Source organism: Zingiber officinale, chromosome 1B, assembly GCF_018446385.1.
Source record: "Zingiber officinale cultivar Zhangliang chromosome 1B, Zo_v1.1, whole genome shotgun sequence".
Classification (NCBI taxonomy): Eukaryota; Viridiplantae; Streptophyta; class Magnoliopsida; order Zingiberales; family Zingiberaceae; genus Zingiber; species Zingiber officinale.
Genome location: NC_055986.1, coordinates 13798949 through 13871037, shown reverse-complemented (window position 1 = coordinate 13871037; position 72089 = coordinate 13798949). Strand labels below are relative to the sequence as shown.

At 39.3% G+C, this 72089-nt stretch overlaps 2 protein-coding genes across 2 annotated transcripts; one reads left to right on the top strand and one right to left on the bottom strand.

Annotated features, from left to right (window-relative positions):
• Nucleotides 1-18148: 18148 nt before the first annotated feature.
• On the top strand, nucleotides 18149-43887 carry LOC122051240 (callose synthase 5-like). Its single transcript, XM_042612258.1, has 41 exons — nucleotides 18149-18413; nucleotides 18693-18814; nucleotides 18904-19000; nucleotides 19113-19223; nucleotides 19347-19475; nucleotides 19569-19661; nucleotides 21211-21302; nucleotides 22031-22163; nucleotides 22263-22400; nucleotides 22477-22553; nucleotides 22668-22743; nucleotides 22817-22945; nucleotides 23015-23129; nucleotides 24057-24391; nucleotides 25661-25713; nucleotides 25809-25869; nucleotides 25966-26047; nucleotides 26129-26178; nucleotides 26297-26383; nucleotides 29912-30034; nucleotides 30109-30203; nucleotides 30297-30381; nucleotides 30464-30624; nucleotides 31397-31520; nucleotides 31667-31761; nucleotides 31855-31978; nucleotides 32060-32211; nucleotides 33983-34092; nucleotides 34219-34344; nucleotides 34414-34482; nucleotides 34564-34753; nucleotides 39076-39187; nucleotides 39273-39392; nucleotides 39471-39586; nucleotides 39676-39759; nucleotides 41472-41584; nucleotides 41653-41882; nucleotides 42084-42881; nucleotides 43005-43055; nucleotides 43227-43412; nucleotides 43520-43887. Exons 1-41 carry the CDS (start codon nucleotides 18393-18395, stop codon nucleotides 43748-43750), a joined length of 5496 nt encoding a protein of 1831 aa, XP_042468192.1. The 5' UTR covers nucleotides 18149-18392; the 3' UTR covers nucleotides 43751-43887.
• A 2259-nt stretch (nucleotides 43888-46146) lies between these two features.
• On the bottom strand, nucleotides 46147-55210 carry LOC122028841 (WRKY transcription factor 42-like). The gene is made up of 7 exons (XM_042587805.1): nucleotides 55026-55210; nucleotides 48080-48200; nucleotides 47923-47988; nucleotides 47670-47813; nucleotides 47291-47569; nucleotides 46455-46568; nucleotides 46147-46329 (listed from the first exon to the last, which is right to left on the bottom strand). The coding sequence occupies exons 1-7, from the start codon at nucleotides 55208-55210 to the stop codon at nucleotides 46147-46149; spliced, it is 1092 nt and encodes a 363-aa protein (XP_042443739.1).
• Between the last annotated feature and the right edge of the window lie 16879 nt (nucleotides 55211-72089).

Below are 72089 nucleotides of genomic sequence, written 5' to 3'. Positions count from 1 at the left end.
AATCTGAAGGAGGCTGAGGCTGCTCTAGTCATTGAGCGGGAGAGTCGGTCAAAAGAGCAAGTGGCTGCTAAGCTTCAGCTCAACGCCAAGGATGTCGAACTAGCTTCGATGAAAAATGAGTTAGAGGCGTCCCGAGCGGCCTTCAAAATTTACCAAGATGCAGAGCCCAACCGGTTTGAAGTTCTCAAGCGTGATTATCTCCGTTCGGACCTCTTCAACAACTAGCTAACTGATCGGGCCTTCGCCTCTTCAATTTTAGCATCGATGGAATTCTCTAACAGTTAAAGGATGGCGACTATCTCCCTCTCGTGATGACCAACAAAATCATAAATAGAGAAAAGTTGATTGAGTTATTGTCGAATGACGTGCTTGACTATCTTGAGTAACCCTCCTCTCTGTTTCGCAGGCCACCTTTTGTACTCTCTCAAGACTGTTAACTAGAGCCCTAGAGTCAATCATTTGATGGTTGTATTTTGAACTTGTTGTATCATATTCTATATATAAATAAAGGCATTTGGTTATTATACTTACTTGTATTGGTGCCAAATAAACTAAGTATAGTAATGTCCTTGAGTAGAAGGTTCTTACCTATATCAATCCGTTAGTTGAACCGATAGTGAGATGATATAGGGAACACTACTCTTAATCATTCCTAGTCGAGTATTAACATTCAGGGACAATGTTAATGCAATAAGACTAGCATGTAGGTCAACTCGATGACTTGATCTCACAAGTCATGGATATAGAGATATCAAGTTGACACATGGGTATGCATTAGAGAATGTATACTGAATGACCCGCCATGAGAAAGTATCATGGATCGTTATATGAGTGTCATATACTTTCTCATGTGACTATTAGTATGACTACTAGTCCTTAGACCTGAAGTCACCATGGTTCCCTACATAAGGAGTTATGTACTTTAGTTTCGTCAAACGTCACCCGTAACAGGGTGGACTATAAAGGCGATTACTGGGTATGTAATGAATTATGCAGAGGGATGTGAGTGATGTAGATGAGATCTATCCCTCCCATATGACGGGAGTGACATCGGTATTCTTGATAGAGTGAGACCACTAAGTGCATGACCATGCCCAAATGAGTCAATATGAGATATTGAGCTCATTTGATCGAGTGAGTCTACTTGGAGTTCAAGATTTAGATTGATTAGAGGATGACACAGTCTATGCCTCATATTGATCAATCTAGATGTCTAGGATAGAAGGACACTTGTCATATATTGTGAGGAGTCACAATTAGTAGTCACAAGGTGATGTTGGATCTCAATATTCTTGTAACTTGGGTAGTAATGATGTGTTGCTAGATACCGCTCATTACTTATGCTCCTAAATGGGTTTAGGGCATTGCCAACATTACAAGAACCTATAGGGTCACACACTAAGGACAATTAGATGGAGATTATGTTCATATGATGAACCAAGAGGATTAGATTCATTTGATGAATCAAATTGGATTAAAAGTAATCCTAATTGGGCTAACTTGAGTTGGACTCAAGTGGATTCATGTATTCAATGAGTCTAATTTAGATTATGACTCATTAAATCAACTTAATTTAATGAATTAGATTCATTATATTAAGTTGGCTTGAATCAAATAGTTAGATTAGATCAACCATGGAAGAGATTTGGTCAAGTTTGACTTGACTTGAGAGGAAGATTAAAAGTCAAGTTTGACTTGACTTTATGCCACCTCATTGGTGAGTTGGCATTGATGTGGACCAATGATGTTACTCCACATCATCATGGGTGTCATCTCATGGAGGTTACAACTCTTTAATGGCTCTACATTAATTGCACTTAATGTGGAAATGGGAGTTACATTCTTTTGAATGTGGTCGGCCACTATTGTAGGGAATGAAATGAATTTTTCATTCAAGCCTCATTTACTTCATCCTCTTCCTCAAGTTTTTGCTCTCTCCCCTCTCCTCCTCCTTGGCCGAATACCACATAGGTGCTAGCACACCTTGGTTTTGGTCTTCTCCATCTAGAGTTGTTTGTGTAGATACTTCTAGAGGAGTATCTATTTTGATACTCTAGAGATCCGGCATTTTGGACGAGCGGGATTCACGTCGGGCGCGCATCAAGGGTATATACATCTTAGCCTTTGTAGATTTAGTGTAAATCGAAGTTTTCTAACTCGTACTCGAAATTTTTCGAATTTTTTCCTTTGCACGGATCCGGTGGCATGGGTGATTCGGGGTTTCCGTGGCGCGAAAAGCGGTTTTCGCGACCCGAAAAATCCAACAAAGACGTGGTATAAAATTTTTCTAAGTGTTAATGAATGAACGCTCATTCGACACTTCCTCCTTTGGTTAAATTTTTCGAGTGTTCGTCCATGCATCGTCGTTCTGCCCCTTGGGGTTGTCTAGTGTCTTGATCTCCTTATAGAGTTTTGTGAAAATGTTATAAGTATGCATTCTTATACCTCCGCTCGTCACTTTGACTATTTGACAAGACATTCGATCGCTTATTTCGGTGTACGGCAAACAGTCTTTCCCAAATTGTCTCTCTACTTTTGTGAGCGAGGATCTTTTTTACCAATTGATAGTAGGACCAGTGTTTATAGTCGCCACATGACTTATCACTAGTTTTGATCTCGGGTTTATAGCCGTCGCTCGGCTGTTGTCATAAACTCGAGGGTTTATAGTCATCGTTCAACTGTTGATTGCTTAGACAATGGTTTATAGTTGTCGCTCGACTACTGACGTAAATTAGGATTTATAGTCGCTGCTCGACTGTTAATAGCGTAGATAAGGGTTTATAGTCACCGCTCAATTGTTGACGTAGACTAGGGTTTATAGTCGTCGTTCGACTTTTAACTTGGCCGAATGACAAAAGAGTCTGGAACACTTGGAAATTTTATTCAATGTCTTCCTGTAGACACAGGACATACATTCATACAAGTGTATCTAGATTTAATCACATACCTATAGAGCGGAGATGGTTTGCGCTCCAGGGACGATCTAGTTATCTCCCATCTCCATCTTGTAGATAGTAGACTCCCGAGCGGAGCTTCTGAATGACTCTGTAGGGATTTCTAGCTTTGTGACATCGCCGACCGGCTTCACTCTCTTTCAAATCAAGTCACCAACCTGGAATAACCTTGGAATTACTCTCTGGTTGTAGTTCTACTTCATGCGCTACCTGTACGCCATGAACCAGATGATGGCCTTATCTCGTGCTTCATCTACCAAGTCGAGTTTCATGAGTCTCCATTTGGAGTTTCCATCGTCGTAGAGATGCACACGGTCAGACTCTACTCTGACTTCTACTGGAACCACTGCTTCACCTCCGTACACCAAATGGAACGGGGTGACGCCAGTCGCCACTCTTGGTGTGGTGCGATGGGCCCACAATATGTTGGGGAGTTTATCGACCCAACAACCTCCAGTATGGTCGAGCCGAGCCCGTAACCCTTTGAGAATTTTCCTGTTGGTGATTTTCGCATGACCGTTGCTCTGGAGGTAGGCCACTGAGGTGAAAGTCTGCGCAATGTCATAGCCTTCGCACCACTCCTTGAGCCTCCATCCTGCGAATTATCTTCCATTGTCCGACAAGAGCTGGCAAGGGATGCCGAACCGACATAAGATATTTTGTCATATAAATTTGATAACCATATGTTCGGTTATCTTTGCTAGCATCTCGGCCTCCACCCACTTTGAGAAATAATCTATTACGACGAGTAAAAATCTTCACTGACCGGTTGCTATTGGAAATGATCCAACTGTTGGTGCAACATCCCTCAGGTCAAGGTTGACCTGGTTGACCAAGCTGAGTCTTGGTTTGAGTTTAGATGTTTGACAATAAGAAATTGATTGAAGAAGAGTCAAGTAGGTCAAGGTTGACCGGATACTTGATTGGGAAGTCCTAACTGGGATGTTAGGTAGAATGGAAAGTCCTGGTGAGTGAAGCCAGGCAAGGGAAAATCCAGATGGATCAAGGACGATCGGACATCTGGTGTTGGGAAGTCCAAGTAGGTCAAAGGATTGACTGGATACTTGGCACGAGGAAATACAGATAGGTCAAAGGGATTGACCAGACATCTGATGGAAGTCCAAGTAGGTCAAGGGAGTGACCAGATACTTGGCATGAATAGAAAAGTCCAAGTGGGTCAAAGAGATTGACCTAACACTTGGTGGGAAGTCCTAGCAGGTCAAAGGAGTGACCAGATGCTAGGCATGATGTACCAACAGATCGAGGTTGACCGGATGTTGGTTTGAGAGGCTTGGAACTTGGTTTTGGGCAAAAACCAAGTGTTGGATCGATCAGTGGATCGATCCAGGAGCTGGATCGATCAGTGGATTGATCCAGGCCTTTTCTAGCGAACAGAGAGCCTCTGGATCGATCCGTGGATCGATCCAGATGTCCCAATCGATCCATGAATCGATCGGGACGATGCTGCTTCGCGCGATAAGCGCTGGAGCACAGAGGCGCTCTGGATCGATCCGTGGATCGATCCAAAGCCTCCCCGATCGATTGGGAACATTCGAATCGATCGGGATCCGACCGTTGGCGTCGATAAAGGCCGCAGGCGCACGATTCCTTCGGCACCTCTTCTCCGATTCACTCCAGATCTCTCGCCAGCTCCTCCACAGCACTCACAAAGCTCAGATCGCCAGTTCTTGAAGGATCTTGGAAGTTCTCCAAGTCAAGAGGAAAACCAAGAAGAGAAGCTAGGGTTAGGGTTTATACTCATTGTAAGCTTGTAAGCTTGTATTTCTTGTATCCTTTCCCTCTCTTCTTGTATTGAGTCTTGTAGGGCTTCTCCGCCCTTGGTAGTTACCATAAAGGAGAGTTTTATTTAGTGGAGGGTGTGTGTGTTGGTGTGGATCCTTGGATTAGTCACCTCTTGTGAGGTGGATACCAAGTAAACCAACCGTGTTAGCGTTGTGTGATTGTTTCTTTGTATTTCCGCTGCACATCTTTGAAGAAACAAGCAACGCCGAGCAACGAGCGAACGCGACGAGCTATTCACCCCCCCCCTCTAGCTACTTTTGGTCCTAACAAGTGGTATCAGAGCGAGGCCGCTCTTCACCGGAATCATCGCCGGAAGGGTCAAGCACAACAAGAAAAGCTAGAGGGCGAAGAAGTTGGAGCAAATTCATCAAAGTCAAAGAAATCAAAAGGCTCAACTTCAAGATGCAATTCCAAGATGGACTTGGATTTGACACAAGGGTGGCTCCACCATACACTTCCACGAGCTTCGATTCTTGGAAATCAAGAATCGAAAACTTCCTTATGATGGAGATAGAGCAATGGTTTGCTCTAATGGAAGGATTTGAAGCTCCAACAAACTCGAAGGGCAAGCTTCTCAAGAAAAGCAAATGGAGCTCGGAGCAAGTCCAAAGGTGCGATGCAAATGACAAAGTGACCAAGCTTTTGGTCAATTTATTGCCAAGCACCATCCTTTGCAAAATTGGAGAATTTGAAGATGCAAAGGAATTATGGAGCAAATAGGCCAAGCAGCATGAAGAGATCCCTCCACTGTACAAGAGCAAGAAGTATCTTTGGAGCAAGACCAAGAGGAGGACTCCGAGGTTGAGAGATGCTCAACCTCCGAAGAAGAGGAAATCCAAGAAGCTTCATCCTCAAGGGAATGCAACGAAGGGAACAAGGAGGGAGCATACTCCTTGTTTCATATTCAAGATGATGAAGCCTCCACCTCTAGGATTGAGGGGGAGCAATCCTTGGTGACGCCGGATCAAGAAGAAGGAGAAGCTTCTACATCCGGGTCAAGAGACAAAGAGGAGGAAGAAGATTCTACCTCTACAAGTCAAGAAAAATCAAATGGAGGAGAATCAAGGTCCGATCAAGAGGAAGCTTCCACCTCCGGATCCAAAGAAAATGTCACCCCTACAAGCAAAGGTATAAATATTTCAATTAATAATAAAAATCATATTATATGCTTTGAGTGTAAGGAACATGGGCACTACAAGAGCAAGTGCCCTAAATTGGCCAAGAAGAAGGGCCAAGTGGCACAAAAAGGCAAGGTGAAGCCCAAGGAGATCATCCCCAACACAAAGAAGAGCAAGGAGCATATTATATGCTTCTCTTGCAATCAAAAGGGGCATTACCGAAGTCAATGCCCCAAGGGGAAGAAGGTGGTCAAGGCTCAAGGAGGCACTAGTCAAGGGGGAGCCTCCAAGGTAAAGAAGAAGGTATCTTTTATTGAGCCTACCCCTTTACATTATGGTAAAAAGCATGATAGTTCTAATTTTTATCATTTTAATGCAATTTACCATAAGAATAGGAAGCATGAGGGCTTTAAGGAAAAGCATGTGGCCCTACATGCCAAAACTACCCAACCTAAGGTTAGGAAGGTAAATGAACACTTGGGCAAGAACACTAAGGATAATAGATACAAGCCCAAAAACAAAAATGCACATGGGTGTAATGAGAAATCAAAATCTAAGGATTTAATGATAGAAAATCAAGTCTTGAGATCAAGACTTGATAAAATGGAAAAGACCCTAAAAAGGATGGAAAATATCCTAAAAGGGCAAAATGAGCATAACCTAGGTTTAGGGGTACAAAAGTCATCCAATGGCCATAGAGGTTTGGGATACAAACCTAAAGCTAAAAGGGATGTGCCTAGTTATCATAGGGTTCCATATAGCTATGGAACAAACCCTAAGTCTAGAGGTCAAGTCAAAGATACAAGGGAAGATATCCCTAGAAGTCTCTTTGCAACCAAAGTGACTAAGACTTCTAAGAAGTCTAAGAAAGTCACTAACAAGGTCACAAGGGAGGCTATCCCTAGAGTTGACCTAGAAAATGTGACCAAGGCTTCTAAGAAGCCCAACAAGGTCACTAGGAAGGTATCTAGGGAAATTATCCCTAGTGAGTACCTAGAGCATCCAAGGAGCACCAATAGGTGTTGGGTTCCTAGGAGCATTTTCTCTACCCCATAAATGGGTTAGAGAGTGTCAACTCCGATTAGAAGGGTAGTTAACCCAATTTTGAGGAAATTGACACTCAAGGAGCATTTTCAAGGTTTTGTTAAACTTTGAAAATGAAATGGAAGTTTTATTTACTCCTTGAAAGAGTAAAATGTGCCTAATGGTGGAAGAATTGATTTTAATCTTAAATGGCACATATTGGGAAGTTCAGAAGAACTACCAAGTTGAGATTTTGGTATGTTCTTAGGAAATTTAAGGCAATCCGGGCCTTAATTTAAAAGTGCTACTCTTGTGAAAAATGAAATATGCCAACATTTGAGGATATGCTTAATTTCGACTGGCATAAATTAATTAAGGAAATTAGAAATGTCAATTTAGGCTTTGGCATTTTCTTGAAGCACTTTAGGGCAATCTAGGTTTAAGTTGTAAGTTTAGCTAAGATTTTAAGGATACTTAGATAGTTAATCTAGGTATATTTTATTTATGCTAAATCTTGCCATGATTGTTTGCCCATCATATGCCATGACATCATGTCTATTTTTGCATTCATGTTTTATTATGCAAAATCCAAAAATACCATGTCATGACATTCATACATCATGTAGTTATAGGAATCTTTCTTTTGAAAGTTATTTTATTTTGATGTATGCCATAACATTATCATGCATTAGTTTAATTCCTTGTAATTAAGGACAAATGACATTTTAGCAACACTTATTAACAAGTGACATCCTAGGTGGATGTCTAATATCTTTAAAATGCCTAGATAGATATGCATGATCCCTAGATTAGGGCAAAACCAAAATCTACATCTCACAAAGACTATAAGGTGACTTGTATGTGCTTTAGTGCACATTAGATACAAGTGAGATGTTAGGATGATGGACAAAGCTCAAGATGTTGATTGAGTGCATTCTTTTGAGTTTTTAGGTTCATCAAAACACATAGTTATGTGTTTTCCCATCATTGGGAAAGCTAATGTACAAGTCATGTGCATTATGCCCAAGGAACATGATGGGATATTGGTTTTGAAAATGTTTTAAAATGCTTTTTGAAAACCATGGTGAAGGCTATCTTTTGATAGTAATCACCATTGAATAGTTAGACACAAACTTGAAGAAAACGCTAAAGTTTTAGCAAGTTTTCAAGCTTGTGTCAATCTTTGAAAATATGATGTATTTTCATAGAAAACTATTTTTCCATGATTAAGTATGCCCTAAATAATATCTACTCGAAATTTTATGATTTTTAGATTTTTGTAGAATTTTCTAAGGGTTTCTGAAGTTGACTGAAATGGAATTTCAGCAACTATCAGAGCTTCGATCGATCCATGGATCGATTGGAGTGCCTGAATCGATCCGTGGATCGATTCAGAAGTCTCCGATCGATCCAGGTAGTCTGAATCGATCAGTGGATCGATTCAGAAAGGTTCAATCGATTGGAACCCAACTCCAATCGATCCAAGTTGCTGATTTTGGCTGGGAAGGCCTGATTTCAGCATCTTTGAACCTCTTTGAGTCTAGGTAACCATTCCAAACCCCTAAAATATATTTGTATACATACAAAGGGTGTTTTCGTGTGGAAAACAAGGATGGATTGGTTAAGGAAGGCTAAGTTGAAGTTTAGGCTGAGGTTTGTTTCCAATTTTGAATATTTGAACCTCAAAACTTCTAAAATTGGGTTTCCTAAAGTTTTAGGGATTCCAAGTCATTGTTGGTGCAATGACAGAAGTTTACCATCATGTCTTTAGGGGGAGGGACTCTTTAAAGACATGAAAAATTTATTTTTTTTCATGAACCTTGGAAGGTGGTTAACCTTCTTTAAAGAAAATGATCATGTATGAGCTTTTGAACTTGAAATAGGGAGTGGATATCCTCATTATTTCAAGTGGGAACTCAAGTGGTTAGAAAATGCTCAAGGTTGGGTATTTGTCTACATTGAGGGAGAAGTTAAGGATAAATGAAGGGTATGAGACCTTCATTATCGTGTTGATCACAACGAGTGATGTTGTGAACAACGATGCGCAACTCTTCAGGGGGAGAGTCGTCAACAAATGGATTTGTTGATGTGTACCCAAAATTGGGGCATGGGTTGATGTATGCCCAAAGATGGGTTGATGTGTGCCAATAGGGGGAGAATGAAAGGACCTGTGAATGGGTGTAAGTTAGGCTTTCATTACCTAGAGGGAGTGTGCCCTCTTAGGAGGAGAATGAAGAGCTTAATTTATGTGTTCATTACCTGGTGGCATGGAGATTGAGGCTATAGGATTAGCCTAACTTACATGTGGTAATGTAAGTGTTATTGTGGTATTGTCAAACATCAAAAAGGGGGAGATTGTTGGTGCAACATCCCTCAGGTCAAGGTTGACCTGGTTGACCAAGCTGAGTCTTGGTTTGAGTTTAGATGTTTGACAATAAGAAATTGATTGAAGAATAGTCAAGTAGGTCAAGGTTGACCGGATACTTGATTGGGAAGTCCTAACTGGGATGTTAGGTAGAATGGAAAGTCCTGGTGAGTGAAGCCAGGCAAGGGAAAATCCAGATGGATCAAGGACGATCGGACATCTGGTGTTGGGAAGTCCAAGTAGGTCAAAGGATTGACTGGATACTTGGCACGAGGAAATACAGATAGGTCAAAGGGATTGACCAGACATCTGATGGAAGTCCAAGTAGGTCAAGGGAGTGACCAGATACTTGGCATGAATAGAAAAGTCCAAGTGGGTCAAAGAGATTGACCTGACACTTGGTGGGAAGTCCTAGCAGGTCAAAGGAGTGACCAGATGCTAGGCATGATGTACCAACAGATCGAGGTTGACCGGATGTTGGTTTGAGAGGCTTGGAACTTGGTTTTGGGCAAAAACCAAGTGTTGGATCGATCAGTGGATCGATCCAGGCCTTTTCTAGCGAACAGAGAGCCTCTGGATCGATCCGTGGATCGATCCAGATGTCCCAATCGATCCATGAATCGATCGGGACGATGCTGCTTCGCGCGATAAGCGCTGGATCGATCCGTGGATCGATCCAGGCGTTACTCCAGAGCACAGAGGCGCTCTGGATCGATCCGTGGATCGATCCAAAGCCTCCCCGATCGATTGGGAACATTCGAATCGATCGGGATCCGACCATTGGCGTCGATAAAGGCCGCAGGCGCACGATTCCTTCGGCACCTCTTCTCCGATTCACTCCAGATCTCTCGCCAGCTCCTCCACAGCACTCACAAAGCTCAGATCGCCAGTTCTTGAATGATCTTGGAAGTTCTCCAAGTCAAGAGGAAAGCCAAGAAGAGAAGCTAGGGTTAGGGTTTATACTCATTGTAAGCTTGTAAGCTTGTATTTCTTGTATCCTTTCCCTCTCTTCTTGTATTGAGTCTTGTAGGGCTTCTCCGCCCTTGGTAGTTACCATAAAGGAGAGTTTTATTTAGTGGAGGGTGTGTGTGTTGGTGTGGATCCTTGGATTAGTCACCTCTTGTGAGGTGGATACCAAGTAAACCAACCGTGTTAGCGTTGTGTGATTGTTTCTTTGTATTTCCGCTGCACATCTTTGAAGAAACAAGCAACGCCGAGCAACGAGCGAACGCGACGAGCTATTCACCCCCCTCTAGCTACTTTTGGTCCTAACACCAACGATATCCATGCCCCACTGGTCAAATGGACAAGACGCCGTAGACGCTTTCATTTCTTCGATGGGTTGGTGCTCGATGTTATAATACTTTTAGCACGACAAGCAAGTGGCCACTATCCGAGCTACGTCATCTTGCAATGTGGGTCAAAAGTATCCCGTCAACAGGATCTTTCGGGCTAGTGATCTGCCACTTGGGTGACTTCCGCAAGAGCTCTGATGCACCTCTTGTAAGATGTATTCAACATCTTCCTATCTGATACATTTGAGCAGTGGCCTTAAGAAAGCTCTTTTATATAGCTGATCCCCGATCATGGTGAACCGTCCGACCCTCTTTTTTAACAAGCGAGTTTCCTCCTGATCAGTTGGTGTGATGCCCGATCGAAGGAACTCTACCAGTGGTATCCTCCAGTCGCTGGAGAAGTTTATTCAGTTCATCCTGTCAATGTGTGCCACCAGTGAGATGTGTTCGATCGGCTTGTCAATGACGATTGGTGATAACAAACTGGCTAACTTAGCCAGCTCATCAGCGCCCTGGTTGTCCGACTGAGGGATCTTCTGTATAATTACTTCTTGAAAGCTTTCCTTCAGCTTCTTGAAAGCTTCGGCATATAGCTTGAGTCGGATGTTACTTATCTCGAACGTACCCAGTAGTTGTTGAGCTGCTAGTTGAGAATCTGAGTGGATGAGGATCCTTATGGCTCCTACATGCTGAGCTGCCTGTAAGCCAGCTATCAAGGTCTCATACTTAACTTCGTTATTTGTAGCCCTATAATCCAGCCGCACGAATAATTGTATCATGTCCTCCCAAGGTGATATTAAGAGGATGTTGATCCTGCTTCCTTGTTGAGTGGATGAATCATCTACATAGATCTTCCAAGTACCGTCCGACTCGGCGTTCTGGACCTCGATAACAAAATCAGCCAAGGTCTATGCTTTGATCGTCTTTCACGGTTGATATTGTATATCATACTCGCTTAGCTCTGCGGTCTATTTGATTAGCCATTCGGATACTTCTGGTTAAGGAGGACTCTTTCATGTGCACCGTTGGTCATCACCATAGTCGGATGTGATAGAAAATACAGCTGGAGTCTCCGAGCGACGAGTACTAGTGCTTATGCCAATTTTTCAAGACTAATATCGCAGGACTCTACATCTTTTAATATATGACTTATAAAATATACAGGTTGTTGCTCAGGGTTGTTATGCCGTACCAACGTCGACCCAACTACATACTCTGTGGATGACAAGTAAATCCAGAGCAGATCGTCGGTGTTAGACTTCACCAATACAGGTAAGGAGGTAAGGTACTCCTAAAGCTCCTTCAGCGCCTTGTGACACTCCACATTCCACTGGAACTTAGTCGCTCGGTGCAATATCTTAAAGAATGAGTGCATCTGGTTAGACGATTTGGAGATGAATCTCGATAATGAGATGATCCGTTCGATTAGCCGTTGGGCCTCCTTCAAATTACGAGGCAGGGGCATGTCCTGCAACACCTTCACCTTGCTCGGATTCACCTCAATCCCCCATTCGGTGACTATATAGCCCAGGAAGCGACCACTCCTTGCTTCGAATAGATACTTATTTGGATTCAGCTTGATTTCATATGCTCTCAAAGTTTGGCAGGTTTCTTCGATATCTACGCAGAAGTCAGTGGCTCGAAGATATTTTATCAAGATATCATCAACATATATCTCTATATTATGGCTGATCTACCGTTAGAACACCTTGTTCATCAATCTTTGATAGGTGACACCAACGTTCTTCAATTCAAACGGCAAAACATTGTAGCAATGCGTCCCGTCGACCATAATGAAGCTAACCTTCTCTTGATCTTTCACGGGCAAGCGACACTTGATGGTAACCTTGGTATGCGTTGAACATGCAGATCAGCTCACAACCCACCGTGGAGTCTATCATTTGGTCTATCCAGGGTAGGGGATAGAAGTCCTTTGGGTAGGCCTTGTTCAGATCATGAAAATCGATGTAGACTCGTCATTTATTGCCTGGCTTGGAGACTAGCATGACGTTGGCAAGCCAGCTCGGAAATTGCACCTCGTTGATGTGGCAGACCTCCAATAATTTTTCTATCTTCACTAGGATGATTTGGTTCTGTTCTGCGCTAAAATCCCTCTTTTTCTGTTTCACCGGTCGAGTGTCCAGTCGGACTTGAAGCTCATGCTAAGCTACGCTTGGCAAGATGCCCGGGAACTCGTGTGTCGACTAGGCAAATATATCATGGTTTTGCCTAAGACAAACAACCAACTCTGTCTTCTTCTCCGATCCTCTATCAAGTCGGCGGTGGCAAATGTAATGGCTTTCGACCGACTAGGATAGATATGAACCTCCTTCTTTTCCTCATAGACTAGTGTGGGAAGTTCTTCGATGATGACATTTACCTCCAAACGATGCATCTTCTGTGTGGCCTTCACCTCAGATTTGACCATCTCAACGTAGCACCGCAGAGTGGCCATCTAGTCGCCTTTAACTTCGCTCACGTTATTATCTACCCAAAAGTTGATCTTTTGGCAAAAAGTGGACACCACTGCTCGGAACTCATTCAGGGCTGGTCAACCCACTATGACATTGTGGCCAACGGCGCGTCCACCACAATGAAGTTTGTTATCCTGGTTCTCTTAAGAGGTTCTTCTTCGATCGATATGGCCAGCCGAGTTTGGCTAATCGATAATACTTCATTGTCTGTAAACTCGTAGAGTGAGGTCGCCATGAGCTACAGTTCACTTCAGTCGATTTGTAGCTGATTGAATGCCTTTTTAAATATTATATTCATCGAGCAACATGTATCAACACAAATTTGGTGAATGATATAGTTGGTTATTACCGTCCGGATGATCAAGGTGTCATCATGAGGAATCTCTACTTCCTTTAGGTCTCGGGGGTCGAAATTGATCTCAAGTCTCTTGGGCTTCTCCTTGTTGCATCCAACAACATGTATCTCTAGTCACCGAGCATGCGACTTCCTGTTCGGTTGAAATCTTCACCGGTTGGCCCACTGGCGATCATTCCAATTTCACCCCGAGTAGCATTATTTTGGTTCTCCTCCTTCCGAGCTGAGAGACTAGTCCGCTCAACAGAAGCTCGGATGAGACTTGTGTTATTTCTTCTTTGAGGCTGACGATGGCACTGTTCGTCTGCCAGTCTATCTTCTTCTCTTCGCTCGTCTGACTGACATCAATGTCGTCACTCGGGAGTCGGTGAGCGACGATGGTATCCTGGAGGAGTCGGTCGGCTAGAAATCGACGTCAGGTCATAGCAGTTGCGCGTGTTGTGCGTCACCGACTGATGGAAGGAGCAAAACAACTGTGTCCATGACTTGCCTTTCATAGCTTTTGGGTGATCTGCTGCTACATGTTGCACCGCATGTGTTCTTGGCTCTGGATGCGACTGTGCTACTCCCGATCGGGGGTCTTTTGGTGGTTGATGATTGGTAGTCGGCCGCCATTATGAGGGAGTAGTATGCTCAGCATGCGCTTCCTTCCTCTGCGCCGCCTGAGCTTCCTCCACATTTATGTATTTAGTGGCCCGCCGGAGTAGGTGGTTGAAGTCTTTTGGCAGCCTCCAGATGAGAGAGTGGAAGAATCCCCCCTCGGTATGCCCTTAAACGAAGGCATTTACCAATATCTCTGAGAAGACTGATGAAAGGTCCATGGCCACCTGGTTGAACCGCTTAATGTAGACCCTCAGTGCCTCCTTGGGCCCTTGACTCAACATGAGTAGATTAACACTTGTCTTCTGGTAGCGGCGACTGTTGGCTAAGTGGTGCAAGAATGCCACTCGAAAGCCTTTGAAGTTTTGAATGGATCTGATCGGCAATCGTCTAAACTAGCGTTGTACTGATCCGGAAAGTGTGGTGAGGAAGACCCGACACTTCACTTTGTTGGTGTATTGATGGAGCGTAGCCGCATTATTGAACTTGGCCAGGTGGTCATTCGGATCGGCCATTCCATTGTATTCTCTGATCGTCAGTAGAGTGTAATGTCGTGGAAGAGGGTCGTCCAAGATCCCCTGAGAGAACTATCGGTTGATCTGCTTGGGTGAATCATCATTTCTTAGTGCTTTCCCTTTTCGTGCATCCCAAACTGACACGTTGCCCGATGAAGATCTCGATTCTCTGTCCGCTCGATATTGTTCCTCTGATGGAGTCTGGCATAATGCATGATGAAAGGGGATCAACACATTAGGCGCACCCCCATATGTGCCACTCGTTTGCTTACTCTGGTCCGAACGGATACATGTTCCGCTCGATCTCTATATCCAACTTGCTGCCCCACTGCTGATGTCACGAGCTCATGTGTCTGCCGCTCGGCTAGCGTCTACTGCTGCTATTGCTCTACCATTTTCGTTGTTCGGGCTTGTATTAACATATCTAATTCTTCCTTCGTTAATGTCACTGTCATGAGTCATCCAGTGTCCTCGATCTTCACATTTCAGATATAGGCTACGTTTCCCATAGATGATGTCAGTATGATCCTGTCTGAAAATCATGAAGAAGGCTGGCAAAGTTCACAAATTAATCAACTTCAGTAATAAAATCATCTTTAATAAATTTATTTTATAATCGATTATACATTCAAGCTTTGTTCATAGACATTATCACCTAGTGAGAATACAATTTTATATAATTTGTTACAAAGTATATATATATATATATATATATATATACAAAATGACTATATCATGTTATACTTGAAAAATGAGTAGTCCAGTTGGAAAAGAACGACAAATGCAGTAACCTACAAACAAAAAATAATTTGTTAAAATTAATCACCAAGAATGTCAAGTTAGGACAAATTCACAGTAGGACCAAGCACACGCTTGGATAAGCTGTCAGGCACATGCTGGCGGGTGGCCACACAGGCAACCATGGCGAAGCTCAGAACACAGCCACCAGCCGCTAGTCGCATGCTGGCGGCCAGCACAACCGCCAGCCGCTAGTCGCGTGCTGGCGGCTGGCACAACCACCAGCCGCTAGTCGCATGTTGGCGGCTAGCACAACCGCCAACACGTGAGTTGGCAGTCGACATAGCCCCAGCATGAGAGCTGGTGGTTGGCACAACAGCCAGCACGCAAGTTAGTTATCGGTACAACTGCCAACATGCGTGCTAGCCAACTGCCAGTCGCTGTCTGTGCTGGTGAGAGGGAGAGAGATAGGGAGGAGAGAACTCACCAGAAATTTTCGGAGAAGATCGATAATGGGGATCACGCGCATGAGGAAAAAATCAGGTCGTGCCCTAGAAATTTATGTGGACTTATCGACGGAATTATTTCCATCGGAAATCCGTCGATAATCTCTAATATTACTGATAGAATATGTGTTCCGTCGGTAAACATCGATGGAATCCACATTCTGCCGATAATTATTAACGGAATGTGGATTTTATTGGTAATCTTATCGGTAAGACTAGGATTCTTGAGTTATGAATATAATTATCGATGAAATATTATTTTTATCGATAATTACTGACGTAAATTCGATCAATAATTCTATAATTATATATTATTCTTAGATATTTTTTTATGTAATATTGGTTAGGATTGAAAATTAATCTCTTGTTAAAGCTCTTTGGTTTAATCATACGGCAAACTCAGGTTTGTCACTCTTGGTCTGGATTTAAACGAGAGATGACATAAAAACACATATATTTCATTCTTAAAAGAATTATTTCTCTCCATTTCGTTAATACATTATTTTTTAAATTAATTTTCCATTATTTTATTTCACTGCTTGGCGATTCATTTCCAATGCCAAAGTGGAGGCATCTTTTCCTACCCAGATAATGCACCCATCAGAGGGAAACAAGGGTCCCACTTTTCCCCGAGTCATCTCATCTCGATTCTCGACAAGTATTCTCGGAGCAAGACAATTAAGAGTACTTCAAATATATTTCTAGGTGCAGCATAACAGAAGTTAAAAATGGCATCCCTTGGCAGGCCTCCTCGTACTTCGGGCGACTCGAAGTAGGCCCACCGCATGACCCTAACTTTTTCTTGATCCCTCACACTCTCTCCAATGAAACCGTTGCACGTACCTCCTCGGCGGAATAACACCCTGCATCTCCGTTCCTTGGGACAAAAAGCGATCATCTCTTGACGGCGAACCCCGTCATTTCGAAGTTATTTCCACGCGTTGCTCTCTCCTGTCTCTCTCTGCTCTCTTCGTAGCTCCCGTCCCGCCCACTCCGCCACTCGTTCTTCCGCAACGAAAGGTGAGCTCCTCGGACGTCGTCGATTGATCTATGGAACCGATCGTTTTTCTGAAAATTGTTTTCGAGTTGGAGCTCCCGATCGATCATCCTCGATCAAGTTGAAAATCTTGGTATCGATTCTAATTTTTCACCCTCGTCGGACTTCGCGGCCTTCGACCTCTGCTCTGCTATAAGATTGCGCATTGAGAGGGGATGAGAAAAGAGTGCAAAATGACAGGCGGCGGTGAACCCTCATCGACGTCCATCCCAGCCGCACCGACAGCGCCGCATTCGGGGCCCCGGGGGTTGTCGCGGAGGCCATCGTCGAGGAACCCCGCGATGCCGGCTGGATTTTCAATGGAGGTATTCGACAACGAAGTCGTGCCGTCGTCGCTCAGCAGCATCTACCCCGTCCTCCGTGCGGCAGCCGAGATCGAGGCCGAGCGCCCCCGCGTCGCCTATCTCTGTGAGTTCTCTTCCCCTCCTTTGGAGCCGCCTTCTTGCTATTCCTCCTCCTCCTCCTCCTCCTCCAATTATTATTATTTGATTATAATCTATTATTGTTATTATTTTTATAATAATAGTAATGATAATATTTTTATGATTTTGTGATGCGCATCAGGCCGGTTCTATGCATTCGAGAAGGCGCATCGACTCGATCCTAACTCCATTGGACGAGGAGTTCGCCAGTACAAGACATCCCTCCTGCAGCGCCTTGAGCGGGTAAGCATATCGCTCATTTTATCAGCCTTTTTATGCCCCTCTGAACTCAATGAAAGCGAATTTCTGTTACAAATGAGAATTAATTTTCTAGATTCCCATTTTTATCCACTTTTGCATGGATATGGCATTTGATTTGCGTTTAACTTACTCGGTCACCCTCATTCGATGACGGCATTATTAAGGCTGTTATAAAATGAATTAAACAAAAATATCAAGTAATGAAAAATAAGTGTCATAGTATCTAAGTTTAGAAACTGATATACATGTTAGTAGTAGGTAGCTAACATATTTAAAAATAATAATAATTTTTGAAATGCCTCTCCCCTATTCAATATTTTGAAAATGACAAAATATCTTTAAATAATTTTATTTTACTGTCAAAAAATCTTAATTTAGAAGTCTTGAGTAGTTGTTTTAATTTTAGATAGGGAGTATTTTAATAGCAAAATCAAAATTTTATAATATGCTTTAACACTAATGAAACCTTATCTAATTGGCATGCACAATTTCCTCAACTTTTGATTTCCGATTTATATGGGCAGAAGATCGAACAGATTGCATTAAAACCTGACTAAACCATATCGAGGATATGCTATTCTCTTGGGCATAGAGAAGTCTGTACGATGTGCTGCCAACAGTTCAGTTGCTGGATTGGGTGAGTAGCGAACGTTGAAGAGTAAAACCCTGTCGCGTGGCTACTTGTGCCTTAATTGCAAGATTGGGCACTTCTTGCTCAAATTTTGTATTCGTTTGATTTTAATCTCTGTAGATCGCTCTGGATGTATCACTGGGAAAGGAAACATGTTGTTTCTGGATGGATAACTACTTTCTGGCCTTTAATTTTTCGTCCACCCTAGATGTAACTAACTTGAGAGGTTTTCTGTTAAACCTAGCTTTCGCAAGGCTTCCTGATTGTAATTGTGAATGACGATTTTTTATACTCAGGTAATTTATAGTTTTTCTTTCAACCTCGCAATTTGTTGTTTTTCGCCAAATATATATTTATGTACCATTCAGCGGGTGATAATGAATTCGGCATTAAGCTCTGTTTGCCAGTTTCATAAGATTTACTCTTATTGCGAATTGCTCTAGAGAAAATAAATTCTTTATTTTCTCTTCTCTGCTTCCATCTTTCTTATAATTTACTGCATTAAGTTGTCATGACTTGTGAATAAGACGATTTTTATTCGATGACTAGTAGAATAATTTGAGTCCAATTTTTAGGACAATTCACCCAGTCTTGCTAAACGGGTAAAAAAGAGTGATACTCGAGAGATCGAGAGCTTCTATCAGCAATACTATGAGAACTACGTTCGTGCTCTGGACAAGGGCGAGCAAGCAGATAGGTAAGCCTGACTTCACTTGGTGTCTATTATTTCCTGACATTTTATGGATTTTTGGATCAATGATCAATAATGTTTATTCCTCCTGGCAGAGCTCAACTTGCAAAAGCTTATCAAACAGCCGGCGTCCTTTTCGAAGTCCTCTGTGCTGTTAATAAGACTGAAAAAGTTGAAGAAGTTGCTCCGGAGGTTTGTTTAGTTGCCCTTATTTTTAATTTATCTTATCCCCTAAGAGTTTTGAACATCCTGTATTTATACACAAACTTTTCTCTTATAAGTCTTGTCTACACCTTTTGGATAGATTATTGCTGCTGCAAAAGATGTCCAAGAAAAGACAGAAATTTATGTGCCGTACAACATCCTTCCCTTGGATGCTGCTGGTGCTTCACAAAGTATTATGCAGCTTGAGGAGGTATTCTATCTCAGTCATCGTACTTGCAAAATATTTGTCAATCGTTAGTTAGCTGACATGAGCTGTATATCTCGTTCTAGATTCTAATTAATCGGTTCCTTAATGCGCCTTCATTGTTTTCAGATTAAAGCAGCTGTCACTGCCCTGAGGAATACGAGAGGTTTGAATTGGCCCGCTTCCTTTGAACAGCAAAGACATAAGACTAGGGACTTGGACCTACTTGATTGGTTAAGGGTTGTATTTGGATTTCAGGTAGAAGGTTCTTAAGGTTTTTTTTTTTGTTTCTTTGTGATGAAACATTGGTTTTTTCTATAATTTCAAATTGATTTTATTTTTTGTTTACAGAGAGATAGTGTAAGGAATCAAAGAGAGCATCTGATCCTGCTCCTTGCCAATGTTCACATAAGGCTGACACCAAAACCTGAGCCTATTAACAAGGCAAGCACTTGCTTCTGAGTTGCATTAATACTCATTCATGCTTTCAAATTGGAAAGGTGCACTGGCGAGAAGTATAGATACTGTCTGACATGTTTATTGATGGTTTCATCTATTCATGTCTGAAGAGATACTTGATATCTTGTGGTTTTGTTCACTTCATCAGATAGCATTTGCCTTCATAAGCTAGGCTTCAAAACCTTATCGAACACAAATAGCTAGTGCATTATTGTTTAAATTTTTTTATTACCCTGTTTCTCTTGACAATTAAATAATGCATCTCTATGAGCGATGTGTACATGATTCTATGTAGGAGATCTTTTCTAGGATATTTGCTTGGAGGATTATTAACTATTTAAAATTTAAAAAATAATGAGAACAATAAAATAAAAGAAACATAAGTAAGACTAATTTAAAGAGTCATCAAATTACATTTTTTACACTTTCAAAGATCTACTGTTGATAGGAATTGCATGGTTCTGTTACATGGTTTGTAAGTCATCATTCTCAAAGTGAATAATATAGTCCTCGCAAAGATTGTTTTGTTAATATTAGAACTAATTGTCAGTCTAGATGCTACTTGTTAGATTTTGTGCTTTTGGTGAGAACAAATCTTGAGCAAGTTATATGCTAAAATAATGTAATGAATAAAAAATTGTTCAACTTAAAAGTTTAAGACAATTGTCAAAATTACGATACACTAAGAGTGCATATATCAAACAAGGATTTTACTGCTAGAAAAAATTATAAATAAAAGTATGCATAATACCTGAGAAAGTCATGGGGCATGCATATTGAGTATCACACATACACAGGGCTACCATAAAGTCGTCTAAGAAAGTGATGACTTCCGGGATACCATGTTTGTATGTTGATGTACCTTATATGAGGAGTATCTGCAGTGATATTACCTGAATGTGGAAGTCCAAATTCCTATGCAAATTATAGCTGATTCAGTAGAGATTCTTACATTCAACGGAACTAGCTATGCAGTCATAGCATTTAATGCTAATAGCCAAAGTATAGTTATCATGGTTACCCAAAAAAGTTAATTACTACTATTTGGTTTAGAAAGAAGGGGAGTCTTGGCGCAACGGTAAAATTATTGTTATCAAAAGCTCACGAGTTCGAATCCTGGAAACAGTCTTTTGCAAAAAGCAGGGTAAGGCTGCGTACAATGGATCCTTCCTCGGGATCCCGCATGGCGGGAGCTTCGTGCACCGGGCTTTCCTTTTTTTATCTGGTTTAGAAAGAACATGCTTAATTTAGTTGGTACGTAATTTGTGTCTCTTTCATCATTTTCATTTTTTCCAAATTTGCTGCGGTGAAATTGGTATGGTAGGATGTAAGCTAGTAAGCTCCATAATTGTCGTCATCCTGCTTTTGTGTGTCCACATTGATTATGGTTTCTGATTTATGCATCCATCAGGTGTATAATTGATGAGCAATTTATTAGTTTCTTGATTGCTTGACTTTGTATTCTTTCTCTTGAATTGCTAGTATTTTTATGATATAAACTCCTGGTTTTAGCTAAGCTAGTTCCTTGCCACAGCTGGATGCTCGAGCTGTTGATGCAATTATCAATAAACTTTTCAAGAACTACAAACAGTGGTGCAAATTTTTAGGACGCAGGCATAGTTTAAGGTATTTTCTCATAAATATGTTTGGGCCTATTGTTTCAACAAAGATCGTCAGATTGAGGTCCTTGAGATCCTAAGTAGAGAGAGATTCATAGGTGTTTGTATTATAAAAATACAATTTAATTAAATTATCTATTATATTAGAACTATATTTTACATTTATAACTTGTCATATATTTTTTTTTAAAATATAGAAAAAAATATATAAAATTTTAAAACTATATCATTTACAATCTTTAAACATTTTTAGTCCATTCATATATTATAGATGTGAACAGCAATTCAGTTCTTAATGTGTGGCATCATTATGCAACACCTTTTTATATGTTGAATGATATTAATAAGATGGACAATTGATATAAGTTGAAAATGATTTACTAATTAAAAGTTAAAATGAACTCCAAATTAAAGGTTTTCCAAAATGATATGACATAAAAAGATTGTCTATTTCCAACAGATGTCAAGCTTTAAACTGTTAATGAATATAAAATATTTCATTATCAGATTAATAGGATAGAGATCCTAACCTATGAAGGATGAGGAAGTGTGAGGGAGCTTAATTATCTTTAGAATGTAGATTCCTAAGCTCTCGGCCGATTTAGTTCCTATTTGGGATCTACATCATTTGAGTTTGTTTGGACCATAAGATCCTAAGGTTCAGATCACAATCCTAACTACCATTTTTTCAATGCTTAAAATTGCTTACAAAAAGTTGTCTGAATATTTATTCAGGTTTCCACAAGGTGCACAACAAGAAGATATCCAGCAAAGGAAGATCCTCTATATGGGGTTGTTTCTTCTTATATGGGGAGAAGCTGCCAACGTCCGCTTTATGCCTGAATGTCTGGCCTACATATTCCATAATGTGAAATCCCTGTTTCAAAATGTGCTTTTATTTTATCTTCGATTGGAAAACTTTATTTTCTAAATGATTTCTTGTTAAGTAAAATTGTGCTGATGTTAGATGGCATATGAGCTGAATGGCCTACTAGCTGGGAATGTCAGTGTTGTGACGGGTGAGAATATCAGGCCTTCATATGGGGGAGATGATGAAGCATTCCTGAAGAAAGTGATCAGTCCAATTTATCGTGTGATTGAACAGGTGTGCATAGTTACAATAATTTGGATAAAACTAAATAATCACATTTGAATGACTGTCTGCTGATTGTATTTGTTAGGAAGCTAAAAAGAGTAACGATGGAAAAGCCCCACATTCAGCTTGGTGCAATTATGACGATCTAAATGAATACTTCTGGTTTGTTAAGAAATTTGTTCAAATTAATAGATAATTTGTCCCTACATTTTTTTTTTCAAGAATTTGTATATTCTATTTATTTATTTTTCTTGAAGTTAATTGCTTAATCATCAGGTTTTCTGATTGCTTTTCTTTGGGGTGGCCAATGAAGGATGATGGGGATTTCTTTAAAGCCATACGGGAAACAAGGGTATGAAATTTGTCATGTTTATAACTGAATTGAAGTTATGCAAATAGAGTCACACTGGTAAGCTATATCACAGGCAGCAAGTGCATTACAAAATGTCTCTAATAAGAGCACAGGAAAATCGAGTTTTGTCGAAACAAGAACATTTTGGCACATATTTAGGAGTTTTGATCGCATGTGGACTTTCTATATACTTGCACTACAGGTATTACTAAGTTCATATATGGTTTCTAAATTTCATCCCTGATTATAATCCAAATTTATTTATGTCCAGGCAATGCTAATCGTGGCCTGGAGTGGATATTCACTGACAGATATATTTCAGAAACATATATTATACTCAATTTCTAGTATTTTTATTACAGCGGCGCTTTTACGCCTCCTTCAAAGTATGATCATTTTAAAGTTTAATTTTTACTGCACCTTTGTTTTTGTTATTATAATGTTTAGACTTTGAAGTCAAACTCTGCAATTAACATTGATGGACGTTTTGCCGTGTATGATCTTGTTGAGGATATATTATATGAAAAATCATTTGGAATAAATAATTTCCTGTAGAATTTCTGACTGGAATTTTTTAATTACATGAGATCTTCATTGACTTTGAAGCGCCGAATTTTCTTTAGGAGATGGTAATGGAAGATAATTTGATATGGAAAGTCTTAAGCCAATGTCTTTGCTTTCTTGTTTAGAACATAGAAGAATGTGTTCTCAGGACTCTAGTACAGTAGTTCTGTGATTGTATGTAGCTTGTGTTGGTGACAGCACACTATTCATTGTGGATCAATAGGTTAAGATTGATTTGGAAGCTATTCCGTATTTTCCTGATCGAGAGGTTTCACTCACTTAGCATAAATAAGAAGATAACAACTTCTTTTGGTCACCTTGCCAGAGAACTTAGTCAAATGTCAAGATTTTTTTTTTTCCAATTCTAAAACACAGTCGATGCAATATTATGTGACACATAACAAGCAATTAGAAAATGTAATGCATTTTTTACGTAAAGGCTTAAGGAGTGCGGAGTTTTGGACGTTGTTGCACCAAGGTTTAGGCAGAAGGATATTTAATCGTGTGGAAAATCTTACTTCAATTATTTTTTAAAACTCTGGTCCTTATTTATTCCTTGCTATTTTTGACAAAATTAAAACTTAGATGGTTTTGTGTTTTTCCTCTAACCTACGGTTAAATTTCAGCTATGAGATCCTTTAGCTATCAGACTTTTGGTATTTCTGTTGCTATTTTATGCTTCATTTTCTTTTGCGTGTTTTTTTTTTCAATAATATCACTGACATCGTTGACATCCTTTGCCATTACAGGTGTTCTTGACCTTGTTCTAAATTTCCCTGGCTACCACAGAAGGAAATTCACTGATGTCTTACGAAATTTTCTTAAGATATTCATCAGTGTTGCATGGGTTATAATTCTTCCTCTCTTCTATGTTGATTCAGCATCAAATATAACTCTTCCTTGGGAAGCCTTGACAGAGTGGCTACATCAAGTAAAAGGGGTTCCACCTTTATATATCATAACGGTGGCATTATACATGTTACCAAACTTATTGGCAGCATTCTTGTTCTTGTTTCCTATGCTCCGAAGATGGATAGAGAATTCAGATTGGCATATAATCCGATTACTAATGTGGTGGTCTCAGGTAGATATATTACTTTCTCTTCTATACTAATAACTAGGCCTTCTGTGAAATCTAAATTGTGTAGAACTTAGTCTATTCAAATAACAAAGTTGCAGAAACCTGTGTTGTCAAGCCATTCATCCAACAAAACCCATGGAAATACTGAATAAGTCTCTAGTTGGCATTTGTTTCAGTGTAGACCATAATTTTTTTTTTTAATTTCTTAATAGAACCAATGACACCTTCGGCCAACCATTTATGAGGGTGGAACTGAGTCGGTTTTTGGGAAAAAAAAAAAAACTGGCCTGATCCTATTGGTTCCATTTTTATTTCGAAACCCCTACTGGTTTAATAAACCTATGAATGGACATTTTGAAAAATTAAACTGCATCGAATTAAGTCAGCTTGCAAATGATTTTTGATTTTCTGGGGTTATACTGTACATTTGACACATATTGTCCAATGTAAAATACATCTGCTTGTATCCTTCCTCCTTTTTGTGAATCCATAATGGAATCATTTTGATGTTGTCTAATGCACCACGTGTTGGCATAAATTGGTAAGAACTCCATCTTAAGAACCCTAACCAAATGAAGTATATTGCAACATAGACATTTTAAAGCTTGGCGTTCAGTATAAGTAGATTGTTTTTTTTCATACAAATACCATAAAAGATTTTTTTTTTTTTGGATTATACCAGAATTCTTTATAACTTCCATGAAGCAGAATCTTTTATAGTTTCTGACTTTCTGATTTTGTCATCTGTCTTATAAAAGATATCACTTGCTGTATATAAAATATAGCATATTGATTATTATAACATTCTTCATATACATTTTTTTGATGTTTTATGGTATGATGATGATGAAGAGTTTGATATGCTTATATTAATCCTATATATTCAAAGCTAGTATGTAGATGAAACTATAAATGTTAAATAATAGTTTTTGAAAAGTATTTGTTCAAATAGCGGGGATTATGGTCCAACTATTAAACCTTGAATCTCTCACTGTTCTTAAGCGTAAAGATCTGAGTGAAAAGATCTGAGAACCAGGAACTATGCCTGTTTATGAGAGTATGAGAGTGGAATTACCAGGCTTCAACAAAGATAACAAATTATTTTATTGCCATCATTATAGCTAGCACTTGATGTGTCAATTCTCCTTCATATGACGTACTTTTGTTGCTACAGCTGATGTAAAATACTTGTAATAGAGTTCAATATAAACACTATTTTTTAAAAAAAAAAAATGTGTAGATTTCTCAACTAAGTTAACATCTTTATCTCAGCCAAGAGTTTATGTGGGCCGCGGTATGCATGAGAGTCAATTTACATTATTCAAGTGAGTTTGCCATAAAAGATTGATTCTCTTTTGACATATAGGAATATTTTTATGCATCTCTGAAACTGCTACCTGGATATGTTCTCTTTTTCTAGGTATACTCTTTTCTGGGTTTTGCTATTGACATGCAAATTTGCCTTCAGTTATTTCTTTCAGGTGCCTTCTCCATTTGGTTCTTACTCTTTTTGATCTATATTAAGGAAAATATCATTTTACCTTACTCTTACCAAAATATTGTTTGTTCTTTGGCAGATAAAACCTCTAGTAATGGCCACAAAGGTTATAATGAATGTGCACAACATTCATTATGCCTGGCATGAATTCTTCCCCAACTGTAATTATTTCTCTTCCCTTCTTTTTTTTTTTAAATTTTTATTAGAAATTGTTCAAGCTGTTTAGCTTCTGGTTCATGCAGCTTCTGGTAGTCTTGGGTCTGTTGTTTCACTATGGGCTCCCGTGATATTGGTAAGTCAACATGTTTCTTCTTTAATTGGATACATCTAGTGTATACTAATCATTTTTTCTCGATCTAGTGTTTCAGAAGCCAAAAAATAAATTACACATGGCAATTTTTCTCTGGCAGGTGTACTTCATGGACACCCAAATATGGTATGCAATTTTTTCCACCTTATATGGAGGTGGCTCTGGAGCATTTGGTCGACTTGGAGAGGTATGGGCCAGCAAAACCATCCATTTTAATCAGTTCCATTTCACTTCCTGTTAATTAAATAAACCGAGGACACTTTGTTATTTTATTGTTCTCGTTTCTCTTTTAATGAAACTTTTAGTTTGGTAGTCACATCTTGGAATACTGCGATGTCATTTCTGAGTTACTTGAAAATCTTATTTCACCCTTGCAACTAGAGGTAGTTAGAACGTGAAAGTGAAATGACTGTTTTAGTGCACGCTGGATGATAATGCACATCATGGCCATATAGCCAGCTGAAATTGTGCATCTGGCAGCAGCAATTGCCCTTCTTACATTGACTAGTATTGATACCATGCATAGCACTGAGCTTGCTTCCACAATACACTGGAAGAAGAGTTGTTTCTTAATTTTCTTTTCCTCATAAAAATAAGGTTCAACAGAAACAGTTGGGCAACATAATGTTCTGAAGTTGTCCAAGTAGGAAGGTTTCTTTAGGTCCTATTTTTGCAAATTATCCAGGATTTCTTTTGTGATCGTAACATTAATCACTAAGATGCTATATTGAACTGGATATTTTATGATTGATGCACAAAAATTCTGACGATATTTGACATTCTATGAACTTGATGCCTGGCTTGAATTGCTAGGTCGAAGTTGAAAATATTGTTTTTCCAAATAACTTATGGGTTATAATTTCTTAGTGAGAATATAAATGTATAGATTGCTCTCTTTTCTAAGAGGGGTTTTTTTTTTTTTTTAAAGATGAGTGGTTACTAAACCTTTAACATCTTTAATGTCAAAGTAGATCGATGCTCCCATGTTCAAATCCCATCTATGTCAAAAACATTGCTATGCTGGGTGGAGAATTAAACACTGCATATATTACCCTTTTTGTATTTAAACTAATTTATTTATTTTTAAATGCTCACAAATTACTCTAAAATATTTGTGAAAATATTTAATAAATTCTTGTCTCCGGGCAAAATAACGATTATCTTGCGAGCTGAAGTTAGAAAAGATTTGTGGAGAAAACAAGACTAAAAATTGACAAACGGAGAGAAACCGTCAATAGGTTTCACTAAAAATAGATGTTTTATTCAATAGCAAAAGATAATCTTCAAACAACTAAATAGGATACTTATATAGATCCAAAAACCTAAGTTGCAAGATGAAAATATTAAAAATACCCTAAATATAAAAAAAAATAAAAAATACTAATTAAAATAGTAAAAAAAAATATGTTTGAAGTCTCCGAAAAGGTCCTAAACGATATTTTTTTGGGACCCGAAACTTGGTCGATTATAAATTCCTTGTACCAAATCTGGATATTTGAACGAGCTTTGATTAAAAAAAATTGCGCCTCGTTCTATACTTGAGTTAAAAGTTACGATGCATTGAAGCTCAGGTCGTCGGTCCTTCATCAATTCTTAATGAGATTTTTGTATTTTAAAATTTTTTATCTTCTATATTATGTTTTAATTATTTTTTATTATTAAATTTTTGATCCAATGAACTAACCTTTGTATGACTCGTCCCATACACGTGAGAAGAACCATTGTAATGCCCCGGCCCGGGCGGGCCCCACCCAGACCGAACCGGGAACGCCACCAAAATTGTCCATCGGGTTGACGACTAGCTCCACAGACCACCGGAGGTCACCCATTCTCAAATTTCTCCAAGCCAAGCACGCTTAACTTTGGAGTTCTTAAGTTTGGGCTTCCAAAAAGGAAGGTGCACCTTGGTGATATGGATAGTATCATCTAACCTTTTAAGCCATACTTAACCAGAATCTCAGAACCGGGCTATTACAATCACCCCCACTTAAAGACACAACGTCCTCGTTGTGTAACTACGAATCACACCACAGGCAAATCCCAGAATCTCCCTCGCTAAACCCTAAATGCCACAGGCGCATTCATGGTCGTAAGGTGGATCTGATACCATCTGTAACGCCCTGGCCCGGGCGGGCCCCACTCGGACCGAACCGGGAACGCCACTAAAATTGCCCATCGGGTTGACGACTAGCTCCACAGACCACCGGAGGTCCTTTCAGCGTGCTTTGTCCTCACTCGCACGCACCCTGGAAAAACTTCCCAGGAGGTCACCCATCATCAAATTTCTCCAATCCAAGCAGGCTTAACTTTGGAGTTCTTAAGTTTGGGCTTCCAAAAAAGAAGGTGTACCTTGGTGATATGGATAGTACCATCTATCCTTTTAAGACATACTTAATCAGAATCTCAGAACCGGGGTATTACAACCATGACCAAGCTTGTGTTGGGCAAATGAGACACTTGCTTTGAGTTCTACTTAGCATTGCCTTGAGCCATGCATGCCAGACCCAAGATGACACATATGAACATTGATTGTCTCAATTCCAAATTTGGCTCATTGACTATTGGGGTTTTGTCATAGAATAAGTATAACCATCTTATACATGGTCATGGGAGGTGTCCACACAAATTTTCCATTGATTAAGCGGTTACTTTGGATACGGGACCTTGTCTTGTTGGTAGCTAGGACACCGAAGGTTGCTAGACAGATGTCAATAGATTGGTTTACTCGAGATGATGGAGTGGCTCGGGCTTATAATTTCTTTAGGCACCCTAGCCCTAAGAAACCATGGGTTCAGTTAGTGTGGAAGACATATATTCAGCTAAGGCATGCAGTTACCTTTTGGATGTTGATGCAATGACATCTTCCCACTAGATATAGACAGGAGTACTTGGAGGATCGACAGTTCACCTTTTGCCGTCATCAGGTGCTAGAGTCTCAAGAGTATCTTTTCTTTGGTTGCCCCCCTATTGCGGAACTTTGGAGGAGGATTAGAGAATGACTTCATATGCGATAGGAGAGCGGATGATGTGAGTCTTTGGGAGATACTACCGAGGGAGTAGGGTGTCAACAAGGCATGTCTAGTCTTGTCTTTAATGATTCATTATCTTTGGCGAGCAAGGAATAATAGTTTCTTTGGAGAGGTGCAGTTAGATATTGAGAAAATTTTCAAGAGCGTGAAAACTCATGTGTATCGATTTTTGGGAGTATACTCTGATGTGATATTGCGTCAGACATAATTACTTCGCATGGACTAGTGACTTGATTGGGGTGAGCGTTTGATGGCTTCTCATTAGCTATATGGGACGGTTGATGTTAGTGATTGGGCTTGCCTGATCCATTTTGTAGCCCTTTTATTTGGATTTAATATATTTTTATTTATCAAAAAAAAAAAAAAAGGGTGTGAGAAGAGTATAAATATTTAAATTGAATCATTTCCTAAAGCTGAGCTTTTTTGAGATATCATTGGTTAGTTGATCAACTTTGAGACACCTTTTTTTCACCTCAGATTGTTTCCAAGAAGTTATTCTTTTTTATAATTCTCTGTTTCATTTTTACATAGATTGACAGTATTTAATAACCTGATAAACCAAATACACAGTGATTAGAATAATTTTCTATCCCATTAGATTCTGTGTATGGGATGAAAATTTGTCTCTCTCATTCTTTAATTAACTCACATCTGATGGATGGCTTTCTGCTTCCATATTTTTATAGATACGGACACTTAGCATGCTGAGATCAAGGTTTCACTCTTTGCCTGGAGCTTTCAACACATATCTTATACCAGCTGAGAAAGTTCGTAAAAGGCGATTCTCACTCTCGAAGCACTTTTCTGAGGTTCTGTTGCAACTATTAATATGGAAATGTATTCACAGTTTTGGTGCCTTGTATCTAAAACTACCAAAATTTAGGCATCTCCAAACAAGAGAACTGAGGCAGCAAAGTTTGCTCAGCTATGGAATGATGTAATATGTAGTTTCCGAGAAGAGGATCTTATAAATGATAGGTAAGGCTTCATTATGCTACTTTTGTTGCTACATCCAACTTTTTTCAATTAATTGTTCTGGAAGATTCATATTGCTTTCCTTCTTTAATTCAGAGAGGTGGATCTTTTGCTAGTCCCTTACTCTTCAGATCCTAGCCTCAAGATAATACAATGGCCACCGTTCCTACTTGCTAGCAAGGTCTTTATCAACACTGATTTGGTGCTTCTTATCGTGTTAATGTCATTTTTTTCTTTCAGTAATTTATCAACTTGTGGAACAGATACCAATAGCATTGGATATGGCTGCACAATTTCAATCAAAGGACTCTGATCTTTGGAAAAGAATCTGTGTGGATGAGTATATGAAATGTGCTGTCATTGAATGCTATGAGTCCTTTAAACTAGTACTTGATCTTCTGATAGTTGGGGAGAATGAGAAAAGGTCTTCTCCACCCTTTTTCTTCTAACCTGGTTTTTTTTTTGTTTCACACCTTACGGTGTCTACTGACACTTGTCCATTTCCATCAGCTCAATTTAAAGTTTAGAGTTTTTTTTTTTCCTTTTTCCATATACTTGCAAATGATGGGGGTGCTAGGAAAGATGATTTGGAAAATTTAGTTTGCAACTTATTTTGCTTTCCTAACCAGAAAAAAATCACATACCTTGATCTTAACATGTTAGATGGATCGATACATTATTCTTAGAGTATGTGCAGCTTCTCTGCTCACAACTGGAGTTAAATCACCTTCATAGTCACTGTTTTAAACTAGCTCAGAACACAATAGCAACAGGACTGGGTGAACTGTTCCAAGATTATCTTGGCACTGAGGAATTTAAGAGGCTTAAACTGCAAAGTCTATTTCTTCAATAAGCAACGACATTAAAGGGACCTTAGATTTCAAGGATTACCATATTAACTTCATTAAGGCAATTTAGGATATTTATCTGCACATATGATAGGATACTGCAGTCATATGTGAGAAGACATCCATAGTGATCTGTTGAATCGTTCTCATAGTTCATTTTCTTAGGCAACAATTAATCTGCCAAAATTCTTTTTAATTATCCACCTTAATTTTTATTTGATGCCATGTTGAGAGCATGTTTTAATGGGTGATAAGACACTAAAGGCTAGATATTCTCATATTTCATATAAAATTGATTTCCACCTGGTGTCATTATGTGTCAAATTTAAACTTATCCTTCCGTGACAGGATCATTGGCATAATTATTAGGGAAATTGAAGCTAGCATAGCAAAGAATGCCTTCCTCAGTAACTTCAGGATGAGCGCATTGCCAACATTGTGCAAAAAGTTTGTCAAACTTCTAGAAATCTTGGTAAGTCACATTTTCCATCTTTAATATTCTATATCTTTGTATCATTTTATTCTGCTTACAACGCTTTTTTTTGGGTTTCATCAAGAGAAAGAAACTTTTTTGTTTCAAAAGTAGGATGGCATTCCTATTTCTTTTTAATATTGCAGAAAGTGGGTGATGCGTCTAAGTTTGAAACAGTCGTTCTATTGCTTCAAGACATGCTGGAAGTGGTCACCCGTGATATGATGGTTCATGAGATTCGGTTAGTGAGCTAGTATATGTTTCAGAATGGTTGACTTCGCCTTGTTTGTTTCTAAGATTACTGTTTGACCTTTAATATTGGATTTGCTTTTAGAGAATTGGTTGAGCTTGGCCACAGTAATAAATATTCTGTACCTCGAGGGCAACTTTTTGCGGGAACAGGTTCAAAACCATCAATAGTGTTTCCACCAATGATTACACCACATTGGGAAGAACAGGTTGATGTAAATTAATGTTTGTTGTTTTCTGTTGGAAATCATATTTATTTATAGCTGAATTGCTTATAACCTACATTGCAGATTAATCGGTTGTACCTCCTATTGACAGTAAAAGAATCTGCAATAGATGTACCTATTAACCTTGAAGCTCGTAGAAGAATAGCATTTTTCTCAAACTCTTTATTCATGGAAATGCCACGTGCACCTCGAGTTCGGAAAATGTTATCATTCAGGTATGCTGCTTGGTTGTTCAATTTACGTTCCCTTAGGATGGTGCGGTGGTTGAGGCATGAGGTATTATCATATTAGATCATGAGGTTGAAACTGGGCGTGTCCAAGCATGTTTTCCCCATGCCTTGGCCACTACACTAATGGCTAGTAGCCACCCGTGATTTACCTTCTCCGTGTTGACCTGGCGGGAGCGCTGGGATGAGCGCATCACCTTTTTACCACATTGATTGTTTAATTTACAATTAGCAATCAAATTTAGTTATTTGAGTTTATCATGTTGCAACGAACTGTTTTATTTACACTCTAAGACACTGCTCACTAGTACCATATTTTTATGACTTGCAAAATATATAGTGCTCCTACTAAGTCCATATTTTTGACAAAACAACTTTGTAGAAGAACCTTCATTTAAATGCCTTAATCTCCCTCCAAATCTAGATTGGGCCGAATAAGGTCTCCATGTGAATCCTAACTCCTAAGAGTTCCATGTGCTCTTTTGTTTTTGTCTCGTCCTCGTCATTTTTTAGTATCTTTTTGAGAACATTAAAAATTCCTACAACATCAAGAGTGATATAGCCTTGCTTAGAACTCGATGAATATATAAGATTCATATATTCGACCACAAATACTTCTAAAATGGTTTACAATGATAATGACTATTATTACTCTGAATATTGAATCATCGACTATTATTACTCTGAATATTCATGTATTGTAAAAGAGCTTCTACAGTATATTAAGGAAAAGGTTGCATTTTAAATTAGTACTTGCACTCTTTAATCATGCATTTAATTTCTTTGTAATATTTTTTAAATAAAAAAAAGACAGTGTGCACGAAGATCTCGCTAATGCGAGATTCCAAGGAAGGGTTCGATCACATTGGGTATTGTATGTAGTCTTACCTCTTACCTGTATTGCAAGAGTCTTTTTTTGCGACTCAAACCCGTGATCACTTATCGTTGTGCCAAGGCTCTCCTTCAATATTTTTTGTCCAAGAAAAAAAAATGCTATTTCCTACCTAATCATTATGGCAAATTGGGTACATCTTCATCAGAGTACTACTAACCTTAGTTAAAAAGTGAATAACATATTGGTATAGCAAGATGCCATGAAATTAATTTTTCTCTCAAGTGAGGCATGATAGTATGATTGATTGATGGAAGCTTGAGAAGTGTTCATGTTTGAGTATAGAATTCATAAGTCAATTGTTGTGATTCTCAAGAGAAGTGGTCACTCTTTTGAAGAATACAACCAATGTTTTTGGAACCTTCAATCTTTTTAAATAGTGTCAGTTAACTCAATTAAAAACATCATACTTTGAAGGGTGAATCAATAAGCATTTGGTTTCTTTATTGTTCTTGGCACATATGCAAATTTGCTTAGTCAACATAAATAAATTTTAAAAAATTTAACACAACTCTCTATTGTTGGATCTGATGTCTAGTTTTTGGTTGGATTCAACTTAAGTTTGATAGGGGTGAATCAGTAGGCTGAACACAACATAATTGAATATTGAGATTGATGTTTAACAAATTGTTAGGCTAAACTACCAACTGGGCAATTTTGTATTAATAAATTACTAATTGGCTAGCTTTATTACCAATTTGGAAGTTTGATTAAAGTTAGTCCCTTTGAAACTAGGGGCTAGAACTTGTTAAAAATCTTATTTTTGTTGGACTTAGGCGTTAATTTGGTAAGCCCTACTTTATATAATCACTTTATTGTGTATTTTCCAAAATGAAGAACATATTTATGAATCTGTGTCATTGGCAGTGTAATGACCCCTTATTACAGTGAGGAGACTGTATTTTCTAACAACGATCTTGATTTGGAGAATGAAGATGGGGTGTCTATCATATTTTATCTGCAAAAAATCTATCCAGGTTTTGATCCATTTCTTCTATAGATATCATAAATCTGAACTTGTTAATTTGCTATACTATGAATTAATCCATTTTCAATATTCATAATCTGTTAATGGAATCAACGCAATTGATGGCTTTTGATAGATGAATGGAATAATTTCGTGGAGCGAATCAATTGCAAACATGAGGGTGAGGTTTGGTCAAATGAGGAGAATGTTCTACAACTTCGTCATTGGGCCTCTCTTAGGGGACAAACTCTTTGTAGAACTGGTACCTTAAGTTATATTTCTAGTTATTTTAATTTATAGATCAGCTGTTGATCTGTCTCACATGGCACAGTTAGAGGTATGATGTATTATCGGAGAGCGTTGAAACTTCAAGCTTTTCTTGACATGGCTCCAGAAAGTGGTGAGAGATCCTTTTGTGTCGAGGCCGCATTCCTTTAATTCCTGAGATTTTGTAGAACTTACTCATGAATTTTACATGCAGATATACTTCAAGGATATAAAGCTGTTGCTGATCCAGAACACGCAGAAAAGAGGAGTCAAAGATCATTATCTGCTCAGCTTGAAGCTATAGTGGATATGAAATTCACATATATTGCAACTTGCCAAATATACGGCAATCAAAAACGGTCAGGAGATCGCCGTGCAACAGATATCTTGAATTTGATGGTCAAGTACGTTTTTCCCTCTACCATCTAAGTTCATTGTTATTGGAAGTTCTTTCGTATACTTAAATATTGTGTGCAAAAAAATTCCTGAAGAAATTTTTTAAAAAGATTTCAAGGGTAGGGAATTATGTTATATACTTAAATTGGATCTATTTATCAGCAAAAAATTGACTTAAACAACTGCCACTGATAATTCTCAAGTTAGATTTATGTTATAAATATGTTAAATTCTTAAATTCAATGTAAAGATGGTAATTATTGGCCAAATTTTCTTTTTCATTCTAGATTTTTTTACTACTGCATTTGCATTTCTATATTTTGAATCTATATGCTAATTATTTTCTTTTATGCTCCTTTATTATCCTACCTTATCGGATTTCAGCAAAACAAAAAAAAAAATCAAAAGAAAGAAAAGGAAAAATCTGGGATCAAGATGCTATTGGTTAGTATTTTTTTTTTTTTTTGCAATTTGCAAAGAAAACAGTTATGTTTTACCAAAAATTGTGCTCCTTTCCCGTGTTTCTGATGTGGTCAAATCGCAAGTGCATGGTTTTGTCGTCAAGTAATAAAATATTGATTCATAGGTGATTAAGCACTAGCTGAGTTAGCAAAGCAAGTTATCTAGAAAGTCGAGTTTGTATGTGGCTTGAGAGATTGAAGGAGGAAGAGAGAGAGAGGGAGTTGAGAGAAAGAGGAGTAGGTTTGAGAGAGGGCCTAAAGTAGAGGTGGTCAAGGAAAGACAAGTGGTCAAAGGGAGAAGTTGGAATTGGGGGAAACGATTCTAAGACTTCGGTTTCACCACAATGATTGTAAACTCATAATCTATGTTTGGTTTCCTATCCTCATATTTATGTAGGTGGACTATCCTATAGTATCTGATGTGAACTTTTGAACTACATCGGCATATCCATTCTAATTTGTTGTCTTCTTTCAGAGTGACATACTCGAAGGATTACTTTCTTAAGGAGATCCCTATTACATGATCCCACGACCCTTGAATTGCTTTATCCTACTATGTGGTGATGAATTGGAACTGATCCATTAAGATCTATAATAGCCTATTGCTCCTCGTGGCATACCGGTCTACTTTCATAGGCGACTTTCCACGTCTCAAGTTTCTACATGTCGGAGGATTGGGTTCTCCTTTCGATTCATCCCTACACCTCATGGAATACGAATCTTGTGCTTTTGGTATCAAGATTGTATGTACATAGTAGGTCCTGACCACAAACACACATGTCATTGAATAAGAAACATGAAAACTCAATAGATTCAACAAAATAATGTTTACATATCAAAAGGGCTAATCCCTAATCCTATAATTTGGAGATCTACTTCATGGAGAAGGAAATACAACCAAGAGACAGAGAAAATAACAATCTACAACTCAATATACAAGATAGAGAGAAGAGAATGCATATCAATGCGTTGCCAGTCTTCTCGGATGAAATCCTTGTTCCGGAGGTTGATGAATCGTTGAGATGGATGAAGATGGTTGTTCTAGGGTTTTCCTTAGAGGGGAAAATCCTATCCCATTGGAGATGATCTAAAGAAGGGTTTCCTTGACTCTTTTATATCTTCCCCACACTGCCTAGATTTGTTAGATTTACATGGCTCCGCCAAAATGGATTTTTCACTCCTTAGACCCGGTTTTCTTGGGTTGGACCCTGAAGCAAACTTGTAGATCTTGAGATTATCTACATTTTGATAGGTCGTACGACCCGTAACTCCAACTGAGCCAAAAGTTATGGTTGTTTGAAGTTTAATCTGCAGTTTTAGGCCTAAGCTGATACGGTTGTGGCAAGCTGATACAGCTGATGGTGGTTAGCTCTGGAAAATGGCCAAAATTGACACGGTCGTGCCTGCTGGCACGGCTAGGCCATGGTGGAATCTGTTTGTGGCATTTTAACACTGTTTTGGACTTGATTTCGTTTGTACAAACATGATCGTGTCATAAAACACAACTGGAGCGTGTTCATTGATTAAAACTTCATTTTGATGTCTCTTGAATACCCTTTTTTTTTCTTCTTGAATGCTTTGTGTGTTGGCTCGATGATGAGGCATGCTTAGCCTGTGTTGAGCCTTTTTTTGCTCCATTGTTCGTCTTTCTTGGTTGTAGGAGCACACCCGTGTCATGGGACACGACCAAAGCGTGCTCCTTGCTCCAACTTCACATTCCAAGGGGTTTATGGTTCATTTTTACTCTGAAAATACGTCCTATCAATCAAAATAAGTAAAGAGCAATTCTCCGAACTAAAAGAGTAAAAATAATGAAATCACATAGAAATAGGGTGCGATAATATAAATTATGCTCATGAAATGTAGGTAAATGTACGACAATCAATGCCTAGAAACATACATAATCTACGCACATCAGTTTCAACTCTAGAAAACATTCTACTTTTTTTTAAGGGTGCAATAACAACCAAGACTTATCCCATTAGATAGGGTCGGTTATATGGATTCTTTTATGTCATTGGGCTCTATCCCCTACTATATTATCATCTATACTTAAATACAATTTATCTTATTTTATTGTTACTAACTAAGTCTTTTTTTGGTCTTCCTCTTCCTTGATGTGCATATTTGTCATAGTTTCTCATCGCCCACCTGGAGCATTTATTGGTTGTCTAAGTAAATATCTGTACCATCTTAAACGTGTCTCTCGGAGTTTTCTCTTAATAGATGCAACTCTGATTTTCTCTCTAATGCTCTCATTTCTTATTCTGTCCATCCTCGTATGTCCTAATATTCACCTTAACATCTTCATCTTTGCAACTCTCATCTTCTGCTCATGTGCTCGAGTCATAGCCTAACATTCAGCACCATATAATATAGCAGATTTAACCGTTGTTTTGTAGAACATCCCTTTAAATTTTAGAGGTACTTTACGATCGCATAAAACACTCAACGCTCTCCTCCATTTCAACCATCCTGCTTGTATTCTATGTAAGACATCTCTCTCAATCCCTCCATCATTTTGTAAAATTGGTCCTAAATACAAGCCTAAAACCTTTCACTTCTAGTGTTTCCCGTTGAGATTCTAGTTTAGCATTACTCCTTCACATAGCTCATCTACCAAAATAATACCATATGCAAACAACATACATATTATATTTTGAATGTGTACAATGAGTTCGTCCATAATTAGTGTAAAAAAGATTGGAACTTAGAGTTGATCTTTGATGTAATCCTCTATTTATTGGAAATGCTTCGGTTAATCTGCTCGAAATCTTCATTCTAGTCGTTACAATCCTCATACATATCTTTAATTAGTTCAATATATGTTACACTAACACCTCTCTTTTCTAGAATTCTTCATATAATTTTTTTCTATCATAAACTTTTTCCAAGTCAATGAATACTATGTGTAGATCTTATTTTTACTTCAATACTTTTCAATTAGTTACTTGACAAGATGTATAGCTTCTATTTGACAAGATGCATATCTTCTACTGTGGATCTTCCCGGCATGAATCCAAATTGATTTTCGGTCATCATGTTTCCTTCCTTAATATCTTTTTATTACTTTTTTTCAAAAGTTTCATGATATGACTCATTAGTTTAATACCCCTGCAGTTTACACAATTGTGTACATCTCTCTTGTTCTTATATAAGGGAACTAGTGTACTTACCCACTATTGATTAGGTATTTTTTTTATTTTCAATATTATGTTAAATAATTTTGTAAGTCATTCAATAATTTGTTTCCCTAGGCACTTCCATACATCTATCGGAATATCATATGATCTAATGGTCTTTTCATTGTACATCCCATTTAAAGCTTGTTCTATTTCTGAAGTTTGAATTCTACGATAAAAATTTAATTTTTCATACTCATTTGACCCACTTAAATTACCTAAGTTAAGTTGGTCACTTAAACCTTCATTTTCACTTCTCTTTTATTTCTCTATCGTTTACTAGTACCATATTGCATTCATCTTTAATACATTTTATTTAGATAAGATCTTTTATTATTTTTTCTCTCAATTTAGCTATTCTATAAATGTTTCTTTCCTTTTTTTTTAATCCAATTTTTGATATAGTCATTCAAAAGTTTCATTCTTTGCTCAAGCTATTCTTTGCTCAAGGGTGAGTTGCATAATTTACACTTCCCTGCTCTCACATATTAGGCACCAGGTGGCTAAGACAACCTTTTGTAATATGTGAATTAGTGGTTAAGTATAGCTATTTTTTTTTGTAGAATAACAGCAAAAGCTATCTAATGAAACTATTGAAAAATGTAAAACTTATGGGATTGTGGAAAAAAAATCCTACTGTTATACCAAAAAAATCTTTCCTGAAAGTTAACACTTCCAAATATGCAGCTACCCTTCTCTTCGTGTTGCATATATTGATGAAATTGAAGAGAGAGATGGTGACAAGGTTCATAAGGTCTATTACTCTGTTCTAGTAAAAGCTGTTGACAACCATGACCAGGTAAAGTAAAAAAAAAAGAAATTATGTTGAATTCTTCTACTCTACTTACAAGATAGTGGAACTAGTTAAACGTTGTCATTTTCAGGAAATATACCGTATTAAGCTTCCTGGATCAGCAAAAATTGGTGAAGGAAAACCAGAAAATCAAAACCATGCAATCATTTTTACTCGCGGCGAAGCTCTTCAGACTATTGATATGAATCAAGTAACGAGAAGCTGTCAATAACTCCTAATATTTCTCAATTTTCTCCTAAAATGTTGGTATTATTTATGACTTCTATAGGATAACTATTTGGAGGAAGCACTTAAAATGCGCAACCTTCTTGAAGAATTCAATGAAGACCATGGATTGCACCAACCTACTATTCTTGGTGTACGTGAGCATATTTTCACAGGAAGGTAAAAGAAACATAATTGGTAACCAAGAAAATTATCCCTGTCCTGTCATAATATTTGTGTCAGTTAATTGAACTATTAAATGTTTGCAGTGTTTCATCTTTGGCATGGTTTATGTCAAACCAGGAAACGAGTTTTGTGACAATAGGACAAAGAGTCCTTGCAAGCCCATTAAAGTAAGTATTTTCTTTCCTTTAAAATCATAGATTTTCCATCTGCTATGGCCTTCTTGATATTATTGACAAGCTAAGTTAAGGTTTGTTTTTCCTATACTTTTCATTTCTTACATCTTTGTTATGATTTATCATTAGAAAATGTAGCTCCTGAATCTAGAACTAAGGGGATAATGTCGACGTATGAGAAATATATCTACCTCCATGAACTAATGAGGTAGTTGGCCAAGATGACACACTAATTATAGCATGAAATTAGAGGAACTGCTAACGATAGTTGGCAGAAATTTCAATAGACCCTTCTAGGAAGTAGCATATGGCTGAGCCATATAAGCTATATGAAGAAGGATAACCAATTCATTAGACATGGAAAGACTAGGAGACATTCCTGATATGCCCATGTTTTCTAAAATGGGAACAATTATGGCTTCTCTTATCCTTCAGTATGATTGCCAGACTCATTGTGTTGATCTTTTGGCTGGCATGTGAATCCAACAATTTGAATTGACGTAAATTCTAGAATAATATTGCATTGTTTCTGTTCTATTTAATTATTCACTAGGGATGTAGTAACCCAAGATTAAGCATAAAATTTGTGGCAGATTTCATGCACCACCAGGGGAAAGAAAGTGGTGTTTCCTTTCACTAGTCAAAGTCTCCCTGAGCTTGTGCAGGTCACCAGCCACTCTTAGATAAGAGACTGACGACTGGTCAAGAAAAGTCAGATGTGCGATTCATTGGGGTTGATTTGGAGGAAGTGAGATACGCGACACCACATGGCCCCAAGTGATGACAAGACTTGTTCCGATTGCAAACAAGTTCTCTAGAGATCAATGGAAGTGGCACCCTGAGATATCCCTAAGCAATTTTGCAGAACAAGCACGACTATCTAACTAGAGCTGCAAGATCCTACTAATTAGGAAGGCAAGAGGTTGATGATGATGTTGAGTGAGCACGAGGTTGGCGGTGGTAGAGGCAGGGAAGGAGCATTTTCTGGTAGGGAAAGGATTTTTGTTAATCGGGAAACTCCAATTTGCAGTATAAAAATCCAATTCAGGTGATCCTTCAAGGTCAGAATGAAGTCTGCAAGCCAAGATTAATATGTTGAAGAGGGCCTAAGATAAGATTGTGAGTTGCATTGCAGTAACAAAGTCTGTCTACTGGTCCTTGTGGTAGCACCATGCAAGAGAGAAATCAAGAATCTAAAATGAAGAAACAAGATCAAGATTGTTCCTACGGTAGAGACTGTCTGCTGTAGCTATTCCAAATGATAGCTGGCAACAGTGGGAGGAGAACTAATGCGAGATTAAACCCTGTAGATTAATAATCCTATTTATTTAATATTGCTAACATTGTAGAAACTCTGCCAACCGAGTACCAACTTGGCTACACCCATGGCGGCAATTTAATATTGCTAACATGCATCATATAGGGTTTGTTGGCCTTATAAATTGAAATATGCGTAGCTTTTTAATTGGCTAAATGATGGTGTCATAATATTTGTTGATCAAAATAAGGATTGTTGGTTACGTCCATATTTTGATGATGGTATACTGTGATTTGTGCATCTTGTATGCTTAATTTCCACTTCTTCAATATGTCATAATTTTGAAGTAACTCTCAATTCTTCATTCTAATCCAATAGTCATCTAGCCGACTCTTTGTTCCTATATAATAAGTTTGATCTGTTTACTGACTTTTTGCTATCTGATCAGAGTGCGGTTTCATTATGGTCACCCAGATGTCTTTGATAGAATATTTCACATCACCAGGGGTGGAATTAGCAAGGCATCTCGAGGAATTAACTTGAGCGAGGATATATTTGCTGGTGAATTTTCGGCTAGTCTCTCTTAGCTTGATTCATATACGCATCCTAACACAGCAATTTTCACTCAGGCTTCAACTCAACATTGAGACGTGGAAATATCACACATCATGAGTACATCCAGGTTGGGAAAGGCCGAGATGTTGGACTTAATCAAATCTCACTCTTTGAAGCAAAAGTGGCTTGCGGCAATGGGGAGCAAATACTTAGCAGAGACATTTATCGTTTGGGTCATCGTTTTGACTTCTTCCGTATGCTGTCATGTTACTTCACTACTGTGGGATTTTATATCAGCTCAATGGTAACCTCTACACCTCCTACTAGATATAAATCTCAAAAACTTGTAAATTCTGAAAAATCAGAGAAACAATTTCCTCTCCCAAAGAACATAGAAACAAGTTCAATTATGATTTGTGAGGGGATCAATAAAAAAAATTCTCTAGAAACACATTCCTGTTTTAATACTGTGAAGATCCTCTCATGAGCCAGGGACACTATGCAGGTGGTTGTAATTATAGTCTACACCTTCGTATATGGAAGACTATACATGTCATTAAGTGGGACTGAGGCTGCAATTTTGAAAGAAGCTCTAATGAGTGGGAACACTGCTCTGGAGTCAGCCATGGCATCACAATCCGTGGTTCAATTAGGCCTACTAATGGCCTTGCCTATGTTTATGGAGTTAGGATTAGAACGAGGGTTCAGAACTGCGATGGGAGACTTTATCATTATGCAACTTCAGCTCTGTTCAGTTTTCTTCACATTCTCTCTGGGAACAAAGTCACACTATTTTGGACGAACTGTCCTGCATGGTGGTGCAAAATATAGAGCAACTGGAAGAGGTTTTGTCGTGCGGCATGTGAAGTTTGCTGAGAACTACAGACTGTATTCTAGGAGTCACTTTGTTAAAGGGTTAGAGTTGATGATAGTTCTGATAGCTTATCAGATCTATGGAAATGCTGCTGCAGGTCCAACTACCTCATTGTTCTTAACTGGATCCATGTGGTTCATGGTAATTACGTGGTTATTTGCACCATTCCTATTCAACCCATCAGGCTTTGAATGGCAAAAGATAGTGGAAGACTGGGACGATTGGACCAAATGGATTAACAGCAGAGGAGGAATTGGGGTGCCAGCAAACAAAAGTTGGGAATCTTGGTGGGGGGAAGAACAAGAACACTTGCAGTCCACTGGGTTTGTTGGTCGTTTAATTGAGATTGTCCTGACTCTGCGCTTCTTCATTTTCCAATATGGCCTTGTATACCACCTTCATGTTGCTAATGATGATAAAAGCATCATCGTAAGTATTTCAAATTTTCAATCAAAACTACTTCAAAAACTAGCGAGAAAGATTGCCATAGATATCATGGCAATGCAACTCTTTTCCGCTATTTTTATCATCTAATATTCTTTCATTGATCAGGTGTACGGTTTGTCCTGGTTAGTGATCGTTGCAGTATTTGTAATTTTGAAGGTCAGAAAACAACTATAATTTTTGTAATGTTGGGTTCCATTTTCTATTGTTAGCTTAATAGAGTGAGCTATTACTATCTAAATTCATATCAGGGTGAACTTTGGTTCTCTCTATTGGTATTTTATAGTAATAATTAAAAAAACATTCTTAATAGAACTCTTGTATACGCAGGTGGTATCACTTGGTAGGAAGAAGTTTAGTGCCGATTTCCAGCTTATGTTCCGACTTCTTAAATTACTGCTCTTCATTGGTTTAGTGGGAACGGTGGGCGTCCTCTTTGCCCTTCTTAATCTAACCATTGGTGATATATTTGTCAGTATCCTCGCTTTCATGCCAACTGGATGGGCCTTGGTGCAGGTAACCACATCGCTATCTAATTTGAAGTATCACTGTCATTTCTTCCTTCTATAGCACTTAGTGTTGGACCTGTTGGTTCTAATTTATTCCCATTATTGTTGTAACAGATATCACAGGCACTGCGGCCCCTGGTTAACGGAGCGGGCTTATGGCCGTCGGTGAAGGCTTTGGCAAGGGGATACGAATACGTGATGGGGCTGGTGATCTTTGCTCCTGTCGCCGTTCTCGCTTGGTTCCCCTTCGCCTACGAGTTCCAGACGCGGCTGCTGTTCAACCAAGCCTTCAGCCGAGGGCTCCAAATATCGCGTATCCTTGCTGGTGGTAAGAAGCACAACTGAACCGAGTGATGATTGTGCATAGTTTTGTAACTTTTGCCTATTCTACAACTACTGTAGCATTTACTTAGATTCAACCAATGTGTTGGTAAGAAACACACCAATGGTTTTCCGAAATAAAAAGGAAAAAGAAACTCCTACATCAATGGTCAATGAAGTTCCCTTTTTTGTCCATTCGATTAGATCTCGCTGCCAATATCGTTTCCCTTTTTTATTATAAGGTTGGTGGAAATTTTGAATTGTTAGTGGAAAGAACAATTAATAATCTGGAATATTCACTACTATAATAATAATAAAACTCAAATCAGATCACTTGGGTCTGCTCTCTTCTCGTGGTGCCATCTCCCCTTTGCCGTAAAGAACATGGTGATTCTTGCTAATGAATTGTGATGTGATACATCATTTGCTGCTATAGCCATGGTGACATTGGGGTCTCTCGCTATAGCCGCCGTGATGGCGCTTTTCTTGTCATCTACGGTCGCTGGCAGTATTGCCGGTGCCGGTGCTGTATGTGGTGGCCAAAATCCCTCAGCTTTTGATTTTGACTCTGTGACTTCCCCAACAACATCCCTTCAGCGCCGTCGACGAACTGCGCCGGAGGTGGCCTCAGAGATGGCAAAGCATTCGAACCGCAGGTGAAGTCCAACAAAACGGTAGCCTGCGTTAAGGGTGATATTGTGGCTACGCCTAAACAGCAGGGTATCGTATCTGCCCCTCAGGCATGGTTATGCATATGTCTTTAAAGTCCATGCCTAGGGTTCAATTTTTATTGGACTCATTATTTTTAATATATTAAATATATCTTTAAATGCCTAAGGCTCTAATTTTTATTGGACATATTATTTTTAATATATTAAATATATATATTTTTAACGAGAATGAAAAAAATAGTGCCCATTTAATAAAAGATTGTGCAATATCTCATTTGGTAAAAATTGGGATTATTATTTTTAATATATTAAATATATTTTTATGTATATTTTTAAGAAGAATAGGGTACACATGATTAAATATTTACATGATTTCAATCTATCAAAATTCTAGATTTTTCAAAGATCTCAATAGAATCATAAAAAAGACTCTTTTTGTAATAAATTAAATTTATTTTTAATTATGAATGTTATTTTATAAAACCTAATATATTCCTCTTCAATATCTCTTAATCATAGCCTACTCTCATTATATTTCTTATTCGTTGATGATGCTTTCTCTTTAATCAATAAGAACATGAATTAAAATTTTTTTAACTTATCCATACAATGTAAAATAAAAATGTTAGTTTTTTTTTAAGTTTCCCCTCTTCTCCTTTTCTAACTCCCCCTCTCTGTGCTTGGTGATGCTTTCTCTTTAATCAATAAGAACATAAATTAAAATTTTTTTATCTTATCCATACAATGCAAAATAAAAATGCTAGTTTTTTTTTAAGTTCCCCCTCTTCCTCTCTGTGTTTCTCTTGCTCATTGAGATTCGAGAAGAAAAACGTCACGTCTCCACCTAACACTAACACGTTGATTCTATCGGTACTACGATGCTTCTTGCTTGATTAAATTTAAATGTTCATGCATTCATCCATATTATGTCGGATCAAAACGAAAGATTTTATTATTTTTTAGCAATAATGAGTTAGAGACCTTACCATTTCACTTCACATTAAATTTAACTTTTATTTAGATATATTTATAGTTATAAATTATTCGATGTTCCCTTTGTCTCTATTTTATCATTTATAATTGTTCTAGTTTAGGTAATAAAAAATATGGTTTATTTTTTCTTTTGCTTAGTGCTTAAAAAAGCTTCCATTTAGTTCTTTATATATGATAATGACTGGTTTAGTCTCATTATGATCTTTATTTTCTAAGGATTGTATTTAGTTTTGTCATTTTGTACATTATTTTTATTTTTTTATTTTTTGTGCTTCGCCGATGATGATGAATTGAGCATAGGAGCATGATTTTTTTTGTATTGTTATCCTATTTTATTGTTCTTATTTTCTCAATTTTGTTCCTTTTTCAAGGGTTGTTCTCTCCGTCTTTTATTTAAATAATTAAACATACTTCTATCCTTCTTAATTTTTAAATAATTTTGAATATACTTATTTTTAGTTAAGTGAATTATAAACTTATTATCTACTTAAAAGTGTATTATTATATCTAATAATAATATTCTATTTAATATTGTAAAATTTATATTTCTCTAAATTAGATAAAATATAATTAATAATTTTACATCTAAAAGTGAGAAAATTAAATTGTATAAAAAATATTTTTAAAAATTAATATTTAATTTGTTAAAAAATATTTAAACCATAGTTTTCGATAAAGTCTAAATGAAAAAAAAAGATAAAGGGATTTTTTTGTTAAAACAACGTCAAAGTCTAAACAAAACTTTCCGTCAGGATCTCAAATAAACTTAAACCGCCCTGGCTCAGGTTTCGACGACGTAGTCATAGATCCGGAGAGGAGCATTGACATTGCCGAGGTAGTTGCTGCCGCCATCTTCTTGGCTCCGGGGGGAAGCTGGTGGTTGTGTTTACCCTCATAGGTGATTGTCAACAATGATGCGTCATCGGCGCATCTCTGCACCTGTAAATCACCGGCCAAAATGTGATGAATGTTTTTTTATGATATTTATCATATATAATGATGTTTTAATTAAAATTTTGAGACGATCGGTAAAGCTTAATATTTAACAAAAAGAGTTTGATTACCTGTTTGCGCACGGGGCAATTGGGTGCCAAAGTGCATTTGAAGTACGCCCTTGGGAATGGGTTTCCTTTGGCCATCTTTTGTCCGTATTTTCGCCAGTGACATCCATCAGGAATCTGAGAAAAACATTTCGTAACTAGTCTAAAGTAGTTTGAGGCTCATCAGTACTAATCTTAATAACAACAACAACAAATAAAAAATAGTTTACTATGATTTTTTTTTTCATCGGTTAAATTAGATTCTACAGCTCAATATATAGGTCATTATTGTTATAGTGACAACAACGATAAGCCTTATTACAACCTCAATACTTCAGAAAAATAAAAATAAAAGAAGAAGAAGAATAAGATGATAAGAATTATAATTGATGATCCCTGAGAACTCTCTCCTCCTAAATAGGAGAGTTGTTTAATTGTATAATTAGCATGATTAGGTATGATCAAAACGAGGACGGATCCTTAGGTCCACAAATTGTGGATGATTCATTTTTTTGGACCCTTAATTTAGATGGATCCCACTTATTTAAAGGGAGAGTCTATCCAAGTCAAGGGTCCTCATGCAATGTATCATCCCCTGATCTACAATTTGCAGATCAGAGGATCCCTACTGGATCAAAATTGGATAGGCACGCACAACTGAGATGTTAAACCTAACTCAACACCTATAATATGATTGGGATTAATTTCTCAATGACAAGTGCAAGAATCCAAATCTGCAGTCTGAACATCAATTATGAGCAAGGAAAATAAAGGTTATATGATAGTCTTAATTCCTAAACCCTAAATCTTTAAAACAAATAAAAAGAAAAAAAAAAAAATCAATTTTTTCCCAGAATTACCATCGGTGCTTCCGAGCGAACTCGAAAAACAACACGAGCTTTGCTCATAAGGCCTTCCTCAGCTTGCTCATTTATGCTCCTGGAACTGGAGCCGGATTCTCCCTTGGTGGCTTTCCTAGAAACACAATGCGATTGCACTTCCTTCTCCACGTTGTCTAATTCGTAGCTTGCCGCCGACGCCAATAAGTGCGGTGGAACATGTTTCATCAGCTGCCTAATTGGCACAGTAATTGCATTCTCATCAGTATTCTTCACGTCCTCAATTTTGCCACAAACTACCTGCAGGACGAACAGGATATTAATCACTTAACCGTTTTTATAAGACTGCTCTTCGTTGATTGATAACTATTATATATACTCGAATTAACTAATCGCTTACTTTCAATTGATCGTTGCCTTGGTTTTGTTGCTGCCTTGCCTGCATCTTGAGGGTTCTGCACTCGGCTCGCTCTTGCTTCAATTCCTCCCTCAGCCATTTGTTCTCTTCTTCCAGCAGTTCCAAGTTCGCTTCCACTTCTTCAACCTAAATCAACAATCATTAATTAACCATGTAATTAATATATATTGGTCGATTTCAATCAGTGACAGAGTTCAAACGTCTATATCTTTTTGTTTTTCAATTTTTCACTCACCGCTCTCTTACTTCTGCCGTCCGCCGCCGAATGATCGCCGTGGGCCGTGCAGAGGTTCAAGTCAGTCTACGCACGTTTCAGACCAAGAAATCAAGCCACTGAAACTATCAGGATTTATGATCGACATAATCTATATGACAAATAGTAAATCTTGTACATTGACATAAACATGGTGGTGGTTAGGTGTTTCTTCTCCACTGGTTGCCGTCTCCGATCGCTCGCCGCCGGAGAAGAAGTCCAACTCGCGAATAGTGGTGCTGCTCTGGGGAGGATGGTACCTGGGAGAGCACATGATGCCATATGAATCAACAATCAGAGAAACATTGTGCAGATGGAAAAAAAAAAAAACTTGAAGCGAATGTTTATATTTTATAATTTCATAATTTTTAATTCTTTTGCATTTATTTTGAAATTTTAAAAGTAGGAAATTTGCGTTTTGGATCGATAAATTAATACTTGGTTAGAGATATAATCAATATGGGTTTGATTTGTACGTGACTAAGTCAACTGAGACCAGTTCTTCTGATATATAAAAGACATTTTCATATATATTGTAAATACAAAATGAGTTAAAGCACTAATTCATCAATTTGTAAATTATGTTTTTTCTTCATTTTAATGTGCTTTTAGTGCTAGCAAAATAAATGCAATCAAATAAGTGTTGATGAAATCGAGAACTAATTAAATTTTGTGAAGAAAGAATTACCAAAATTTATACTTCAAACTAAATAAGCTAATTCAGATTTAATGCATCGATTGGAAAAATATCAAAATTTAATCTATGGGATAGTGAGGCTACTGTTAGTAGGGGTAAATATTAGATTAAAAATTAATTTGAACATATCAAATGCAAAATGGAAATAATTGATTTTTTAAAGATAAATAGAACCAATTAAAATTGAATAAACTAAATAGATATAAATTTATTAATTGGGTCGGCTACTGAATTAACCAATTTTTTTTATCTATTGACATTGATATTGAATAACCAAATTTGATATTAATCAAATTGCACAGTTATTGTTGGATTTGGTAATACAATTGATGGCTCACGATATAATAGTTAAGAGATGCCAATTCCGACCTTTTAATCGAATTTAAAATTTTAAAATGGAGACCTAACCAAATAAATTGAAAAAATTATTTATTTATTTTAAAAAATAAATTAACTGAACTGAACTTCCTAATTCATTTGAACTATTGGAAAGTTTCAACTGTCACTTTGGGTTCTAATCGTATAGAGGCATTGATCGGTAGCAGTGCTGACGGAACTTGGGCATTGAGATGGGATATATTATTGATACGGTCAATAAGAAACGCCTTTTAGTGGGCGGGGGTTAAAAGGTCAGTACAAGTATCGGTGTTGCTTAAAGTCTAAAATGGGTTAAGAGACCGAGTAGCTGACATAGTAAGGGGCCACTCTTTCGATTGGCTCCCTGCCAATTGGACATATTCTTTATGGGCTCCGCTTCCAATTTAGACCTGACGCTCGAGATTTTGCTCTCCTCTTTCTTCCAATTGGCTTTCTACCGATCAATCATACCCTCTATGAGTCTTATTTTTGGCTCAGATCAAATTCGCTCGGGACTCTGCTCCCCTCTCTCCCCTATCAACTCCATGTCAATCAGACAAGCTCACTATGGACACAATTTCTGGCTCAGACTAGACTCGCTCGGGGCTCTGCTCCTCTCTTTCCCTTGATCGGCTCCATGCCGATCAAATAGACTCTTTATGGGACTCATTCCTGACTTGGACCGGACTCGCTCAGAGTTCGGCTCCCCTCTCTCCCCTGATTGGCTCCTTGTCGATCGGACATGCTCTCTATGGGCCCCATTCCTATATTAGACTAGACTTGCTGGGGGCTCAGCTCCCCCTCTCCCTCGATCGACTCCTTGTCGATCGGGCAGACTCTCTATAGGCCTTATTCCCGACTTGGACTGGATTTTCTTAGAGCTCTGCTCTCCTTTCTCTCCCGATCGTCTCCTTGTCGATCGGATAAGCTTTCTATAGGCCTCATTCTCGGCTCGGCTCGGGCTGGACTCACTCGGGGTCTCTGCTCCTCTCTCTCTCCCGATAGGCTCCTTGCTGATCATACAATTAGATCTCTATAGGCCCCATTCCTGGCTTAGACCGGACTCACTCAGGGCTCTACTCTTCGCTCTTGTCAGATCAGTCCTACTAATCGGACGTGCCCTCTGAGAGCCCCACCTCTAGTTCTGTTGGACCTGTGTGGGGCTCCGCTCCTCGTTCTCTCCCGATCGGCTCTTTGCAGATTGGACCAGCTGTAAAAAGTCCCACACCATCCTATTGGGTCGCCCTTGGAACTTTACGCCCTCCTCTGGAAATAACACTCAACCCATTTGTGCCTCATAAAAGGATGGGTTTTCTGTAGAGGACACATCTTCTGGTTAGACAACCCAATAAGCCTTTCGGCATGTGTTAGGCCGAGCGGGTAAATACATCAACGTGGAAGAAGTCTAAGCTGCTCGAAAGAAGGAAGTAGCCCATCCAATCCCTCCCTTTTAAGCCGAGCAGAAGGCCCCTCTAGCTCCCCTGCGACACAAAGAGCACCAATCGGCTCCCATCTCACTAGCTCCTATCCACCCGGCTAGGGAAGTAGCCCTAGATATTTTTATGGACTTGATGTGTTTGGTATTCCTATGGCGTTTGGATTAGATTTCATTGTCTTCATTGACAATGTTGTGATCTATTCCTGATCCGAGGTGGATCACGTAAACTATCTTTTAGAGATGTTTCGACGGGAATATCTATATGTGAAGTTCAGTGGTGCGTATTTTGATTATCTTTTATGAGATTTCTGGGACACATTGTCTTTAGTAGATGGATATTAGTGGATCCACAGGAGATAAAGGCTATTACCAGTTGGGAGTAGTCATAGTCTATACAGGAGATTCGTAGTTTCCTTGGCCTAGCTGAATATTACCGGAGATTGGGTGAGGGTTTCTCTAGCATTGATATGTCGTTGACTGGACTGTCTAGGAAGGGTAGGGAGCTTTCTTGGATAGATGCTTACGAGATCAGTTTCAGGAATTGAAATAAAAAACTGATAATTGCACCTGTCTTAGTTTTACTTTCTAGTGTAGACGGATTTGTACTCTGCACAAATGTATTATACCTAGGGTTTGGTGCAGTTCCGATATAGCATGAGCGGAGTAGTCTTGTGCCAGTAGTTAGAATTCTCGTGTAATGAGAATGACATTCTTTATTTCCGTGGGAGATTATGTGTGTTCCCGAGTCACTTCTTATCCGGGAGGAGTTACTGCAGGAAACACATTGATCTTGATTTGTGATACATTCGGGTGACACCTGATGTATGGAGACTTAGAGCATTTTTATTGGTGGAACGATATGAAGAAAGATATCGCGAATTTTGTAGCTTGATGTCTAGCATGTCAGCAAGAGAAGGTTGAACATCAGAGATTAGTAGGATTGTTTCCGTTGATTTGGATACTAGAGTGGAGTTGGGAGCATGTTATGATGGATTTGTTGTGGGATTATCCAGATCATGGAGAGGATATAATGGTTTGGATAATTATTGTTGGATGACGACTTTGCTCCATAGCTATTGATTTGTAGGACGGATTCTTTTGGATCGAGTAGCATGATTATACTGCAGAGAGATTACCAAACCTTATGGTATATCTCTGAGTGTTATATTGGATGGAGATCCACGATTTCACATCATGATTTTGACTGAGGTTACAACAGACTTTGGGTTTGGAGCTTAGCTTTAGTATAGTTTTCACCCTCAGACTGATGGATAGTCTTAGCACCCTATATAGATGATGGAGGATCTGGTGATAGTGGATTTTGGATTTCAGAGGTAGTTAACTTATCCACAGTTGGTTAGGTAACAATGTGGGAGTAGCAGAAGTAGGATGAGCTTATAACCCACAGAGTCATCCTTTAGGGTTGGAGATTTGTTCATGATACTTGGATGGAGTGGTATGTGAGTATGTTGCTTGAAGGTTATCCTTGGATGAGGATCCCTAAGTTGAGAAATAAATTTAGGGACCAAATTTTTATTAGTGGGGGAGAATATAAAATACGACATCCAAATAATAAATAAATAATAAGATTATTTGAGAAATAACCTTATTAGATTTTTCTGAAAATTTTTAAAAATTTTTCGGAATTTAAACGGAGTCCGTATGACTCATTTTGAAGGGATGAATCGGTGGGGCTAGCTGAGAGCCTGTTTGGAATACCCCTAAGTAGGAGTTAATTGAGGAATTAATTTAGAGTTGAATTAACCAAACCTAAGTTTTTAATCCCTAAAATATCCAATTCTTTCTCCTTAACCCCCTATTCTTTTCTCCTCTTTTTCTCTCGTGTGCGGATAGCTCAATACCGACGGAGCAGTGCTCTTCACCGACGATCTTGTCTTCGTCGTGTCACCGGGGGGGGGATGTCGCCGGATCTCGATTAACCCGACTATCTACGACGGAGTGATCCTCTCATAGGTTGTGCTTGCGCGCGCGGCAACGACTCGGCGGAGCTAGGGCACAACGGGGAGGAGTTGATTTGCATCATCCCCGGCTGATCAAGCCCTTTTCTGGTTCTTCTCTTTGATCTATTCACTGGAGAACGGTACGGATCGCCACCAGCCGAGGTTGATCGTGTAAGATCATTGGGAAGTGATCGATCTAGGTAAGTGTTGTCTAGAATTATAGAAATTCAAAGATCTTGCCTAATCTGTTCTCTTTGCAACGTTCTTCCTGATTTGATCTAGAGGGATGCACCATATTAGCATACGAATGGATTTTCCTTGAAGTCGATCACTGTATTTCATTTCTTGCGGTTGATTGAGTCTCGGTTGGGGGATTAGGGATCAATTGAGGTGAGTAAGGTTTTGTTGGTTGGGGTTTTAGTTAATTAATTTCTCTATAGCTAGGTTTTGGATTTGATTCTAGGAAGAATTAGTGTAGGGGCTCTTGGTGGCATTCAGCAGGGGTTCTTGTGGGGTTGTGAGTTTTGTTTGGCTGCCATATCTTAAGGTAAGTGATGTTCCAGTAAGGTATTTCGGTTGATTTCATTAGTATGTTGCTAAATTAGGTTTCTAAAGGATGGTAGGGTTTGTGCTTGCTTAGATTTATGAGTGGTGTGATGTGGATGGGATGAAATATTTGTGGTTGGATTAATTGAGGTCGATGAACTATGTAGGATTGATTCTTGATGTTAATAGATGATACATAGATTAAATGATAGTGGTAATTGGATTAAATGATTAGAATTTGGAATTTGGTTGTGATATATTGATTTGGGTGAGTTTTTGGAGATGAATCGTGTATAAACCTATTCTAATAAGGTTGTATGATTAAGGATTATTTGGAGGATTAATCAGAGATTAGATTTGATTGGAGTGGTTCTAATTGCGTTAGGGCTTTTATTTAGCTATTTAATTCATATGAATTTAGATAAATAAAATATATATATTGATTGATGCAGGACTTTGATATCGGACGATCATCACGATGAGGAATTTATTTTTTAGCACGACCGACAGATAAAGACAAGTATTTCTTTCTTATTTCCTATTTAGTTCTTTGAACTTAAAGTATGGTTATATTTGGATGTTTAGATTGCATTACCTTAAATATGTAAGTTTGCCTTTTTCCTGCTTGTTACTTCTGCTTGATCTTGGATGTAATCTAGTTTAATTCGATACAGTCTCGACTCTTGTTATTGTTGGAACCCCAGGTTGTTTTGGTGTGATCAACAAGCTAAGTTAGGTCCTGTGGTGTTTTAATCCTGTGTCTAAGTGTGCAGGAACTTAGGAGCACAGGATGTCGAGCGGAAGACGTGGCTAGCGAGAAGGACGACACGGGGAGAAAGCCGACGGGCTCGGTGCATCCGAGGGACGAGGTGCCACGGAAGAGTACCCTGGCGGACGAGAAGGAAGTGTGCGCTAGTTCTGAGGGATGAGAAGCTGGAGCGGAAGATTGTTCGGGGAGCAAGAGACGTAGCTAGCGAGAAGGTCGGCACAGGAGAGAGCTGACGGGCTCGGTGCATCCGAGGGACGAAGAGCTGCAGATAAGTACGCTAGTGGACGAGAACGAAGCATGCGACGATTCCGAGGGACGAGAAGCCGAAGCGAAAGCCTGCTCGAGAAGGCCGGAAGTTGGGTTCGGGTGAGCCCTATTTCGGATGGCCGAGATCACCCAAGTAAGCGGAAAATTCGGAACGAGGTGAACGGAGCCGGAGCAGAAGACCCCGGCTGGAAAAGTCAACCTCGTTGACTTTTCCCACTCGGGGCATCCAGAACAGTCCGAGGCGCTCGAAACAGTCCGGGGCGCCCGAAACCATTCCGAACGCCCATAGTTGACTTTTGACCAGGATCGCGTCAAATGCGATTCGTTACGAAGGGGATAAAATTTTATCCCCTCCCAAGCGCCCGAAACCCTTCCAGGCGCCCCGATCAAGGCTATAAATACAACCTTGGTCCAAAAGCTAAAAACAGACAAGTAATTAACATTTCCAACACTTATGCGTTTCATTTGTAGTTTAGCTTCTTTATTTTCTATGCTTAAATGCTGTAAGAGGCTTCTCCTACCGAAAGGAAATATCTATTGCACTTCAACTTCCTTGAATTAACAACCTCCCCCGTTGTAATCAAGTAAAACTCCTTTGCCTCTTCTTTCCTATTTTATTTGTTTACTTTATTTATGCAAGTGTTTATTTGAAAGATCGAGAAGGGTTGCTTTTTAATTTTTGCAGGGCTATTCAACCCCCCTTCTAGCCGACCACCGTGATCTAATAAGTGGTATCAGAGCAAGGAAGCCTCAGAAGGACTAACCGCCAATTGAAGCAACAAGATGGTCGGAGCTAACATCTACCCACCAACTTTCGAGGGGGAGTTCACTTTTTGGAAGCGATGAATGCAGGTTTATTTTAAAACTGACTTTAATATGTTATAAATAATGAAATATGGTTTTGAAGTGCTCAAAAGCAAAGAAGGAGAAGAACTTGAGGAGCATCAGTGGATTGACGAGCAACGTAACGATGTTATGACAAATGGTAAGGCTGAGTCCAGTCTTTTAGGCATACTACCTACCAAGGATCTAGACAGAGTCGGAAAATACAAAAGCGCAAAAGAACTTTGGGAAAAGTTCTTGAAGCTATACGAAGAACCAGTTAAGGTCAAAGTTGACTCCTCGATGGACACTGAGTCGTCGTCAGAAGAATCTGAAATCGAAAAAATTGCCGGAACATCTCTCACCACAGAACATCTACCAAAAGACGCAATCAGCTCTTCCTCAATAAACATCGAGAGCATCGATGAAGGGAGAGCAACATCGGAAGAAAACAACTCAACATGGGGAGAGTTAACAGGCAAAAAGATAAGTCAAGTATGACCTCCACCTCCTGACCAATTGATTAATTCAATTAAAACCTTATCGAAAGATTTTTTTCGAATTAGAAAATATATTGTCAAAAAGATTTTTACAAATCAGAAATTATTTTGTCGAAAGGATTTGCGAATTAAAACCCAAAAAATTATTAATGAATAGTGGGTTAAAGGAAACTCATGCAATAGCTTGTCGATTAAAGAATTTCGACAAACTAATAATAGAAAATAACATGATAAAGGAAAGAATACAACTTTCTGTATGTTTAATATTTTCTGCTTCAAATTTGAAAAATTATGACTTGAGAAATTATGATAGATTAAAATAGAAATTTAGATACCATAATGCTATTAAAGAAATGACAATAACTTAAGAACGAATTTTGTTTAAATAAAAAAAATAATAATAAGTCAGTATTATTCTTTTTTCAATTGTTAAACTATGAAAATTTCGTTTGAGTTATCCGTGCCTACAAAAGTTTTTATTTTAAAAAAAAATTTGCTTATCTAAAATGTAATTTGTGTTAAATCTTGAAAATGCATGCTCTATTTTTTTTTTCAAGATCTCAAAATTGATTTAGAAAGCTATCAAAAATTTGTTTTCAAAATCATACTCTAATTGGTTTGTATTTTTCAAAGTACTTCAAATAAATATACTTCGCTTATTTTCAAATGAATATATTTTGTTTTATCCTTAGATTTTTTCTTGGAATCCCATTTTTTATGTGATCAAAGGGGGAGAAGGAAAAGTATAAGTCTAGGGGGAGGTAGACCAAATTTTCTATTTTCTTTTGCACTTTAATGCAAAATTTTATTACTCTTAATTTATGTCTGTTTACCCTAGTTTAACTTGGGTTGCTCACATCAAAAAGGGGGAGACTGTTGGAACCCCAGGTTGTTTTTGTGTGATCAACAAGTTAAGTTAGGTCTTGTGGTGTGTTAACCCTATGTCTAAGTGTGCAGTAACTTAGGAGCACAGGAAGTCGAGCGGAAGACGTGGCTAGCGCCTAGCGAGAAAGATGACACGGGGAGAGAGACGAAGGACTCGGTGCGTCCGAGAGGTGCAGCAGAAGAGTACCCTGGCAGACGAGAAGGAAGCATGCGCTGTTCCTGAGGGACGAGAAGCCGGAGCAGAAGATTGCTCGGGGAACAAGAGACGCAACTACCGAGAAGGTCGGCACGGGAGAGAGCCAACGGGCTCGGTACGTCCGAGGGATGAAGAGCTGCGGATGAGTACGCTGGTGGACGAGAAGGAAGCACGCGACAATTCCGAGGGACGAGAAGCCGGAGCAGAAGCCTGCTCGAGAAGGCCGGAAGTTGGGTTCGGGTGAGCCCTATTCCGGATGACCGAGATCACCCAAGCGAGCGGAAGACTTGGACCGAGGCGAACGGAGCCGGAGCAGAAGACCCGGGCTGGAAAAGTCAACGAGGTTGACTTTTCCCACCCAGGGCACCCGGAACAGTACGGGTCGCCCGAAACAGTCCGGGGCGCCCAGAGTTGACTTTTGACCAAGATCGCGTCAAATGTGATTCGTTGCGAAGGGGATAAAATTTTATCCCCTCCCAAACGCCCGGAACCCTTTCAGGCGCCCCGACCAAAGCTATAAATACAACCTTTGTCCAGAAGCTAAAACAGACAAGCAATTAGCATTTCCAACACTTATGACTTCATTTGTAGTTTAGCTTCTTTATTTTCTATGCTTAAATGTTGTAAGAGGCTTCTCCTCCCGAAATGAGATATCTATTGCACTTCAACTTCCTTGGATTAACAACCTCCCCGGTTGTAACCAAGTAAAACCCCTTTGCCTCTTCTTTCCTGTTTTATTTGTTTACTTTATTTATGCAAGTGTTTATTTGAATGATCGAGAAGGGTTGCTTTTTAATTTTTGCAGGGCTATTCAACCCCCATTCTATTCGGCCGCCGCGATCCAACAGTTATTTGAACTCTGTAATAGATACTCATGTAGAGTTCGTATGATAGGGATGTCCGATTTATTCAGTTAGTATGTTGATTATGCATATTGATGTTGAGTATACATGGGATGGGTATATGTTGTTGGAGTTGCATATTTGATTATCCATTTGCATTGTGTGTATGCATATACCTTTGGTTTGGGTATCAGAGGTGTTTGGTTGTTGCATGTGTGATGATAGTGTCTATATGGTGATTATTCACATAATGTTCATCATTCATTGCATGTTGACGACTATTGTCTCCCTTGTGGTTGAGAGGGTCGTCAGTCGTTTATAGCTGCCCATTCGACCACTGTTGGAGAATGGTAGCTAGGAGTGGAGCTAGTCCTATCGTGCTTACTCAGCAGCTCAGTGTTTATACTCTATCAACCTCGACCACTCTGGAGTAGTGAGTCCTAAGGGTACAGTAGTCAGAGGGCTAGTCCGACTAGAGATGTGAGTGGTCAGGGACCCTTAGCTATGTAGTTAGATAACTACTTAGCGTGTTGTCCACCTCAGCCGCTCTATAGCGGTTATGTGCGTGAGGTTAGTACGATTTATCACGGACACAAGCCTCTCGTCCATACCGGGGTCGTGGTGTCTGGAGAGGTGCCAGGGGTGACCAATACCATGGAACATGCATACACATTTGCATATGATGCGCGGTGCATCTGTGGAGATATATATTTGCATACATGCCTAGTAGTTATTAATTGCATGTGATTGTGAGATGTTGCACTTGTTTTGTGCTATGTATGCTGCATTTGGTTGTCATATCTCATACATGTCATTTATTATACATGTATATGCTATCTTATATATTGCACAGGTGTTGCGAGTAGATATGTTACTGAACTAGTGAGTACTGTTCATTATTATCATGTGTCGATTCCAGATTGAGCATGTATTTATCATTATGTTAGTTGTAGTTTTATGCAGTTTGTATGTCAGCTATGATCATTATACCATGTGGGGTAGACTGGTACAGGTAGTTGTGTTTTTTTTTTGCTATATCAGTATGATCATGTTCTTTATTATTTACTGAGATTGTATACCTTTGATCTCCATGTTTATTTATCGACCATGCACTATTCTATCTATTACCCGCTGAGTGATCCACACTCACCACCACATTTATACCTTTATATTTTCAGGTAGCAGGTAGATGGTTGGTGTGTCGCTTGGAGTATCCTGTCTGTCGGGTCCTACGTCACATCCGAAGATGGACTTTGGGTTTTGTTTTCTTACTGTATCCGTTTTAGAAATTTATGAGCTTAGCATTGTATTATTTCGATGTCGTTTTGGAGTTCCACTGTGTTGGTATCTTTATTTATGGTTGTGGTTGTTGTATAAAGCCTAGCCGGCTAGCAGTGTGTTGATTTGATTTGTATGGATTTTTCTTTATCGTTTTCCCACTGTGTCGATTTTTTAGTACAACCGAGTGGGTTGTTTAATGTATATATATAACTGCGTGGTTGTGTTTTATTTTGTTCCAGCCGAGTGGACTGAATATATAACTGTGTGGTTGTGTATATATTCCAGCCATATGTGGCTGATGTATTTTGTATGTATGTATGTTTCAAATTGTCACCGGTACAGAGGAGATGTTGTTGGATTTTTTGTCTAGTAGGGACTCCTCTGGGGGCGTGACAAATACACATCAACAAAGTGTAGGAGTTAAAGGAAAGAACAAAGAATCTTTGATGTAAGTACTTTATTTTTTTTATTATATTCTCTTATCTCTGATTGGTTTTTATTTTATTATCATTACTATTCCAATTAATGTAGGAAATAATGACATATGAGAGACAAACAATTACAAGTGCTGGAAAATCTCAATTGTATCTTTATTTGGAAGAGCCAAAACTTGAATTTGCATATTATCAAGATTTGAATGTTTTGGAACATTGGAAGAATCAAAATCATCGATACTCAATCCTTGCACTAATGGCATGTGATGTTTTACTATTCCTATAACTATTGTTGAATCAGAATCAATTTTTTCCATTGTTGCTTGTGTGCTTACCAAGTATAGAAGTTGCACCCTTCATGAAAAAGTACAAGCTCTTATTTGCACGCATAATTGGTTACATGGTTATGCTATTGGTAATGTTCACAAATTTTTAGTTATGTTCTTTACTTAGTTGGTATATTAGTTTATTGTGATTTTATTTTTAATTACCTTCATCTTTGTGTATTTTATATACAGATAAAGATAATGAAGACAATACAAGTAGTAAAACAACCTTGTCTAAGCAAGGATCAAATGATCTAGAAGATATTGATGAAGAGAAAGGAGATGATGGAGAATCAGAAGAATTTGATAATTGATATGGTTTGTTTTCTAGACTTCTTTCAAATCACTACATATATGGAATTTGGAGAAAAGAGATTGTTTACATTACTAGACTAAAAGAAATTTCTTTTGCATAATAATGTTTGAATTACAAAATAAATAGCTTCAACAAACAATTATTCACTATATATATGGATGGTAAATTTTTTGGCAGTTATCCGAGATAACAATTATAATTACAATGATATATTTGAACTCTTGATGAGAGGAATCGGGATTCAATGAGATTTCACAACCTTCAACATTTTCAAGAGTTGTTGGATAGAAAGTTGGTAGGAAAATAATGTTCAATTAACCTTATCATGTGTTTTCACTCTTTTTTTTTAACAAAATTTAATTACTAGCTTTGTAGGTCAGTTGCATAATATTTTTCCAGCAACTTGAAATCCCCTTACAATAGGATACTTGTTCACTAAGGTAGGATTACTGGATTAGCTATATTTTTTCTGTTATGACTTATATGCTGACTGCTTCTTCATTGTTACAATTATTCACTAATTATAACATATACGCTGATTGCTTCTTGCCTCTTCATTTGTTATGACTTGATCTGTCCTGTTATGTAGGAAGAGAACCTTGATGCTGCGTTAGATTCTTTGTTGAACGTGGAGAAGTAAATGAGGCTTGCTGGTGATGTGGTTGGAATGAAGAAAGTTGTCATTGATATTTGGAACTTTGATATAAATCATGCGCATGGAAGACACTGAACAATCATATAATGTTGCCCTTGATTTTGAACTTGCACGGATGAACAATATGAATATATATCTGATTGATTTTGCTTTCTCATACTTGCTACAGCCTGCAGGTAATCTATTTTGTGAACAGGGACTAAGTAATTTTGGGTGGATTATGTAACGACCCGCCTTCTACTGACTAGGTTGTAAGGCCGATCGCTACATTATGCTGTGCTAAATTACTATTGCGGAAATCTGGATTGATTAAAATTTTACTAAACTGATTACCGTAAAATTTGAACTTAACATTCTAGGTGTACCTAGGAGTTGTACACATGCTAGGGAAGATAATCTATGCCTCTCGGATGTCCTGCTAGCTGTAATAAGGCATTTCAATCGATCCATGAATCGATTGGGCTGTCGGATCGATCTAGTGATCGATCCAGCTTGATACCGGCACGGAGAAAACCCTGGATCGGTCGGCTGATCGATCCACAAATCATCTCGCTTCTGTATGCGGCTGGATCGGTCTACCGACCGATCCAGGAGTACACTGAGCTTTGTACTTCTCTGTTCGCATATGGATCGGTCGGTGACCGATCCATAAACTCTCTGTTCGCGAACCGATCCAGTGGCACTACGCCACTTCTGATCGATCCGTAGATCGATCTGGGTTTCTGATTTCACACCGAAACTCTGATTTCAGCACTAGTTCGTGCCAAAACCTCACACAACAATTATACAATGCATGGAAAACATTCTAATATCCACTAACTAGCATTCTAACATGACATAGTGCAAGGTTTATTAATTCATAGCATTTAAACCACTAGAAATGTATAAAAGTATCTTAAGAGAAGAAACTAAGTTCTTAATTTGCTAAACTTCCTAAGGATCTTCATTCCAGGTTCCTGCCACACACACCATCTATGCATTGACCTCCAGCTTCCTCTGCTAGTCCATCTTCCCTTTACCTTTATCTGCAGTACAAGGGAAAATAGTATCTGTAAGCTTTAAGCTTAGTAAGAAACCAACTACCTCACTAAAACATGCAACGATGCAAACATGTTTTTAAAGAATGCTATTTAAAAACATGCACTGAATTTGTTAAAGCATGGCATACTGAAGTTACATGGCATAAATACTGAAACATGGCATGCATAATAAAATCTAAGCATGGAGCTATCTCATGGTATCAACTAGGAGAACTAAACTGAAACTAAAACTGAGCTAAAACTATATTCACATAACTAGATTACAAGTTTGAAAGCTATTATCATAATAAGTGAAAATAGTAATCATGCTGCTGTTTGGGCCCGACAACTGTACTTGCTGTACGCGCATCCCTAGCTAGACCCGGGTTTGCAAGTCCCGCATTTAGTAGGGTTTACTAGGTTATCTAAATCTAGGGACCGACTATGGGAGCCCAGCCCAATGGATATCTAATCCTGTACAGTGCCACTAAAAATAAAATACTGAATATAGCTACTAATTGTTTATTTTGCTGTTTTTAGGTTATCTGAACCTAGAGCTAGGTTATCTAAACCTAGAGGCGACTATGGGAGCCCACCCATTGGACCGTAGTCCCATGTTAGCTGAAACTAGACGATATCTATTTAAATGCTACTAATGCATTTAACTGAGCTGTTAAAAATATCTGAGGTAGTATTTAGCTACACTAATCATTTTGTCGAACACTTGGTGTGCTCCAACTCTCCCCTCTAATAGGGAGACCACCTCTAGGCACCCGACAACGTCTAGAGCCTCCAACTGAAGGAGAACAACGTGTCTGGCCCATCTAGAGGTGCTCAACTAGATCCCTAATCTGCGAGGAGGGTTTAAACACACCCTGAGTGCCGAAAAATCTGCATATAGCTAAACTAAAGGCATGCAATCAAACGAAAGCTACTTATACTGCAGGTGAGGGGTTTCTTACATCGTGCGCTAGTTTTCTTACGAATCTAGTCGTTAGTTTTCCGGTGGGGACGATCTTCTCGACGATCCTCTCGCGTCTACGTGTTCTTCTCGCAGAGGGGAACGTCCTCGTGTCGGAGTCATCACCGGAAGGTGCTCCTAGAGCCCTTAGGGAAGGAACCCTAGGTTGTTCTTGTGGTTGGCACCGAGAGAAGGAGAGGAGAAGGGGAGTTGGCGGTGAGGGTTGGAGAGGAGGAGGAGTTGCCGAACCAAACAAAAATAAACCAAACCCCACTTAAACTTCCTATTTATATTAAGTGGGTACTTTGGCCCAACTCTAATATAAATTAAATCGTTTCCCTTTCCTTTTAGCACGGCCATGCTGGGTTCATCTGGTTACTAAGGCTAACTAAAAGTTATCGGATCTGAGAGGTCCCGGGTTCGATTCCCGCCTAAGCTATTTTGCGGTTCTAATTATTTTTGCTACTTCCGCTATTCTAAAAATTCCGGAAAAATATCTAAAAATTCCAGAAAAATCATACAATATTTCTAATATAGTCTTGAGAATTTTCGGGCGTTACATTCCCCCATACCTTATAAAAAGTTCATCCTCGAACTTAGAATAACTCTGGGTACTTCTGTCTCATGCTGACCTCTGTCTCCCAAGTTACCTCTTCTGCTATGTGACTGTGCCAAATAATTTTGACTAATGGTACTTCCTTGTTCCGCAATTTCTTAACTGCTCGGTCTATTATTTGAATAGGCCGACTGTCATAGCTGAGGTCTTCGCGGATCTGTACCGACTAGGGCTCAATCACTTGGGTGGCATCTGAGATATGCTTCTTCAGCATAGAGACATGAAATACATTGTGGACAGCTGACATTTCCTAGGGTAGCTCAAGCTCATATGCTACCTTGCACACTCTTTTGCTGATAAGGTATGGTCCCACATATCTGGGACTTAGCTTGCCATTCTTTCCAAAACACATTACTCCCTTCATGGGAGCTACTCTGAGGAACACTGAATCCCCAACTGAAAACTCTAAGGGTCTGCGCCGAGTATCAGCATAGCTTTTCTGGCGGCTCTGAGCTGTCTCTAGTATCTGCCACTAGATCTGTCTGAAGTTCTAGTTCTTTCTGCTCACCACTCTCATACCAGCAGATTGGAGATCTACACCTCCGCCCATAGAGAGCCTCAAGGTGCCATGCCGATAGTGGCACGATAGCTAATTCTGCTAGGCTCGGATATTTGCACCAACTTCCTTGAAATCTAAGGCACATGCTCGGAGCATATCTTGAGTACCTGATTTACTCGCTCAGTTTGACCATCTATCCGAGGATGGAAAGTCTGCTGAACTTTAACTTTGTGCCCAAGTCGAATACACTCCTAGAAGTGTGATGTGAATCTACTGCCTGAAATAATGGTTCGTGGGACTCCATGTAATCTAACGATCTCCTTGAGATACAAAGCTAGCTGTTCCATGGAGTAGGATATCCTGATAGCTAAAAAGTGGGATGAGTCAACCTGTCGACTATTACCCGGATGGTATCAAAACCATTCGTGGTTCCGGGTTCCCACTATAAAATCTATAGAAATGTCTTCCCACTTCCATTCTGGTATGTGATCTCTCGATGTTCTGGCTTAACCCTCCGACAGGTTAGGCAGGTGCTGACATATCGAGCGATGTCTCTCTTCATCCTGTGCCACCAAAATTTCTTCATGTCCTGGTACATTTTGGTGGAGGATGCATCGCATAGGGAGTCTTGTGAGCCTCGTCTAGGATTTTCCTATGTAGTTCCTCCTTATCCGGAACACATAGTCCGTCACCAAAATACAACACCCGCTATCTGATATTCGAACTCTCCACCTTCGATTCCACTAAACCTTGCTTGATTCTCCGAATTTCGGGATCCCGCTCCGAGCTGTCTGGATGTCACCGAGCAAGGTAGACTCTAATGTCATAGTAGAGAGCTGTCCGACTATGAGCTCGAGACCAAAATATGAGATCTCCTTCCGTAGGGGCGGTGACATGGCCGCTAGAGATAATATGGTAGCACTTCCTGCTGAGGGTGTCTACTACCCTATTCGCTGGTAGAGGATATCTATGTCGTAGTCTTTGACCGGTTCTAGCCATCTGGCGCATATTCAGATCCTTCGAGTGAAGAAGTACTTCAGACTCTCATATACACTTTGACCGAGCTCCATACAAGTAATGTTTCCAAATCTTGAGAGCGAACACCATGCAAGCTCAAGGTCATGAGTAGGATAGTTCTTCTCATAATCCTTAAGTTGTCTGGAGGCATAGGCGATCACCTTGCCATCTTGCATCAAGACTGCTCCTAGTCCCAACTTCGAGGCATCACTATATATGTTAAAGCTATCTGCGTTCTCTGGTAGAGTCGTAATAGGTGCACTGGTCAATCTCTTTTATTTTTCGCTCTCACACCTTTGAAATTTTCTGCTCTTCCGAGAGCTGGGGAGGCTATCTGGAGAAGTCCTCTCGAATTTCTGTAGTAACCGCTAATCCTAAAGCTTCCGGCGTTCTTGGGTCTTTTCCAGCTGCTCACAACTTTTATCTTACTCGGGTCTACCATGATACCATCCTTTGAGATGATGTGACCGGAAGGACACGATCTAGCCAAAATTCACATTTGGTGAACTTGGCATACTGATTCATCAAGGGTCCGCAATATTATTTTCGGTGCTCTCGTATTCTTCCCGAGTTCGAATAGATAAGGATGTTATCGATGAATACGATAACGAACTTATCTAAGTATTCCCTGAATACCCTGTTCATAAGGTCCATGAAAGTAGCTGGAGCATTTGTCACGCCAAAGGGCATGACTACGAACTCGTAATGTCCGTATCTGGTCCTGAATGCTATCTTCGGTATGTCCCCTTCTTTAACATTCACCTGATGATAACCTGATCTGAGGTCTATCTTAGAGAACACTACTGCTCCCTTTAGCTGATCGAACAGGTCATCTATTCTGGGAAGAGGATACCTGTTCTTGATCGTGACTTGGTTCGGTGTCTGTAGTCTATACACAAACAATACAGTGCTCCCCATGGTGAGTGACTAGGACGGATGAAGCCCTTGTCAAAGTTGCTCATGAAGTTCCTTCGGTTCTCTGAGCCATGCGGTAAGGTGCTTTGAGATAGGATTTGTACCGGAATGAGCTCTATCTCAAATTCGATCTCCCTGTGCTAGGTCCTTCAGGGAAGACTGCTGGTAGTCACATACGACTCGGACCTCTGGTCTTGTCCTGACTACGTGTGCTAAGAACCCCGCACATCCCGAATCCATCAACCTCTGTGCCTTAGATGAGAGAAACTTCTTGGTCTTTCTCCGGTTCTCCGATGAACTCGAATCGTGCTTCTGCGACTTTCTGTTTACGACACTCGATGGAGGCACCGTATTTGATCAAGAAGTCCATCCCAAGATGACGCCGTAGTCGGTCATATTAATCACTATCGATCGCAAAAGAGCTCTCTGTCTACTATAGTGACCGGCACCGCTCGAGCTAGTGCGTGGACGCCATGATTTCTCCCGAGGGTAACGCCGTAAGAAACTGACTACTGAGGTACCGCTAACTTCTCAACAAATGCCCCGGATATGTATGAATGGGTTGCCCAGATCGAATAAGATATACTAATCTGACCTGTAACAACTATCGAGGCATTTGCTACGTCCTCTCCGTGAGTGAGTAGATCCTCGCATTGGTCGTGGCTTCTAATCCCTGGCCGATATGTGGACCATCTAAAGCGGCCTACATCTGATGTAATCGTGGGTGGCCTCCAATCTGTGGAAGACTGGTCTTGTTTGGACACTGCTTGGCCATATGCCCTTCCGTCAGCATTCAAAGCATCCTCGTGTACCCTTACGACAAACTCGGATGGAATTTCCCACAAGTAGTATACTTTGGATAACTGGGCCTAGCTGGTCCTCCTTTGGGTAACTCCGGTTTGCGCTTGTTGCCGGAGTTCCTTCGCTTAGAGCCGTGGAGCCGTGACCTGTTGTTTCGAGTGCCCAGCCTCCTTGACCTTTAGCTTCCGAGAGGACTTGCTTCTGCTGCTTATTCTGGTAATGCTCGGTGATTAGAGCACTGCTCAATTCTTCTTTGGTTTGTGGCCTATGAACGCCACCACCACGTTCATTGCTATTTCCGACCTCAAGATCTTGAGCATCAACGGATTCGTTCCCCTTTGACTAATCGGCATGACGAGCCAACTTGCTGAATTTCTTCACGGCTTCCTCAACCGATAGGTTGCCCTGACGAAACTCCGTCGTAGTGACGGTTGGTGACCCGCATGTGAAAGAACCTCAAAGAATTCCTTCTCAAGTCAGCCCATGTCATCCGGTTCACTGGGTGCTTCACTTTGATTCTCTCCCACCACATACGTGCATCTCCGATGTATGAGGCGACTTCACCTTCTCATGTTCGCCACCGTAAGCTCCATCATACTTTCGGTGTTTTGAACCATCGAGCATCCCATGGTTCATTCTTTCGAAATTCTCTGCGACTCTCCGCGCCAATCGGATAGGCTCTCTCCTGCTCCCTGGGCTATGTGCCGAGGTCGGATCGGAACCTCTAAGAACTCGTGTCGCGGGTTAGGCCCGGTGACGGGGGAGTGTTCTCGACTAGCCTTTAAGGTGACTATTTCACATGTGAATCGAGCCACTAGTCTTGTAAGGTCCGGGAGGCACCGAATCGCCTCATCTTTGGGCTCGGGTGTCCTTCTAGCTGGGCGTCCTCGTGTCATTTCTAAAGACATGCAGGACATACATGACTAGCACAAGCATAATAGAGAAACTATTGTTATCATGTTAACTACTATCATAAACAAGCATGCTTTAGTTATCTATAACAGAAAAGCAATAAACATACAAAGTGAGAGGTATTCTTACTTGGAAGCTGCAGGTACAATGCTGATGTGTATGTAGGAAGTATGGAAACTGCTCTGATACCACTCTGTAACGACCCGCCTTCTACTGACTAGGCTGTAAGGCCAATCGCTACATTATGTTGTGCTAAAATACTATTGCGGAAATCTGGATTGATTAAAATTTTACTAAACTGATTACTGTAAAATCTGAACTTAACATTCTAGGTGTACCTAGGAGTTGTACACATGCTAGGGAAGATAATCTATGCCTCTCGGATGTCATCAAGCATTTCAATCGATCCATGAATCGATTAGGGTTGAATCGATCCAAGGATCGATCCAATAGCTTGCAATCGATCGGTCGGCTGACCGATCCACAAACCATCTCGCTTCAATATACCTCCGGCCGACCGATCCGGGGCCTTCGATGCTCGATCGATCGGCTGACCGATCAGTGAGCTTTGTACCCACTGTTCGCATCTGTTCGCGACCGATCCATAAACTCTCCTCGTGATCGGATTAGTCACCGATCGATCTGGCACTCACTTCCGATCGATCCGTAGATCGATCCGGGTTTCGATTTCACACCGAAACTCTGATTTCAGCACTAGTTCGTGCCAAAACCTCACACAACAATTATACAATGCATGGAAAACATTCTAATATCCACTAACTAGCATTCTAACATGACATAGTGCAAGGTTTATTAATTCATAGCATTTAAACCACTAGAAATGCATAAAAGTGTCTTAAGAGAAGAAACTAAGTTCTTAATTTGCTAAACTTCCTAAGGATCTTCATTCCAGGTTCCTGCCACACACACCATCTATGCATTGACCTCCAGCTTCCTCTGCTAGTCCATCTTCCCTTTACCTTTATCTGCAGTATAAGGGAAAATAGTATCTGTAAGCTTTAAGCTTAGTAAGAAACCAACTACCTCACTAAAACATGCAACGATGCAAACATGTTTTTAAAGAATGCTATTTAAAAACATGCACTGAATTTGTTAAAGCATGGCATACTGAAGTTACATGGCATAAATACTGAAACATGGCATGCATAATAAAATCTAAGCATGGAGCTATCTCATGTTATCAACTAGGAGAACTAAACTGAAACTAAAACTGAGCTAAAACTATATTCACATAACTAGATTACAAGTTTGAAAGCTATTATCATAATAAGTGAAAATAGTAATCATGCTGCTGTTGCTGTGCGTGCATCCCTAGCTAGACCCGGGTTTGCAAGTCCCGCATTTAGTAGGGTTTACTAGGTTATCTAAACCTAGGGACCGAAGCCCAGCCCAATGGATATCTAATCATGTATATAGCTACTAATTGTTTATTTTGCTGTTTCTAGGTTATCTGAACCTAGAGCTAGGTTATCTAAACCTAGAGGCGACTGTGGGAGCCCACCCATTGGACCGTAGTCCCATGTTAGCTGAAACTAGACTGATATACTGATTTAAATGCTACTAATGCATTTAATTGAGCTGTTAAAAATATCTGAGGTAGTATTTAGCTACACTAATCATTTTGTCGAACACTTGGTGTGCTCCAACTCTCCCCTCTAATAGGGAGACCACCTCTAGGCACCCGACAACGTCTAGAGCCTCCAACTGAAGGAGAACAACGTGTCTGGCCCATCTAGAGGTCCTCAACTAGATCCCTCATCTGCGAGGAGGGTTTAAACACACCCTGAGTGCCGAAAAATCTGCATATAGCTAAACTAAAGGCATGCAATCAAACGAAAGCTACTTATACTGCAGGTGAGGGGTTTCTTACATCGTGCGCTAGTTTTCTTACGAATCTAGTCGCTAGTTTTCCGGTGGGGACGATCTTCTCGACGATCCTCTCGCGTTTACGTGTTCTTCTCGCAGAGGGGAACGTCCTCGTGTCGGAGTCGTCGCCGGAAGGTGCTCCTAGAGCCCTTAGGGAAGGAACCCTAGGTTGTTCTTGTGGTTGGCGCCGAGAGAAGGAGAGGAGAAGGGGAGTCGGCGGTGAGGGTTGGAGAGGAGGAGTTGCCGAACCAAACAAAAATAAACCAAACCCCACTTAAACTTCCTATTTATATTAAGTGGGTACTTTGGCCCAACTCTAATATAAATTAAATCGTTTCCCTTTCCTTTCAGCACGGCTCTGCTGGGTTCATCTGGTTACTAAGACTAACTAAAAGTTATCGGATCCGAGAGGTCCCAGGTTCGATTCCCGCCTAAGCTATTTTGCGGTTCTAATTATTTTTGCTACTTACGTTATTCTAAAAATTCCGAAAAAATATCTAAAAATTCTAGAAAAATCATACAATATTTCTAATATAGTCTTGAGAATTTTTGGGCGTTACAGATTATATGCCAGACGAACCGATTGTTTTCTAAATTTTGATCAATTTAGATATTGTTTTCTGAATCTTAGTAGACAGCGGTATTGTTTTTTAGAGACTTTGTGGATTACGTAATTCAGTATTTGATTAAGTTGTGGATTTGATTCAAGCATATAATTACAGATTTTTTTTTAATTTTTTTTAAAATTTTTTAAGTGAGTCTGTGACCCTTGGGTTGGTCCGTCTAACCCGCAACTCGTCTTAGTTTGAGTTGGATTGAGAATTTTTCAATCCGTTAGGGTAGAGGCCCGACCTGCCCCATCATGGATTGGCTCATCTGGCAGCTCTACTTTCGATCTGTGTGCCTACCTTACCTTTAATACAGTACGTGGGATTGTTAGAAAAACAGAGGATATTATCCTTGTACAGATACATTACATGCTCTCCCCATACTTGTGATGTGACTATTGGATACAGTGTAAGCATGCTAAGGGGGCACGTTGTCTGACAACAGGATAATGCCTCATTAAATGCAGGGATTGTGTGAGACATTATAAAAGGAATCCTTCTCCTCTAGTGGATGTATGCGTGCGCATATCTACATACTGTTGGTGCAAGGTGCACCAGAATCAAACCTGAGTTTTGATGTTGTCAAAGGTTCAAGTTAAGTCTTGTTATGATATGATGATTTGGCTAAGTGTGCAGGCTATTTACTCAATCAGGAAAGCCCTAGTCATGACCAGACAGTAAAGTCCAAACAGGTCTGGAGGACCTAACGTTTGGCAGGTTGGTTGAGGTAAATAACTGGAGGAGCGATAGTGATGTCGGGTTCCTGAAGGAAACAACCTAAGGTCGCTGATCCAACTGAAGAAACCGGGAAGGTTTCCAAGTTGAGATCAAGACAGTCCTAACTATTATACTCATGCATATTACTATTATAACTGTGCTAACTTTGTTTTGCAGAAATATTTTTGTTATATGGAACTAACTTTGTGTTGCAGAATCATATGACCTCTTGGACTTCAAATGGTCATAACTTTTGACTCAGAACTCAGAATCAGGCTCTATCAGTGGCCACGCGACCAGCACTCAGAAACCTTCAATTTACCAAGGGTTCAGTCAACTGAACAGAAGGTTCAGTCGACCGAAAAAGGCTTTTTATCAGTCGACCGAAAAAGGCTTTTTATCAGTCGACCGAAAAAAGGTTCGGTCGACCGAACGGGCAAAAATGGCAAAGCAAATCAGGATCGCAAATATGGCATCACAGCATGATCGGTCGACCGAACCAATAAAAATATTAATGGAGCATTAAGTGCAAACTCGGCGAGAAGGGAAATTCACCGTTCGATCGACCGAACAAGGTTATCGGTCGACCGAACCATTAAAGATCAGTTAATGCAAAAGATCGAGCCAATGTCAGACTCTAGCCAGGAAGGAAGGGAGCGGGTTCGGTCGACCGAACAGAGGGATCGGTCGACCGAACAACAATGACACTTATGCAAGCAAATCGTGCTACAAGCCTTCATCAGCTCAGCAAGCCACACTATCCGGAAGTGTCGACCAAAGCTTCTACTGCATTTACTTGTCGGTATATTTTTATATAAGCTTGCATTGTAATTCACTTAAGCAAGATAGTAGGGTTGTTACTATCTTGCTCATTTGTACGATCTGCTTCTTTCCGAGGATCTCGGAAAGAAGAGCTATAGTGATTTGCCCATCGGTGCGATCAAGGATCGCGGGACTTTGAGTAGGAGTCGAGCTAGGCTCTGAACGAAGTAAACGAACTTGTCCCTTTATATTTTCCGCTGCTTACTCAAATTGTTTTGAAATATGAAAAGAAAAGTTATTAAAAGAGTACGATATTCACCCCACCTCTATCGTACTCATCCGATCTATCAATTGGTATCAGAGCCTCGTTAGCTCTGAAATTACTTAACCGTTTTTCAAAGCATCTTTTAAAACTTTTTCTTTTCATCATTCTTTTTCTTAGAATATTTTTTTATTTTTCAAGCACTGCTAATCCCAAGACAAGAGTCTTGGAAATTCTTTTTTGTTTCTCAATTTTTGGTGCAAGAAAATGACACAATCCGAGGGATATTCGACTGTGCGTCCTCCGCTATTCCATACTGGAAAAAGAGGATGGAAGTTTTTCTCAAAACAGACATTGATCAATGGCTCATTATCCAATGTGGCTACACATCACCAGTCAACAATCCAGAGGAATGGACAAAAGAAATAAAGAAGAAAGTACAAATTGATTCAAAGGCACTCAACACTTTACAATGTGGATTATCAAAAGAAGAATTAAAACGAGTCGGCCCCTTCGACAATGCAAAAGATTTGTGGGATAAGTTAGTTAAGCTACATGAAGGGACAAATGATACAAAGGTAATAAAGCGTGATCTTTTATTAAATTCATTACTAAATATTAAAATGCTAGATGGTGAGTCGGCGAGCCAACTACACATGAGGATTAAGGACATCCTAAATGGACTACATATCATCGGCCATCAACTTGAGAATCGTGATATCATCAGGTATACGCTTAACTCATTCCCTCGAAACTCCTTATGGGCATCTATTATAGATGCCTATAAAGTTGCGAAGGATCTTTCCATTATTAAATTAGACGAACTATTTTGTGAATTAACATTACATGAGCAGACTAACTTGAGTCAAGCCAAGAAAGGG

What these genes read in the sequence shown, in the direction of transcription:
- LOC122028841 (XM_042587805.1), bottom strand. Translation starts at nt 55,210, where the DNA reads ATGTTTATTGAGGAAGAGCTGATTGCGTCTTTTGGTAGATGTTCTGTG. An exon ending in CAAAGTTCTTTTGCGCTTTT is followed by an intron (nt 48,201 to 55,025) that starts GTATTTTCCGAC and finishes GTGCTCTCCCAG; the next exon opens with GTACCATCCTCCCCAGAGCA. An exon ending in ACCACCATGTTTATGTCAAT is followed by an intron (nt 47,989 to 48,079) that starts GTACAAGATTTA and finishes AAACGTGCGTAG; the next exon opens with ACTGACTTGAACCTCTGCAC.
- LOC122051240 (XM_042612258.1), top strand. Translation starts at nt 18,393, where the DNA reads ATGACGATTTTTTATACTCAG. An exon ending in TCTCGAAGCACTTTTCTGAG is followed by an intron (nt 30,035 to 30,108) that starts GTTCTGTTGCAA and finishes ACCAAAATTTAG; the next exon opens with GCATCTCCAAACAAGAGAAC. An exon ending in TCAAACTTCTAGAAATCTTG is followed by an intron (nt 31,521 to 31,666) that starts GTAAGTCACATT and finishes TTAATATTGCAG; the next exon opens with AAAGTGGGTGATGCGTCTAA.